Here is a 60,948-nt window from a genome sequence, read left to right as displayed (position 1 = left end):
CTGGTTCTTCCACTGAAGGACACATTTACGTAAAGAAACCAATAGCACAAGTTTTGTTTCCAAATTAAGCCAGAATTAGTAGAGCCTTAATGCAGAATTTAGTTTAGTCATGTAATTAGATGCGTTGAATCCAAAAAAGTTGATCTTCATCAGAAATTTGTAGCAGAATGATATAATGAAGACAATGTTATAATGTATACACATAGTACTTAATTTAAGTTATTTCTGAATTTCAAGGAAAAATATCGATAACTTTCCTTAAAAATAAACATATTATCGAATAAAATTTGGCAACTCCCGAATGTTCATACGGCGTTCTTCCTTGGCACGGAAGTGATGATAACCACGTATCAGTTGAGATCAGTGGATAATTTCGACTAATCCGAGCTCTATTGATGCTCTGCGCTAAAGCACTGTTGTCGAACTGACGCAATGTCTATACTGATCAGTTTTAACAGGGGATCAACTCTCTCTGTAAAAGAACTGTATGCCGTGCTACGGGAAAACGCCGCATAAGCCTCTGGGTGTTGCCAAATTTTCTTTGATAGAGCACGAATTTCCCGGTGAACTCATGAATATTTCTCCTCCAATCTTGCAGATAATTTTGTTCGCAATTTCACCTGAAGTTCCTGAAAATTTCGAGGAAAAAAATTCATAACTTCCCGCAAAAAGAAACGTTTCACCGAGAGAAACTTGACAACTCTCAAATGTAAATACGGCGTTCTTCCTCAGCACGGCAAACAGGGCTCGCGTGGAAATTAAGCCTCGGCTTTTCGCCAGTGAAACAGTTGTCAGATTGTGCGATAAAATGTGGATATTTTACACGCGCTCAAACTGGGAAAAGTGCTGATTTTTCAGCACAATCTGAGGATTTGGTTCAAAATTTAAAGCCGTAAATTTGGATTGTTTCTCACGGAAGAGATGAATTAAGAAAGGAAATTTTGAAACACCGCAATGGAGATACGTGGTTTCGCACTTCAGTCGGACCGATACGGACATCCAACAAGCTTAAATAGTTGCATCAAGTCCCCGTCACCGCCGACCAACGCGTTTGTCGATCGAATCAACTACAGGTAGTGTGAGCAGGGAGTCAAAACGCCTTCAATTTTTTGAACGCAATACGGACATCCGTCGAGGTTGTATAGTTGTATCAAGGCGCCGTAGCAATCGCGTCCCATTGCTTATCGTTACAGACGAATATAAGTTGAGAGAGGCCAGTCATAATGCCTTCAATTTTATAGTCACATATTTTTGGGCAAAATGAGAGGCGACGTTTCTCCATTCGCGACGTTGCAGACTTCCTTAGAAATTTTATTTTTCTTTCGAGAAACTGGTCAACATAAAACTTAAATTCTCCATGATTTTTCGTATGCGATAGCAGAGCCTGGCAACTGAGCAATGTAGCGACGGTTATTCCGTCCGGGAGCTGTTGCTCATCGATTTGGAGGCATCAACTATCGATATATACCTCTGCACCCTCCACTTTATTTCTACCGTGCTAAGGAAGAACGCCGTATGAGGCTTCGAACATTGCCTAATTTCCTTTGATTAAATACGAATTTTCAGGAAAACCAGTGATTTCTTGCCCATCAATTTTTCGGAGAATTTTTTTCGTATCTAGATCTAAATCATCTGAAAAATTTGAAGAGTAAATATTTATAACTCTCCTCGTCAATAACCATTTCATGGGAGGATTTGGCAACTCTCGAATGTTTGCACGGCGTTTTTCCTTTTTAGCACGGCGGATTTGTGCTGTATATTGCCGTGCTAAGGAAAAACGCCGTATAAGCCATCAGAAGTTGCCAAATTTCCCCTTATGGAACATTAATTTTTGAGGTACTTGCAATAGGTAATTATCATCGCACAAATAGTGTTTCACGTAATATTTATTGATTAAAAAACATGCATGGATCAATGCTTCCATTCGCGCCTTGTCAGATGGTCCATTATCTGGAGCAATCGCACTCACTCGCGCTGATCTACGCAGTCTACGCTACAATGTTGGTTGGGTTTTTAAATGATACAACTATTCGGCCTCTGAAGCCGCGCTAGGAAGTATCGTTTCCCAATGAAGGCGTTTTTAGTGCGTCGTCACTCTTCGTCCAAGAATCATCCGAAGCGATCGCAGTTACTCGCTAATCTACACTGTTCCGCCGTGCTAAGGAAAAACGCTGTATGTACATTTGAGAGTTGCCAAATTTCCTATGATAAAATGTGTACTTTTGAGGAAAATTATCTTTCCTTTTCCTTGAAATTTTTACACTATTTGGATCAAATTACGAACAAAATTCTCCCAAAAATCTTAAGAAAAATGTTTATAAATATTCCCAAAAATTCATGATTTATCGAAGGAAATTCGGCAGCGCTGAAAGGCTCGTACGGCGTTTTTCCTTAGCACGGCGGATTTGTGCTGTATATTGCCGTGCTAAGGACAAACGTCGTATGAGCCATCAGAAGTTGCCAAATTTCCTCTTATGGAACATACATTTTTGAGGAAAGTTCCGACTATTTTTCCTTGAAATTTTCAAATCCTCCCAATCAAATAGCAATTTTACTAGCAAGTAAAATCATCTTAAAAACTGGATGGACAACAACCAACAGTTTCCTTGGAAATTCGTATTATATCGAAGGCAATTTGGCAACGCCTGAAGGCTTATACGGTGTTCTTCCGTAGCACGGCAGTATACGGTGGCGCGCAAGACGAGGCCCCTAATCCAACCCAACTTAAATTTCAGCCGCGTGTCACTCAACTGATACAAAACGGCAGAGTATGAAGTCTCACGCTACGGCCCACCGACCTACTACACTTCTGCCAGTCGCTACCTCGCGGCGAGCCTTTCAAGATCCTCACGGGTTGAGCACTCCAGCTCGTCAAATCACGCTCACAAAAATCGCTGAAGTTACGTCCGTGATTTTGACCCCCCCAAGTCGAACAGTAATATCTACCCCTCTCTTGACTGAGCTTTCGCGTTTTTGAAGTTAAATTGAAACCGGGTGTCTGCTCTACGGCAACCTGGTGACCCACCTCCTCGGAGTGGCTTTTGTCCAAATTCTTTTCCCGCGTTTTTTTGAGTTTCAAGGAAATCGCCAGCAGGGTGTCCACAAGTCCGGAATTTCCGGAAAGTCCTGAAATAGTACTGATTTTTAAATGGCGGTCCGGAAGTATTGAAAAAGTGCGGATATTTTGCAAGAAGGTTCGGAATTTTTTCCATTTCTTGTCATTTTCTTTTGGTGCTGCTTCGGTCCAAATTCTTTTCCCGCGTTTTTTTAAGTTTCAAGGAAATCGCCAGCAGGGTGTCCACAAGTCCGAAATTTCCGGAAATAGTACTGATTTTTAAATGGCGGTCCGGAAGTATTGAAAAAGTGCGGATATTTTGCAAGAAGGTTCGGAATTTTTTCCATTTCTTGTCATTTTTGTCACAATTCAAGCGAGAAATTCAAATTTTTTAAATTTTTCAAACTTTGTCAAATGGAGGTACTGAAAAAGTTCTAAATTTTTCTGTTGAGGAAGGTACTGAATTTTTTGAAAATGTACTGAAAAAATACTGTAAAAGTACTGATTTTTCGCCAGCCTGTTTTAGTAGACACCCTGGCCAGTTTCTCCCCTCCTCCTCTCCTCTGTGACCTCTAAATTTTTTTAAGGCTTCAGTTAAAATACCGTCCCGATGTCGTCGTCCAGGAGCATGGAACAAAAGACGTGTAAATTCAAGGACCCTCCCTGTAATATTGTGGCGCAAAGATGCTTAGGTACCTGATCTGCGGAGTCGAGCACTGGAGCTGAAATCCAGCCCATGATGCGTGGTAATTGGAGTTTTCAGAGTCTGTAAACACCTTCCCGTGGAATTTTTTACTGAGGATGCTGACCGTAATTTGGTATAAGGTAGTTTTAACATTCGTGCTGATTCTCATCCGGCTGTCAGCGGGCTTGGCGCCGGTCCTGATCACGCTTCACATCAAGAAATGGACGAAAACGGATATCTGTCATCAGAAGTGGGTAAGTCGAGCAGTATATTCACAATTTTGAATTTTATCGAAGCGAAATTAAAACGCAGCCGTATGCCGGAAGTATAATGCAGGGTCGATACAGTCAGGAAGTATCGGGAAATGCCAGGGGATTTTAAAAAGTCAGGGAAAACTTCATGGGAGTAGCTAGGGGGGTCCTGGGGGGCCTTCCCCCCAGACATCTCGTGGCCCTCCCCCCAGAAAAACGGGATCCCTCATTCCTCACCCTCCCCCCGCTCTCTTCACCACGAGAGGTGGTCCCATGCCCCCCCCCCCCCCTGAGAAATTTCCTGTGTGAACAATAGAATACTATTATAAGCTCGAGGTTTTCTGATTTCGTCAGAACAGAAAATCTACACTATCTTTAAGTTTGTAAGATTCTGTTCTCTGAAATGATTTCAGAGTGAACAAGTGAATACTATTATAAGCTCGAAGTTTTACACTATTATGAGCTCGAGGTTTTCTGATTTCGTCAGAACAGAAAATCAACACTATTTTCTCGTTTGTAAGATTCTGTTCGTTGAAAAGATTTCAGAGTGAACATGTGAATAGAATTCTCATAGTGCTGTCACCTGATGGAAGCAACCTCATGGTTCCTCATATGAAAATTAAGTTATCTGGTAGCTTTATGAGTTCAATAAAAAGTCAGCACATGGCCTTTCGCGAGCGGGGGCTACCCGCAATGCACTTTTACGCTTTCCTGATACCCCATGATTTGTAGAAACTAAAACCAGGCGTCACATCGTTGTGCGATCCACGGACAGACAGCTATTTCACGACGAATTTTGAACTCTGGACGGAGCGAGGACCACAATCTATGAAGGCCACGAAGGAAAACCGCGTAAACCCATAAGATAGGTATGTGTCATAGATGTGTTTTTACCATCAGACATACAACCTGTCAATAGTAAAAGTCAAGACTCCCGTTTATTCGAGCAAGCACGAAAACTCGTATCTACACCTAAGATACGTATGCGACTTAGGTGAAAGTTGAATTTTCTCGAAAACGAAAAGTCGTATCAAAATTCGGTCTGTACAGTTTTCCGATCTTCGATAGTGTAAAAGAATCGCATCGGTCCGGGGCAGATCGGAGGAGGGTAATTTTCCGAAATTTTTTTAATTTCCCGAATCAGACCCTACTCTACAGTTTCCGATACCAGACCCATACTGGAGGATATGGTCTATCGTGGATGCCGAAAATTTTACAAGTCCGAAATCTCGAAAACAAAAACTCGTATCAAAATTCGGTCCGTACAGTTTTCCGATCTTCGATAATGGAAAAGAATCGCATCCGTCCGCGGCAGATCGGAGGACGGTAATTTTCCGAAAATTTTTCAATTTCCCGAATCAGACCCTACTCTCCAGTCTCCGATACCAGGCCGTTACTGTAAGATACGGTCTTTCGAAACCGAATATTTTTACAAGTCCGAAAATCCGAATTTTTTTGCACAATCTGACAACATTGTATCGAAAAATTGACCAATTTCTTGCACCATCTGGCAACACTGTAAAATTCGATGTTGCAAAATTTCACCCATAAATAAATCATTTATTTATGTGTGCCGTCCGGCAACGCAGCATACACGGGGGGGGGGGGGGGTTAGCGAAAAGTATTCCTCCCTCGAATACTATATTACGTCGAGTAAACTAGTAAAGTGGGATTCACAAATTCATGTCTTAATATAGTACGCGAAAAACGGGCGAAGAGGAGGATGAAAGGGGGAGAAGAGAGAGCGGGGGGGGAGGGTGGTGGCACAGAGAGGGGGGGAGGGTGGTGGCGCAGAGAGGGGGGGAGGGTGGTGGCACAGAGAGGGGGGGGGCTAGCGAAAAGTATCCCACCCTCGATTACTATTTTACGTCGAGTAAAATAGTAAGTGAATCAGGATTCACAAATTCATATCATAATATAGTACGCAAAGAACTTCAAATTGAAGATCAGACGAGAATTCGACGTAGCTGGTATTGAGAAGAAACGAAATTGTCGCTTCTTAATATAGTGGTAGCAAACCTAACTGATTTAGTAAATCGGGAGTCACAAATTGCATATCATAATATAGTACACAAAACATCTCTATTGAGGAGTGGACGGGATTAGAGAGAACGGATCAGAGAAGAAACGAAATTGCCGCTTCTTAATATAGTAGTAGGTGACAAACCTAACAGATTCGGATCGTGGAAGCAAATTCGTAATGAATCAAATACCTGGTACTTCGTCGCCAATACTTCATCCCTTACAGGAGATACTGGTGCAACGAGTCCACGAGGACATGCCAGTTGAGCAAGCCGAAAGCTGTTGGTCGAGGACCAAAAAAACCTGCATTCATATAAAAACGTGGGCAAGGAATCTTTTACTTGCTTGGAACATTGGGCAATTATTTTGGGCCTGTTATGAGATCGTTTCATCGATGATCTGAACTGGGCCCTTACCACTACTAGTAGAGTAGGGTCTGATTCGGGAAATTAAAAAAATTTCTAAGTCGCGCTGGAAAATATTTTCGGAAAATTCCCCTCCTCCAATTTACCCCGGACCGATGTGATTCTTTTACACTATGGAAGATCGGAAAACTGTACAGACCGAATTTTGATATGTCTTTTCGTTTTCGAGAAAATTCGACTTTAACCTAAGTCACATACATATCTAATGTGTATATACGAGTTTTCGTGCTTGCTTGAATAAATGGAGTCTTGACTTTTACTATTGACAGGATGTATATCTGATGGTAAAAACACATCTATGACACATACCCATCTTATGTGTATACGCGGTTTTGTTGCTTGCATTGTTTTCAGATTGTGCAAAATATTCGGATTTTTGGACTTGTAAAAATTTTTCGGGATCGATAGACCATATCTTACAGTATGGGTCTGGTATCGGAGACTGTAGAGTAGGGTCTGATTCGGGAAATTAAAAAATTGTCTAAGTCCCGCGCTGGAAAATATTTTCGGAAAATTCCCCTCCTCCAATTTACCCCGGACCGATGTGATTCTCTTACACTATGGAAGATCGGAAAACTGTACACACCGAATTTTGATATGTCTTTTCGTTTTCGAGAAAATTCGACTTTAACCTAAGTCACATACATATCTAATGTGTATATACGAGTTTTCGTGCTTGCTTGAATAAATGGAAACCTTGACTTACTATTGACAGGATGTATATCTGATGGTAAAAACACATCTATGACACATACCCATCTTATGTGTATACGCGGTTTTGTTGCTTGCATTGTTTTCAGCTTGTGCAAAATATTCGGATTTTTGGACTTGTAAAAATTTTTCGGGATCAATAGACCATATCTTACAGTATGGGTCTGGTATCGGAGACTGTAGAGTAGGGTCTGATTCGGGAAATTAAAAAATTGTCTAAGTCCCGCGCTGGAAAATATTTTCGGAAAATTCCCCTCCTCCAATTTACCCCGGACCGATGTGATTCTTTTACACTATCGAAGTTCGGAAAACTGTACAGACCGAATTTTGATACAACTTTTCGCTTTCGAGAAAATTCAACTTTTACCTAAGTCGCATGGGTATCCTATGTGTATGTAAGAGTTTTATGCTTGCTTGAAAACATGGGATGTTTGACTTTTACTATTGACAGGTTGTATGCCTAATGTTAAAAACGCATAACTAATTTACGTGTGTACACGGTTTTGTTCCGTACGTTGTTGTCGGATGTTGTAAAAAATGCGGAATTTCGGACTTGTAAAAATTTGGTAACAATAGACCATCACCTCGGGCATGGATCTGGTATCAGAGACTCGAGTGTAAGGTCTGATTCCGGAAATTAAAAAATTCGGAATTTCGGACTTGTAAAAATTTCAGCATCAATAGACCATCATCTCCTATATGGGTCTGGTATCGGAGACTGGAGTGTAAGGTCTGATTCTGGATATTAAAAAAAAAAAAAAATTCGGAATTTCGGACTTGTAAAAATTTCAGCATCAATAGACCATCACCTCCTATATGGGTCTGGTATCGGAGACTGGAGAGTAGGATCTGATTCGGGAAATTAAAAAATTTTCGGAAAATTACCCTCCTCCGATCTGCCCCGGACCGATGCGATTTTTTTACACTATCGAAGATCGGAAAACTATGCAGACCGAATTTTGATACGACTTTTCCCAATACACAAGGTCCGATACACATCTCCAAGCGCACACCACCGCCACGCCACTACAAATAATTGAAGTTCCCGAATCAGACCCTACTCTCCGGTACCCGATACCAGACACATCCTGGAGGAGACGGTCTATCGATGCCGAAAATTAAATTTTACAAGTCCGAAATCTCGAAAACAAAAAGTCGTATCAAAATTTGGTCCGTACAGTTTTCCGATCTTCCATAGTGAAAAAGAATCACATCGGTCCGAGGCGGATCGGAGGAGGGGAATTTTCCGAAAATATTTTCCAGCACGCGAATTTCCCGAATTAGAGTCCCTTTATACCCAGAGTTAAGACAACTCACTTTTGGTTGGGCTGAAAGTGGCCTAAAAAAAAATCCAATTCTGATTGGTTCTCGCTCATGGAGGCCGAAACGAGTGCACCAAGATGGCGGTACCTCGAATGTGAACAAGAATAATGAAAATATTACCTAATTGTGGTTTATCAAGAGTAAATTGTTATTTCCATCGGTCCAAAATGAAAATAGATTAAGAAATTATTCACGAACCAATCTCATTTTCTTTTCAATTGATCAATTTGTTGATGTTGTTGTTTTTGTGTGACAGACATCGCAGGATTCCTGATCCTTATCCCTCAATATCGTTCGTTTGGGTGCACTCGTTTCGGCCTCCATGGCCAGACAAGGCCGGCTGCCAGTCAGCTGATAATCGAGTTGTCTTAACTCTGGGTATAAAGGGACTCTATCCCGAATCAGACCCTACTCTCCAGTCTCCAATACCGAAACATCCTATAGGAGATGGTCTATTCATCCCGAAAGTTTACAAGTCCAAAAATCCGAATTTTTTACACACTCTGACAACAATGCACGGAATAAAACCACGTATACATATAAGATAGCTATGTTTCATAGATGTGTTTTTACCATCAGATATACATCCTGTCAATAGTAAAAGTCAAGACTCCCGTTTATTCAAGCAAGCACGAAAACTCGTATATACACATTAGATACGTATGCGACTTAGGTTAAAGTCGAATTTTCTCGAAAACGAAAAGACATATCAAAATTCGGTCTGTACAGTTTTCCGATCTTCCATAGTGTAAAAGAATCACATCGGTCCGAGGCGGATTGGAGGAAGGGAATTTTCCGAAAATATTTTCCAGCACGCGAATTTCCCGAAACAGACCCACTCATCCACCCACATCACACTTCCCCTCATCTTTAATGATTGTATGCAATGCGTATATCTGTAAAACCGGTTAAAATAAGGGAACCAAAACTGACCGGCAACCAGAAACGTACGGTGGAACACTACCGTGCCAAGGAGAAAAGCCGCATGAGCCTTTCGGCATTGCCGAATTTCCTTTGATAAATCCCAAATTTTTGGGAATATTTATAAACATTTTTTTTACGATTTTTTGGAGAATTTCATTCGTAATTTTATCCAAATAGTGTGAAAATTTCAAGGAAAAGGATTGATAATTTTCCTCAAAAGTAAACATTTTATCATAGGAAATTTGGCAACTCTCAAATGTACATACGGCGGTTTTCCTTGGCACGGCGGAACAGTGTAGATTAGCGAGTAACTGCGATCGCTTCAGATGATTCTTGGACGAAGAGTGACGACGCACTAAAAACGCCTTCATTGGGAAACGATACTTCCTAGCGCGGCTTCAGAGGCCGAATAGTTGTATCATTTAAAAACCCAACCAACATTGTAGCGTAGACTGCGTAGATCAGCGCGAGTAAGTGCGATTGCTCCAGATAAACCCATCTGACAAGGTGCGAATGGAAGCATTGATCCATGCATGTTTTTTAATCAATAAATATTACGTGAAACACTATTTGTGCAATGATAATTACCTATAAAGTAAAGCAGTGTTGCGAAGTAGTTATTCGGGAAAGAGAAAAAAATTCGGATGTGTTTCAAGACTGCCGAAAGAATTCGGTTCTTTTCGGAGGTCCTCTTGCCCTGGTTTTTAAATGTTGTCAGTTGTTGAATTTAAAGGAATCAAGGTGGGTATAGAAGAGTTCTTCTTTATTTTTACTACGGATAGGATCAAATCGACGTGCAGTGGCTGAACCGAGTTTGAAGTTGTCATATTTTCATGGCGCAGAGACTGTCACAATAAAGTTCAATCAATTGCTGTTTTTTCAATGAGTACGAAGTTTGCATTTATGCATCGAAAAACGTTATGAAAATTTACTTTCAATAGGTAATTATCATCGCACAAATAATGTTTTACATAATATTTATCGATTAAAAAACATGTATGGATCAATGCTTCCATTCGCACCTAGTCAGATGGGTTTATCTGGAGCAATCGCACTTACTCGCGCTGATCTACGCAGTCTACGCTACAATGTTGGTTGGGTTTTTAAATGATACAACTATTCGGCCTCTGAAGCCGCGCTAGGAAGTATCGTTTCCCAATGAAGGCGTTTTTAGTGCGTCGTCACTCTCCGTCCAAGAATCATCCGAAGCGATCGCAGTTACTCGCTAATCTAGCACTGTTCCGCCGTGCTAAGGAAAAACGCCGTATGTACATTTGAGAGTTGCCAAATGATAAAATGTTTACTTTTGAGAAAAATTATCAATCCTTTCCCTTGAAATTTTCACACTATTTGGATCGAATTATACGAACGAAGTTCTCCAAAAAATTGTAAGAAAAATGTTTATAAATATTCAAAAAAATTTGGGATTTATCAATTGAAATTCGTCAACGCCGAAAGGCTCATACGGCGGTTTTCCTTAGCACAGCAGAAGTAGCTTGCAACCCTGACTCTTTCTGTAGATGATCCAAGATTTCCTAAGGAAAAGGGCTGTTTAAGGGACGACTATCCTGCCGTTTTAAGGAAAAATGCCGTATGAATCTTCAGGAGTTGGCAAATTTCCCTTTATGGTAAATCACAAACTTTTGGGGAAATTTGTAAATATTTTCCCTCAAACTTTTCTGTTAACTATGTGCATTTTGACGTGAGCCTTGTTATGCATATATTCTTATGGGTCTCAGGGCTCATACCTTAATGCAGATAGTTCCGTTTGATAGGAATACGTCCGATTAAGCAGAAGCAGAAGCTAATACTCTTGAATGTTCATACGGCGTCCTTCCTTAGCACGGCAGTATATGGCGCAGTATGACGACGGCCCTTACTTACCGAGTGTTTCCACAGGTGGACCAAACGTTGTCGATAATCTCGAACGTGGGTGGCGGCGCCCTCCTGGCGACGTGCTTCATCCACATGATCCCGGAGATGCGCGAGTGTCTGGAGGACCTGCCGTCGATCACGCTCGTGCAGAAGGACCTGGCCTACGCCGAGCTCCTAGTCTGTGTCGGCTTCTTCCTCGCCTACTTCCTCGAGGAGACCGTCCACTACGTCCTCGCCAACCGCGGGAGCGCCACCCTCCCCCGCCAGCTCGCCAGCGACTCCCCCGTCCAGTGGGCCGTCAAGACCAACACCTGGTTCGAGCGCATGGACCGCGACTCCAACCCTGACGCCGCCCTCCGCAAATCGCAGGTAGGTCCTAAACCCGACGGTTGAGCACAGGGGAGAATGGAGATGTTGCATGTCTGAGGAATTTGCGAGTTGACTGTTCATTCTTGTGTGAAAGTTTGTGAGAAACACGATGGGGCCACTGCTTTTCTCTGAAATTGACTCCCAAGCTCAAAAAAAAGCCCTCAAGTTGAGGCCAAAATGGAAGGGATATCCCACCCTACCCCGAGAGTCCACGTCTACATCAAGACAAACTCTCCATGCAAAGATAGGGAGCAAATACATTGGCAGGGTTGCCACTTTATTTGGGGACTCCAAAACTGAAAACACGGCATCACTGCTAATGTATTTGCTCCTTATCTTTGCATGGAGAGTTTGTTTTGATGTAGAGGTGGACTCTCAGGGTAGGGTGGGATATCCCTTCCATTTTGGTCTCACTTTGAGAGCTTCTTTTGAGCTTCAGAGATGATTTCAAAGAAAACCAGTGGCACCATCGTGTTTCTCGCGAACTTTTACATAAGAATCAATGGTCAAATCTCAAATCCCTCATACATGCAACATCTCCATTGGACGTATTTCTATCAAACGGAACTAAGCGCCATCAGGGGAGGAAGGGAGAGGGGGGCTTGGATTGGCGGGTGTTGCGAGACGCGATGCTCGTTCCGTCCGTTACCCGCACTGCTTTTCCATGGCGCTTAGTTCCGTTTGACATAACGCGCTATCCGGCATTCTAAAATCCTCAAAAGGAACTCAGTATGGCGCTCAGTTCCGTTTGACAGGGAGCAAATACATTGGCAGGGTTGCCACTTTATTTGGGGACTCCAAAACTGAAAACACGGCATCACTGCTAATGTATTTGCTCCTTATCTTTGCATGGAGAGTTTGTTTTGATGTAGAGGTGGACTCATGAGCTGCCGCCCACCCGCGGCGCACTATGATTCAAAACTCAAGAATAGGAAGAAGTAAGTCGGATAATGGCGGAAAGATCACGAAAGTTTCGTAACAGATGTTTTTTGAGTCACTAATTTCGAATTTGGTAAATTGCCAACACTTTACGCTGACTCTCAATTCCACAATTACAAACACCATATTTTTCGATTATCATGACCCGATGCGGCGCGGCGTGCTGCCAACTCGGAAAAGGCACAGACGCCTACAAACCTGAGAGGATACTTCAAGCATTGCGCAATGCGTGAAGTATCCCCTTAGGTTTGTAGGCGTCTGTGCGCGTTTCGCGCTGGCAGCACGCCGCGCCGCGGCTCACCTGGCGGGCGGGTGGTGACCGATTTCTTGCGGAGAGATCTCTCTGGCGGCAAACTCGTAGATATATCGTTAATTTTTTTTTAAAATTACACACTGGTCGTGTGAAGTAATTAGTGAACTCTCAACTGTAGATATAGTGTAATAATGAAAGGCGGGTCGTGCGCCATGCGCGCTGCGGACGACGGCGCAGGGTGGCTCATGAAATTCTTCCCTGTGCTCTGACGTAAACCCGAGGTCCTCAACATACCCTGCGGTCCGATTATTAAAATTGATAGACAGAGCGATAGACAAAGAAGACATAGGGAGAATAGAACGATCCTTTTGGTTGAAATGAGTGGTTCCCATAGACTAAGCAAGAAAATGATGGCCTAACTATAGGGTCTCTCGTAGTTTGCCGTTAGTTAGTATATACCCACCTCCTTTGTCCATTGCAGCCACTTGCTTCAACCAATAGGATCCCTCCATATCCCTTATGTCTTCTTTGTCTATAGCTTTGACCATTAATCTCAATAATCGGCCCACTGGCACAACTTTCGTGAAACTGTAAAAAAAGCGTATGTACCTCGTTTGCGGTGTTTCAATTCTTTATACAGAGAGAACAATTCAGGGAAGTTTCCAAGGAATGACGTCGAGTATTTTACCATCTGAAAAATTAATTATGACAAGAAGTCTTCTGCATCACAACCGAGGTAGGCGTTTTTGCAGTTTAACGTTTAGTGAATTCTCTCGTTAATCGCTTCACTGAGAGACCGAATTGCGTGATACAACTATTTTAACTTCTAAGTAAGTCAAATTGCATAGCCATTGAATTGAAGGAGTTTTCACTTTCTTATCTTTCCTTGCATTCGTTAAGACTCGGTAGCGGTTCAGTATCAAGTGTTCCTATATACTTATTGTTAGTAAGTTTTTGCAAACGTTCAAGTCTTGTTTTATCCATCGGTACACCGGCAAAAAATTCGAATGAATATATTGTCTGTAGCATGAGGGACCTAAGTGCCGGTAACTCAAAATCGAGGTATTGTTTTAGGGCAAATAGTGGATTCACAAACCAACAAAAATTTTCAAATCGAACATACAAATAATTGAAGACGGTTCGAGATTTTTGAGTTTTCATAATCATGCAAAGTTTTGATCATCCATTTTCGAAGCTTAAAATTGTTGATTAAAAATCTAATTTACCTATTGGCACTAAAATGAACCAAACCGCTCACAATCAATTGTTTTCAACAGGGCCGGATTTACCTACTTGCCACCCATGGGCCGCCTATATTTTGCCGCCCCCTTCTCAATCGTTTTGAAACACCAATAAAAACCATCAAGTGAACGTGCCGGAGGGAGAGGGGTGCATAAGACGAGTTTACCTACTCGTGTTGGATACATTTTTGGCGAAAGCCCTGTCAACACTACCAGCAAAATTTCACGGAACTTTGCGCGAAAGTTAAGTTCCGTAAACCTATCTCTGTGTGGACAAGGTCCTCCATTTATAAGAAATGAACCAAAACGTTATGAAAGAACAAACATAAATATGGTTTAATAATGTTAACTTCCGCCACTGCGCCGCGCTGATCGCACTGTGTTTGGCGCAATGCTTGAAGTATTCCGGCAATCTTGTAGGCGCTACGCGTTTCACGCGAACCGCTCTTGACCGCACTGTGTTTGGCGCAATGGGTAAAGCATTCATGCTACATGCCGACCGCCGCGCCGAGGGGTTGTCCTTTTCATCTCAGGTCCTCGTCATCTTTCCTCTTTGCGCTAAGCTCCAGGCCAAATTGCGTGTTTGTTCCTCTCTTAACTCGACTACTTGAAGATGCTGTGTCTCTTGTATCACTGAAAAACAACAAAATTGGAAACTACTATACTCTCAGGAAAGGGAGATTTTGTCCCCTTTTCTCATTGATAATATTTTTTTTCTGAATCCCATTTTTTTATACCTACATTTCAAAAAATTGCAAAATTTGCCGCCATGGGCCGCGGTCCATGTGGTCACCGCGACCCCCTTAATCCGGCCCTGGTTTTAAATTCTACAGAGAATGTTGTCAATTGAAAATACTAATTCTAATTCATCGACTCAACAATTAAAACTCTCTCCTGAAAAATCTTCTCCCGGGCTTAAGGTCCCTTTTTCCATTTTTTATAGATAATCGCACTTTCTCAAAATTCGTCCCCCCTTGGGAAAATCCGGAGGAGCAATGTAACTTACTGCTATCATGCCTGAAACTCCGTCATTTTTTACGCAGTAACGGCCCTCTCATATGTCTCGTTTGTCTACAATTAAGATTAATTTTGCTGTTTCAGCTATCTCAGTGATTTCATTTAAAAGAGATTAGACGAATTTGGAAGGAAACTCGATTTCGAAAATTTGACTCTTACTGCTTTCTTCTCTATCACGGCAGACATGTCCATGTCAAACCGGCTCACGAGTGGCTCAGTGGAGCGAGTCTTTGGAAGATGTGGGACATGAAATTTTTCACAGAAATTGTAAAATATTACGTTTATCTCGTGACAATTTCAATTTTTAGGGGTGCTTTTTCGAGAAAATTTTACGAGAAAACCAATTAAACTTCTTTTGAAACATCAAAATTTCATATTACTGAAGATATATGCTTTTAAAGTTTTTAAATCATGCCCAACCTCTCTCATTGACTCGATCCACTGTGCGGCTGCACAATATCGTTCCAGCCTCCATTATCACACCCATCTCTTCTTCTTTCTGATCTATTGAAAGTGTGCGATAGGCCCTTTCGATGAATGTTTCACAATGAAAGTGTATGATAGACCCTTTCGATGAATGTTTCACATTCCTTCTTCTTTCTGCTCTAATGACAATGTACAGGGTTTATCCAAATTCACGCGCCGCTGGCCATGACTTTAGTTCCAATTATGATATCAACTTGCGGATTAAGACGTTTTTCCTATAATCGAGGGGGAAACTTTTTTAGGTATTTTTCAGTTTTTGATCCCCTCGAGAAAAGGGGGCGGGGGGCGATTCAAAAATTTCAAATGGCCACCCCCTTCATGGCCAGTGGTGCGTAACTTTTGAATAACCCTGTATGATAGATCCTTTCGATGAATGTTTCAGGGCCAGCTAGATCGTGAACGGGATGCGGAGAGTGAGGCGGACGCGTGTTCGCGGTGCCTCTCGGCGGGGGCGGGGGATGGCGGGGGGCTGCACGTGTCGGAGCAGCTGCGGCTGTCGCGGGGGCAGCGGAAGAAGTCGGTGCTGGTCGTCCTGGCGCTGTCCTTCCACTCGGTCTTCGAGGGGATGGCCATCGGTCTGGAGCGGAACCTGGACGACGCCCGCTACCTCTTCGCCGCGGTCGCCCTCCACGAGTCCACCATGCTCTTCTGCATCGGCCTCGAGATGGTCGCTTCCCAGGCCGCCCCCACGCCCACCGCCACCATCGTCCTCAACCTCGCCGCCCTCGCACTCGTCTCGCCTCTCGGCAAGTATCCACCACAGTCAACATTATAATGGACCACTAGACAAGGTACGAATTTAAGCAATCTGATACATGTTTCTTAACCAGAATTTCACGTAAAACACGATTAGCGCAACGAATATTACTGAAACTAACTCCTAACGAAGATTTCAACGTTTTTATTTCACATTGGTTACGAGGAATTTGAACTGCCCGCTCACAAGAAACTCAAAGCTCTACTCGAGTCAAATCGCGCACTACAACGGTTTCAGCAAGCTTCTCCATCGAGCAATGTTCATTTCCCATTATATGTTGTTAGAACCACAAGAAATTTGCTATAGCTGAGCCAAACCGTCAAGATTGAGGTTTCCAGATTTTTATATTGCAGAGACTATCATGATGGAAGTTTAGCGCGCGATGTGAAACACGTAGAGCATTGAGTTTTCGTGAGCGGGCGGTTTGAATTCACGCATCATGAATCATTAAATGTCTTCGTAAGGAGTTGATTTCGGTAACTTTTGCTATGCGCATCGCATTTTACGTGAAATTTTGGTTGAGAAACATGTATCAGAATGCTGAAATTCGTACCTAGTCTAGTGGTCCATTGGACGTATTTCTATCAAACAGACCTATGTGCAGGTGAGAAATATGGGGTATGCTCGCTTGTTCTCTGGCCATAAGAGTGAATGAAAACAATAAAGCGCCAGTGACGGCAACGGCAATGATGGAGCATCCGTGCGAGACGGAGATTATCGTCGGGGCGCTTTAACTCATGAGCCCTATCCACAACGCTCTCGTCCCATCCTCGCAGCTCATGAATCCTGCATTCTGTTGGCACATAGTTCTGTTTGATAGAATGTAATATTCCGCTTTTCCACTTCTTCAAAAGGAATTACGCCCTCTTTTACATTGTTTCTAATGCAGAATTCTAAAGCACACCCCATATTTCTCACCTGCTCACAGTTCTGTTTGATAGAAATACGTCCAATTGAATCAGTGAGTTCGAAAACACACCAACTTGGAAAAAAAAATTGTTCAGGAAAACACCTAAAACTCTGCAGCGGGCGAAAAAGTTAGTTTAAGAAAAACCTTTTTGGTACCAAAGGACAAGTACTTGACGACACTTGATGTTTGATGACAGAGAATTGAGCGTTTAAAAATTTCCGAGTTAATGTGTTTTCGTTCTCACCGACTTTCAGATACTGATTTTTCATAGTCTGCCCTGAAAATGTATATTTTTTGACCTGGATAACGCTTGAATATTTATATAACTTCTTGGTACAAGGTATACCCACTGATCCGAAAAAAGAAAACCGCAAAATCGGATGGTCGCCCGTTTCCCTCGAAATGGCCAAAAATTGGTATTTCCAATGCAATACTTCGATTTTTCCCTTTTCCCATCGCTGTTTCGAGCACTTCCGATTGCAATTTTGAAATTTCTTTTGCGTGCAGATGCTTCTATCCATAAGTGTTACTAAACCGTAGAAAAGTGAAAATCGAAAAACCCCGAGTTGGTGTGTTTTCGAATTCACTGATTCAATCGTCAGGGACCACGTGAAAACCGCCAAATGTCAGGGAATTTTTAAAAGCAAGGGGAAACCTGGGTCCCTGCGTCCTGGAGATATTGGGCGTTAAGGATGCAATGGATTACACACCAAAATTTTATTGCTTCATCTGAGAGTGCCTAATGAGCCGAGTTCGAAGTATTTTTCATACTTTTTTTCTGACATGGGAAATTGGAGAAAAATAGAATCAAAAGTGAGAAAATGTGGCCGCCTTATGACGTTATTATCTGGTGGCATTTTCCATTTAAACACATGTATTTTAGCAGACTAGGTTATTTTGTCATATTTTCTCCAATAATTGTCCAATTTAATTACCAAAGATATCCTAGTGCTTAGTTCTCCTAACAGTATCATTTTAAAGATGAAATTTACAAAATGTAAAACACTTGCAAATTCTCTATTGTGCACGATATCATGACCAAGCAGTTGGGATGGGATTACAACGTACTCTAACGTCAGTATGGTAGGTAATGGTCGTGAAAGTACAGCACGAAATAAATGTAATGTCAAACTATAATAAAACAAGAAAAGCCGACCCATTGGATTTTTCCTGTGTACGATAACTTCGCGACGGCGCGCCGCGTCGTGGCACGCTGCAGCGCGACGTTCGGCCGACCAGCGCGTAACGCACAGTGGCCCCTACAAACCGAAGGGGATACTTCAAGCATTGCGCACTGCGTGAAGTATCCCCTTAGGTTTGTAGGGGCCAGTGCGCGCTTCGCACAGGTAGCACGCGGCGCAGCGCGGGCGTGCCGCGTTGCTTCGAGGAACTGTTCAGTGGCGTGGCGTGAATTGCGATGTATCGATTATTATGCCATTTAAACCTATGGTAAAGAATCGATTATTAAGGTGTTTCCTGCGAACACCCTATTTATCGATCCTTTTTCATAGGTTTAAATGGCATAACAATCGATACATCGCAATTCACGCCACGCCACTGGAACTGTTTCGCCTCGGAGGTGATGCATAGTATCATACGAGATTGAATTCACCTCAACGTACCATGCTCGACGGCATCTTTCAAAACCACGATGTTCCCTCGCAAATTAAATCGAGTGACGACGACATAAAGGGAGCGGTAGTCAAAAAACTTTCCAAGTCCTGGTATCCGTATTCAGTAACGTTTAGCATGATTTTTGAACTTCATTAGAGGAAAAAGTGACTTGATTCAAGCAGAAATATGCTCAAATTTACCGCCGAGAAGATTTCCTTATGAATCCAAAAATGAAAATAATGCTTGTATGAAGAAGAAAATATGCTTATATAAAGAGGAAAGTCACATACACCAAGCAGAAACCCGCCTTTATTCAGCTATTTTATTCTTGGTTCAAAATAAAATCTTCTCGATGGCATACTCAAGAATGTCTCTGCCGAAATCGAGTTCCTTTTTCCTCTAATGAAATTTAAAAATCATGCTAAACGTTATTAAACTCGGATGTTAGGACCAAGTGAGTTTTTGAAGTACAGCTCTCTTTTTGTGCGGTAGTATCTTGATTTATCCTGCGAGAAAAGCTCGTGCTCTTAAAGGATGCCTGTCAGGCTTTATGCGTTAGAGCGCCTTCAATTTCATATGATACTGTGCAACACCTCTGGTGCGAAATAGTTGCTTCAAGCGCCGCGCGGTGGGCAACCAGGTGCATAGGCGCCTACAAACCTAACAGGGATACTTCACGCATTGCGCAATGCGTGAAGTATCCCTGTTAGGTTTGTAGGCGCCAGCGCCCGTTCCGCGCTGGCAGCACGCTTCCAAGTGGCCCACTAAGTGTGATTTTATGGTCAGAAAAGCTCCTTGAGCTCGGTAAATCGCGCGCTGAGCCTCGGGACTACGCGCAATCGATTCAGCGCCTAGGATCTACTACTACAATTTAGCCCACCACTTAGGATTCAACACTAATCTCGATATTTTTCTTCGTATTGGTGATTGAGAAAAATCGACAGTGACCGCGGTACTATGGCGTGAATGGCTCTGTTGCATGAAAAGATACAGCCAATAGAATACTTATGTTATGGGTAAATTTGCTCGAAAATCACGTTGGGCACATCAAAAAAGTCCGAAATCATCACCTCACAGCGCAATCTGCGCAGTTTGTAACCCGCTTTTTCAAGTTTTCCGCGTTTCCGGGCAGTTTTTATTAATTTCTGCCAACCAGATTTTCGCAGGCAGAGGAGTGAGAAAAAAACTACCCAAAGAAACAAACGATTGACTAACTTTTTCCTTTGTATGATTCCATTTGTATTCAATCGATTGTTTCCTTTTCCTTTCTTTATTTTCCACAAATGAAAGCTTTGAATCAATTGAACTTTTCCACCAGGAGAGTTTATAACAATTTGCAAGATTGTTTGTTTCTTTAAGTTATGGTAGAACAAATTGTTACAAAAAATGAAAAAGAAGTTCAGAGACCTTACCGTAATGAGGTGATGTAGGTATTTTGACTAAACACTGAAAAAAAATTCTCGGCGTTTTTACCAAGGTCCGTTGGTACCTTTACCATCTCACTGTTTTTTTACGAATTATTGGTAATTTTACCAAGACAGACTGGTAAGCTTACCTAAAAACCGGTATTTTTACCGTTTTTTTTTCAAGTAAGAATACCACTTTTATTAGTAATCAATTCCCGGTAACTTTGCCATTTTATCTCGATAATTCTACCACAGTCGATAAAAAATATTGGCGTTTTTACCAAGGTCCAGTAAAATTACCGAGGAAGTTCAATAATTTTACCGAGATTACACGCAAATCCTGTACACATGTTTTTCTTTAATTTAATTCATTTTTACGAAATTTCTTTTGGCATAAATGGGTCCAGTTATACTATGATTGGTGTTTTACCCCCTGCGGGCTGATTATTGAAATTGATAGACAAAGCGATAAACAAACAAGACATAAGGGTACGGGGCGATCCCATTGGTTGAAATGGGTGGCTCTCATAGACAAAAGTAGACAATGATGGACTAACTAAATGGTATCTCGTGGGTTGCCGTTGGTTAGACTACTACCTAACTCCTATGTCCATTGCAACCACTCGTTTCCACCAATAGGATCCCTTCATATACTTTTTGTATTTTTTGTCTAAAGCTTTGTCTACAACTTTCAACAATCAGCCCGCTGGTCGCCACGCGGTCTAACTCTAAACGAGTCATGGCGGAGGCAGACATTTTTCATGAGGGAAGAAAAAGTAAGGTCCGAAGTCTGAAAATACCTAACATCACGAAATATAACGCTTTTGGGAGAAAATTCCCCTGTCATCATATGAAGGGGGGGGGGGGGGGGTTGACCGCCGCTCATATTGCGCTAGATGCTGCATTGAACAAAAAGTTTGGTAGAATTTACCATTCCTTCACGCTGTATTTCACACAGCGTCAATTAAGAGTCAATTCTACCAGAGGAAAGGTAAACGTTACTATATACTGGTACAGGTAACCATTCCTCTCGCAGATTCGGAAATCGGACTGTGTGAAGTACAGCGTGAATGAATGGTAAATTCTACCAATCTTTTTTTTTTCAGTGTGATTTCGCCTGAAACAGCACAAGCACTGCACCTGTTACCTCAAACTCGTGTGTGGACCAAGTTTCGTCGTGCTCCGATTTCCGCCAATAACCCCGGATTAAAACCAACTTTGAGCCTGCTTTTTCCCTTGATCAAGAAAAATGGGGCTTGTCATGCTCATGCATTAAAGCTTTCAATACGGAGCGCTCGGACAAGTGCACGTTCACACGGAACTACAACCGAACGTATTTATGCCGAAAGGAACTATATATCTCACGCAAACCCTAAGCACATAGTTCCTTTTAGCATATACGTCCAACCGTGGATAGGCTCACGCTACAAATCACGTAAATATCTAGTGAAGCATGCCGAAACACCTGTCTAAGGGCCACGAGGGGGAGGGGGCATATGAGCACAGTGGGAGCAGTAATTGGAGCGTTATGGCTTTTACATCAAGAGCAAAGGTCACGCAACACTGATCGAATCCCGGAGAGGCCTCACCTTGGCTCAGTTTGATTTGCAAACTATGTGAAACAAGGGAGTCAGAGCGCTGCTGGGGGAACGTGGGACATAGCTGCCTTATCGACGAGGCAATTCATGAGTAAGAAATATTTTCGTTTCCCGGTGATTTCGACGCTTTTGATGCAGGGTGGCAAAATTGCATGAAAAATAAAATCTTGAAATTTCACGTGAAATATTTCGTGAAATTTCAGACATTTATGAAAGATATTAAAAAATACCGGTTCTTTTCCAAGTTTCGGAAAATGCGAAAATAGTGACTTTCTTCTATTTTCGTACGTTTGACTGCGGGTTGCATACTCTAGCCCCTGAGAAATATGAAATATTTCACAGCCTCGTGAAATTTCATGAAATGTCTCACTGAAATTTCCAATCTTTCAGTTCTTCCTTACGACTTAAGCCACCCTGCTTTGATGATAAAATCCTATGGTTCTCAGCATCAAATCTTCCAGTGGCGAGGCGTGGATGATCGATTATCGACGCCTACAAACCTAAACGGCTACTTCACGCATTGCGCAATGCTTGAAGTATCCCCTTACGTTTGTAGGCGCCAGTGCGTGTTTCGCGCTGGCGCAGCGCTGCCATAATCTTGCCCTCAATTCATAGGTCAGGGTGTGAAAATGTAGGCAATTTGACATAAAATTCGAAATTAGCCACTCAAAAAACATCAGTTACGAAACTTTCGTGATATTTCAGTCATTATCCGACTTATTTCTTCCTATTCTTAAGTTTCGGACAGTGCGCCGTGGGGGACGGCGCTCATCAAATTCTCCCCTGTGCTCAACCGAACTAAGAGGGAAATGTTGAATCTTGGTCTGTTAGTAGGGTAAGTTAATCGAAGGTACGTCTTTTGCTACACACTATCCAAAAGCGACGAACGCTCCGTTCCGTTTCGTTTCAGTATCGGCGTGAAGCTTTAAATAAATGCCGATTTTTTCATTCGATTCTTATTGGTCCAATTGCTCCTAGCTAGAGGGATATTGGACCAATGATAGTTGGGTAAAAAAATATTATCATTTTTTTTCGTCGTTCTTTTGTCGACGCGGGCCTAGGAGGGCGCGAAGCGCCCTCTGGGGGCTGGGCCGCGTAGCCCCCTAGTACGCCATTACCTGTTAACGTTTATCAACTTATCCTCCTGCTGAAAAAAAAAATGGCCTCGTGAAGCGGATGAGATAAAGTGAGAGAACAAATAAACTACGATAAATTTTGCAATAAAGTATCTACTATTCTTTGCTCGTTATAGAAACAGCATATACGATAGTAGTTTCCCTATGCAGGTAGGTGATTTTACGGATTAGTTGAAAAAACTATTTTCTTATTGCAAAGTTTAGTCCAAATCGCGCGCGCAAGTTTTCAAAATCCGTAGCTTAGATACAATCAGTGTTCCATGGCTATGCTTGTTGCATATACTAATGAATAAAGGCGAACCGAAGTCTTCAGGATTCCTCAACCAAAACGAGATTCAACGACGTACTCATGCGAAATTCCATGGAGGGGAAATAAAAACAAACAAAAAACTAGATAATATGTTTAAAATGAATTTAAACTCACCCGAAAAGTTACATCAGAACAGATAAATTAGTAATTACTAATATTATGAACAAATTTTATTTTAGTTTAAAAGTTAGAAACTGTTTTAGATGTATATAGGTTCATAATTAGATATCACTAAAGATTTGACATTTAAAATTTAAAACTTAGAGCAATTTACTGTATAAGAATTTATTTAAATACCAGCTAACTAGGTGCAAACAGTCAAGTCATTTTTTATACTCGCTGATATTTCGGGAGACTTGGCAAGGGAGGATTCATCGGAAGAGGGCGGTGCTGTAAAAGTTTAGCATTCACCGACTGAACTCAAAGGTAGAAAAGTGAAATCATGTCAAGTTCGAGGCGAGCAGGCTTTGAATAAACTAAAGTGAGCGCACGAGGCGCAGCCACTTCCGTTTCATACAAATATAATAAAATTCCACACTCAATTTTTTTTCATAATTCTTTTTTGATGGTCGGCAACGAAAAATTAACGAAAGATTAACTCCAACTTGGGACTGGTAGACACCCTGGTAGATCTTCAGGTACAATAATTATGAAAAAATAGACTTTTGAGAAGTCAGATAGCTTGGTGTCATCGGTTCTTGTGGAATTAGTCGTGTAAAATACGCCTCTCAACGCTGTAACTAGCTCCCTTTCTCTTACTCTTTCGGGGGAAAAAGTCCCCGATTTTCTCGAAAAAACCCTCCTAAAAGGCCCTGAAAGTCCCCAATTTTGGTTTCTCATAACTGGTAGACACCCTGTCTTCTGAACCGATTTTCCATATATGTTTTACGAATGAGGGGCTTGAAGGACGTTTTTAAATAACAGAAAGCCTTAAGCGGGTTTAATTACGGTGTTTCTAAAATATCATATGTCTTTGGCGGTGTGAGGAAAATTCCGTGACATTTAAAACATGATTCTCTCTGTTGATTCGACGCGATGCGACACGCGGAGTCACGCACGGTGCGGTAGCAGGACTAGCAAGGCAGGCCCGGCAGGCGCCTGGATACAACTATTCGTACTCGATGGATGTCCGCGTTGCATACTCACAAAATTGCGGGCGCGCCAACTGTCCTCGCAGTCCGAGCGGCTGGTTGCACCGCGTTGTTGTTCCAAAACGAACCATTTTTGGAAGAAACAATATACATATGAGGGGCTTGGAGGACACAGCGCATAAGTGCAGTTTTTGCTGTTTCGAGGAATACGTGTTTGAAGTTTGGAAAATCCACGGATCCTTTGGGCGGAAAAAACGTTCAAACTGAGTTTTTAATCCTTAAAAATTGGAAGTTGGGACCGAATAGTTCACAGAATATACATTAAGACTAGCTTTACCTGAAATCATTAATATCTCAATTTTTTCAAAAACTGCACTTATGCGCCTTGTCCTCCAAGCCCCTCAAGTGTGCCCGTCACCCTCGTATTTTCGAATTATGAGACATATTTTTGCTGCCAAAAATCGAGATGGAAAGTATGAAAAATGCTCTAATGGAGAATTTGCAGGTTTCTGAAATTTGATGAATTTCGTGTTTAAATGGAAACTACTGTTTAAACTGAACACGAGGACACATATGGTTTATAAATTGAACAACTATTCACGGAGATACGAAAAAATGATCCAATCCGCTAAAATCCACGGGTTCAAAGGGGAAATGCGGCCAGGTGACGTAACAAGGCGGTACATTTGCTTACTTTTAAATCTACTTTTATACTTTTTCACGTATCAAAAAAAATATAAAAAATACTGCAAAATCAGCTCTATAAGCAGTCTCGGATGAAACAGTAAAAAAATTTGCATGCAGACTCTCCATTGGTTAACTACAGTTCGTTGTAATGAACGTGAAAATTCACCAATTTCACACGTTGGAGATTCGAATCTCGTTTGGAATTTCTCAACGACACATCCTGTATTTCCATCTCAGGGTGCGTGGTACGGAGCTGCTGTCTATTAACGCAAAGTTTCCACCAAGATATACGTGTCATGCAGTGGCCAGAGAAGAGGACTTAGAATTAACGGCATGGAAATTTGCACGAAAATTTTTGATTTCCTCATCTGAGAGTGCTCAAAGAGCTAATTTTGCAGTAATTTTGTAATTTTTTTCTGTAATGGGACATAGTCTAAAAATTGATTTAGAAGATTGAATATGCACCGCCTAGTGACGTCATCCATTGAAATACATGTATTTTGGCAGGTAAGATCGTGTTGTCATATCTCCCCCAATAATTGTTTAATTTGTGAACCAATGGTATCCTCGCATTCAGTTAACTCAGTATTTTCCACTTAAACACGAAATTCATCAAATTTCAGACACCTGCAAATTCTCCATTGAGTAAAGTCCACTCTGAAAATGACTCAGCTTTTTCAGTTAACTCAGTTTCCACTTAAAAAACGAAATTAATCAAATTTCAGACACCTGCAAATTCTCCATTGAGTAAAGTCCACTCTGGAAATGACTCAGCTTTTTCAGTTAACTCAGTAGTTTCCACTTGAAAACGAAATTAATCAAATTTCAGACACCTGCAAATTCTCCATTGAGTAAAAGTCCACCCTGGAAATGACTCAGCTTTTTCAGTAAACTCAGTAGTTTCCACATAAACACGAAATTCATCAAATTTCAGACACCTGCAAATTCTCCATTGAGTAAATCCATTCTGGAAATGACTCAGCTTTTTCAGTTAACTCAGTAGTTTCCACGAAATTAATCAAATTTCAGACACCTGCAAATTCATTGAGTAAAGTCCACTCTGGAAATGACTCAGCTTTTCTCAGCTGATTATTAAGCCTTTAAAAGTCATAATCTCAGATTAAATCAGTTCAAAGTATTCATCCATTTGACACCTCCGCAAATCGGGGCGGGCGGCATGCGAGGGCGATCAGATCAATTTGGCTACACCGGTGCATGATACGGCGTTACCCGCGCCGATTTGTGGAGCCGGTGTCATTTGCCCGGCTCCTTAGACATCGGCGACCGCAACCCGCAACACAGCATGAGTAGGTATAAATAGACCCCTCGCCCTGCCCCTTTCCAATCACCGAAGCACGTGACGACCTAGCTCCTGCGATTCCCGACCTACACTTTAACCACTGACCCAAAATCCAAGCAGGCCAGACTAGTTTACAGCCCTTGCGACCCTAACCAGTGGGATTAGAATCTAGTGCGAATTTTTAACCGCCGTATTGAAAAATTTGTAAATAAAATGCTCCTACTTAGGGGGAGTTTCCTGTTTTTTGCTTTCTTTAATATCTTTAAATTGAACACATCCGTACAAAAAAGAATGAAAGAAAGAAAGAAAAAATAAGGAGACCATAGACATGGTCCTCCATGCAAATGTTAAAGAAATTGAACGAATAGATTTTGAGATATGACTGTACGCAGATTTAGGGGACGCCTGACAAACGGACACACTTTTTTCAAATTTGGTTTTTTTTTTTTTTTACTTAAGGCACCTTCAGACGCCTAGGATGAAATTTCAACCTTTTTTTTGGATGTCAATACTTCCTCTACCCGCAAGGGGAGCGAGAAAGTAAAAATGTAGAACCATTTACGTATTAGAAAGAAAGTTTAACAGTTTTATTTTACAGAGAGGATTCGCATGTCCTTCCCTAATCAGGGTGGTGCAAACAAAAGATCCTAATGAAGATCGGATATTTTCATGAAAATACTATTTTTTTACATTTTTTTAAATTTATTAATTTAACACATGGACTTGTAATCATCTTTCTAATGTGTGCAGACACAAATGAGAACTATTGATAGAACGATGTTTTAAAAAATATTGGCAACGTTTTGATAATTATTTTGACTATATTTTACAATTTCGGAACTACAATTTCTACCTCTTCTGTAAAAAACACGTATGTGCATAGGCAAACTAATGGTACATAACCGCGCAGACTCCGCCAAGAGCGGTGAAAAACAAGTCTATGAAATGCATCAAAGATGAAATTCTCCGTCAACGTTCCTCTCTTAAAGACGAACACATATCTGACGGAAATAATCGTGAATTTCACTCCAACTCTATCCGCATGTAAACGAGAGATTGTCGCTCGTCCATAGTCTGAACAATAATGCGCCTTCAGTAATCATACTTGGTGTCGGAAACAACTATTCCAGCTCGAAAGCTGCCCTGTTTGCATACACAATGATTCGAAGGCGATTTGACACTCAGGGATTTTCCTCAGTGGTAGGGCGCGTGCCACTTTGTCCCATGTGTTGACAAACGTACTTGGGACGTTCCAAATACGATTTTTGAAAACATTTGAATATTTTCAAAGCCAAAGTCTTAAGGTTACTAAACTGGTCGCTTGGGTATGCCAATGTTGTTGATTCTTTTCCGATTTTCTGAAGATATCGAATTTTAGCACAAAACAATCAATTAAATTGAGTAGATATTTTGCAGCTGAGCCGATTTTTTACTCACAAATCGAATTTTTCGATTTTTTACGAAGGAACAAAAATTTTACTCCTGAATAATTAAGGAAACAACAAACCTACATTATTCTTCAAAACTAGAGGAAACCATCGAAATCGCTCCAATTTAAGTGACAATGAAACGCAACGCTCAGTGAGGCGAGAATTTATGAAAAACGAACGGCAGGCACAATAAAATCGATTTTTTTTTTTTCAGAGCGATTTTCTTGATAATCGATTTTTTCGCCTTGATTTTTCTGCGGATAATCTATTTTTGGGAAAAAATCAACAACACTATCTACAACACAGATCAGACAGAACAGAGATACAGAACAGAGGTACTATCTTTGTCAAGCAGAAATGGCTGCATCCAATTCTAAGAGTGTGTACCTATAAAATATGACATTTCATCGTTCAGAAGTTTTTTAAAATAGAGCATAAATGTGTTTCATTGCTTTTGGTAATATACCTGCTGCCGAGACACTAACGTTCTTTTCTTTTTTTTATGATAGGCGTGGTGATTGGGACGTTACTAACTTTGAACCAGGAAGATATGGATTCATACTCTCAAAGGATTGTAATCGGAACACTCCAAGGCCTTGCAGCCGGCACCATTCTGTATGTAACTTTCTTCGAGATGCTCGACAAGCAGAGAACGCAAGAGACTGGTATAGTGCGAGCTAGTTTCATTCTATGCGGTTTTATCATCATGCTGTTTTTTAGCGTCAGAGGTAAGCAATCGATTTGCTGGCTACATCACAACAAACTTAAAAATCCACCTTTTTCTGCGCTCCAATCAATTGAATTTACGGAATCTTTAATCTATTTGTAGCTGTCCTCGAGGGAATGAATCTTAGTGCATACGAACAAATTTTTCGGGGGAGCAATTTTTTTTTCACATTGGGTCAGAAAACCCGTACTCTTCAATATTCCAAATAATTAACTGCGAACAATTTCGTTGATCAAAGTTTAGCATGAAAAGGTGTAGGTAATGGACGAATTTGAGATCTAAAAATGACGTATTAAAACTTCATTACACATACTCCTCAAAACTGTTTAAATATGTATGACATTTTCAGGAATTTTCTGTAAAAAAAAAAATAGTATTTTCGTAGATGCAATAACTTATTCTGAAATGTTTTGCACTAAGCTCCCTTTCCACGAATGGCACAAAACTGAGAGATTCAAGATCATAACTAATTGGTTAATAAATACCTACCTACATGGAAAGGACAAATAACTTGCGAGGGATTTTGAAAAAAACTTGGAATTCAAAATATCAAAAGAGACCTTAAATAAACCTTCCCTTAATTATAATAATTCGGCATCGCACTTTTAAAACCATATACCCAAGTAGCACGGAATGCAATATAAATTGCAATTAAATGGTAAAATAATTATTGCTGCTGCATTAGAGTGTTGTGTATGTTGCCTATCCACTAATTGAAGGGGCACATCTTAAAATTAGTGGAATTTATTGCAATAAAATTGAAATAAGTTGCAATTCTTTGTGCATTAATTGCAATTGCCCATTTTTCTGATACAAGAAGCTCATCTTAATGATGATTTGAAATTGGACATTTACTGACCGAATAATGTATGTAAGGATTTTGGAACTTCATGGTAAAAAAATTGCACTTTTAACACAGTGATCGCAATTTTGTTTTAATATTTCATTTCACCGGTTCTTAGGTTGTCTTGTGTAATGTAACGTCCTCAAACAAAAGGTTCTTGGTAAAAGGGTATTAGAGCTTATCTCTTTTGCTATTGCTCCACCACACTTTAAAATGCCCTTTTTTGGAGTTTTAAAGAAAAAAATTATGACCAGCATTCCACCAAATAAATCCTTCCAATGTAGGAAGATGGCAAGAAGATGAACTAAAACTCAATTGAATCCATGCACTTAATCATCATACTCGACTAGATTTCTCTTCTTTGACTATTTATTTCTTATTGATAGCGGGATCGGGAAAATTTGTATTACTTCTGTAATGCTCTGATTCTTTCTTAGAGGTAGGAAAAATTCAGGCGAATTATAAAACAAAGTTTCATGTCAAGGATATAATTTTTCGTTGCTCCTTTTTTTTTTTTTTTTTTTTTTTTTTTTTTCGTTGCTCCTTGAAATAAGAAAAATGTGAAAAATGGTGTTTTCAATGATCGATAGGTATAATTTATTGTTCTTTTTCCACAATTTCAGGTGGTCACACCCATGCTCGACTGGATGAGAAGAATCTTTTCAGCCCTTGCAATTATTCAAATGATCAACAAGAGCCCAAATCAAAAGATGACGATCCCTGATTGCAGCAGTTTATGTAAAGTGCATGGAGGCGTTTCAGGCATGAAAACCTGAGAAAATTATCGAGGGGCCTTTGCAAAACTCAATTTTCTTAACAAGAGCACAAATCAAAACAAAAAACACATGGCGAGGATTCTGCCGGTTCTCTCAAGGATAACTGTGATATTGACAAATAAGAAAAGTTTCTTAACTGATTCTTTTAAAATATCGTTTAATATGTTAGGTCTAAGAGGTCTCAAAAATATATGTTTGAACATGTAACACTTAAAATAGTTCAAATTAAATATAAAAAGACGCTGGAAAGAAACTGGATTCTTTCTTTCAAAAAAACAAAAAAAAATTGAGGGAAAAAAGGGGAAAATGCTTAACTATGAAAGGGTAGAAACTGAACAAAAAAGGACCTTAATAAGTACATAAAACTCCACCTGCCTTGCTAAGGAAAAACGTTGTATATACATCCAGATGTTGCCAAATTTCTCCCTATAAAACATTCATTTTTGAGGAAATTGATGAATATTCTTCAATAAAATTTTCAGATACTCTATATTACGTGACTGATGAAAATTTTACAAAAAAATGTACACTAGTTTCCTCGAAAATTCGTATTTTTTTTCCAGAAAATTTGGCAACGCCTGAAAACTCATGCGGCATTTTTCCTTGGCACAGCAGTCATACTCACTAGATTTTGCAAGAAAGAACCATGAGCACTACATTATTGCTGAGACTGTGCAACATCCTTCATCTTATGAGAGAATCTAAAAATGTTGTCAGTTTCTTGGTTTGCACCAAACCATATTTTATTTATTTGTAAATTATAGTAAATTACTGTTTTAATTTCTTTTTTGCTTTGCGTTTCATTACATTACTGTTAAAATAGATGCTGTCTCAGCAACTGGCAATACTTTTGATTCTTTTTTGCAAAAAAATAGGTAGTATATAACATTAAAAACTTTTAAACAACCCAATTAACAAGAATGCGTGTGAGAACAATTATCATAACCTAAGAAATTTTCATACTGACTGCAAAATAACAGTAATGAGCTCTTTATATATTATATACAAGGATACATAACATATTATATGAGTGAGGAATGATTGGTATGGTGGAAAAGTTTTGCTGTACAAAATGGTATGCATCTCTTGTTGTAATTCTTCTTCTTCAGACTTATATAATAATAATAATTGCCTTTTAATGCATTCAAGAGCTACTAAACACGGAATATTTTCATGAGATAAAAGACAAACAGTGGCGTGGCGTGAATTGCGATTTATCGATTGTCTTGCCATTTAAACCTATGGTAAAGAATCGATTATTAAGGTGTTCGCTGCAAACACCTGTTTATTGATCCTTTCCATAGGTTCAAAAGGCATAACAATCGATATATCGCAATTCACGCCACGCCACTGAAGACAACGCACACAATACTAATGAATTCGGCGCCAACTGAATTTCCATATTTTTTTATAGGATGCTCTTCACAACCTCCTATGCACAATGAGCTTTTGGAATTGAACTTACCATGTGCCAAACTCAATGAGAGCAGGGTTGCAAAGTTAATTTTTGGCCATTTTACTAGGGTTGCCACAGAATTTTGAGAATTGAATTCCCTGACACATTTGCTAAAATTTCCTGACAATGGATGATGTGCAAGATGGTAAAAAGACATGATTTGAAATGTTTGAAATGTCAGACCCTTTCTAGAAAGCAAATAAAAGTGACTTCACAATTTTTCCCTGACATTTACCGGTTTTCCCTGCCTGTTGCAACCCTGGTTCACAAGGGTTTTTTTTCTTTTCAATGGAGAAGTGGGACTGTTGTGTTGTGTCGTCACTGCGTCACTTGCTCTTACGCTATAAATTTGATTCTTGACACCTGCGTTATCCTCCTGCCTTGCAAGGGAACAAAAAATATCCTCAGTCACCAATAAGATGTTGCAACATCTCAACTAAATTTGAATATAAACATGTCAAAAAATTCAATTTTCAGTCCCACTTTTCTTGAGATTGGCACACACAAAATTCAGTTTTATAAGGCTCATTGTACTTTGGAGATAATGAGGAACATCATATTAAAAAATACCAAAATTTAGTTCATAAGCCTGAAATTCTTGCAGAAAAGTCTACATTTCAAATAGAGGGCATCTCTAAAATTAGCTTGCATCAGTATTCCCAATTTGCATCACATATTCAATAAATGTTGCTAAACTAAGTCGATAAAGTATAAAAACTAAAGAGAAAATGTTTCACTGAAAAAACAGAGGAGAAATACAATGATAAGCAGACAAAGAGAAGTCAACCTTTAAAACAAGTATTTGATACTAAGTCACTGCGTAAAACAATGAAAATTAACTGCAAGTTCAAGAAATTCTAAGAAAAATGGCAACATGGTTAAAAGAACCAATATCGAAAACATAAATTGAAGAGCCTATCCATTTTTATGTTAGATTATTAATATGTACCTCAATAAAAAAAAATGGTATCTTAAAATAAAAAATAAGACTAAAGAGAACAGCAATAATTTGAAGGAATAAAATAAGATAAAGAACATTTATTCTTGGTGAGCTAAAATAATTACACCATACATCTAGGGAGACAAGTACATTTTTACTTGTGATGAATCAGAGATCAGTTCGATATTTCAAAAATTTACTGTTTAAATTTAAGGTCTGAAATTAAAAGGTACAAGGACTACAATAACTATTTTTGTCAGACATTTTAAAATTCTATAATTGTTTTGGTTTATTCTTCACCAATGTGTTCTTATTCAGTGTGTTTCGAAGGCTACATGTCCCTTTTTTCCGGGCAAAAAACCATGAAAAAGAAGTGAGTTTTGAAATTTAGATAGTGATACAGGATTAGTTCCCTATCATCGTTTACAGATCTTGTGGAAGTAAAAGGTTTAGTTAAAACAATCTTAAAAACTTGTCCCTCAAAACACCTGATTCAGAGAAAAACTTTAGAAAAGAGAACCTGCTAAAGGCAAACATTTTTTATAGCAGCAGATTTCCATGGGAGTTAACGGGCGATCCGTACTCAAAAAATTAAAAATTAAATAGAAAACTTAAACTCATTATAAACCAAAAATCTGTTTATAAAAGCAAGTTTTGTAAGTAATTTTTATTTTTTTTCATGGGTTTAATAACACGATACCTCAAAATAATGATAAAATTTGTCAAAACTTTAAAAAATTAGCCAATTTTGTGCTTTCAACTTAGTTAAAGAAATTTGATTTCCATTTTAGAGAAAAAACTTTCAGACTAAGACGGAAAACAGTGGCAAACACTAAATATTTCCTCATTTGAACTTATACAGCTTTAAAAGTAAGTTTAATAACACATGAAAACCTGAGAATATGAATACACATACAATTGAAATTAGAGGCATGAGAGTAATTCATTGACATTGCTAGAATCAAACTACGAGGGTCACACAAAAATGAGACTTCCTTCGCTTTTCCCAGAAACTATTGATGTTAAAAACACATACTCGCAACATTTGTTTAATCAATTCCCTTTGTATTTGAGTTATCATTTTCTTCAATTGAGACAAGGAAGCGCCCAGGAAATGGATTTTCTGCCTTTCCAATCATTAATTTTCATCATCAGATCTGTTCGTGCGACACAACCACTAAATAAAATCAGTTTACTTCTAACACTAGCAGTTTCTGTCAAAAAACGGATGGACTACATGTGGTGAAACAATCATTCACTTACATAAATATATATGTAAAATAATGACTAGATAATAAGTTTTTTAAACTTCTTTAAACGAAGCTCAAGCAGCACCTATAAAATTTAGGCACCAGTGTTGTGTTCAGGAGTTTCCTGCGTTGTCCTCCATGTGCATTTCAGTGGATGATGAACTTGATTCACAACTGGCAAGCTCTGAGATCATATCTCTGTTTACTAGATCAGCTTTCGTATCACAGCTTGTGGCTTCGACAGGAGGGTCCTGATTTGAGGCAGAGTCTTCCTCCATTGATTCAACTTTATCCATTGATGAGGAGTGTCGATTCTTTCCTCTTCTTATTCCCTGATTTAAAAGAGAGGGGGAAAAAAGATATTAAAGGGTTTAATATTGAACGATTCTTGAATAATTCCAGTTATAAAGAATTGTACAACTCAAAACTAGAGTGATGAAAATTGCAGTAAAAATTAACTCTATGAGCCTAGCCATCATACACTTGGAATCTTTGACTTGAAAATTTTCCAAAATACATTTATATATTTGTCATGGTGGCTACAACTGCAATTTTGCAATTTTCAGAAGGCAGATTCTTTGAACAGGTGTTTCATTCACTCATCCAAATTAACCATGTACTTAGTATGTTTTGACAAATTTTAACTAATTTCCGAGACTCATTTTCAAATTCTGCGATTGCCTGAATTCGGACCATTGTTCAGTGCAAATATTACTGGAAATGAGAAGAAACACTGAGAAATGGCCCGAACTGTGAGTAACAAGGTGGAAATATAAGAAACACTGAGAAATGGCCCGAACTGTAAGTAACAAGGTGGAAATTTGATGCAAAGTCCACTTTTGGAACTTCTTGGCTTTGTTTTCCCCTCAAAATGGTGAGGACCCAACACCATTTCTCCACCTTGTTACATTACTGGAAACAGCGATATATTTGATTTACATGAGCTATCCACATCGAAAGTGATGAATCCTTCGTTTCACATTTTTTATGGTGATTTCATGGTGTGCTTAGCACAATACATTTTTTCCAATTTTTCTGAACAGCTTAATTTAGAAAGCAAAAATAAAAACATTTCTTTCAGAATTACCAATCCCCATCGAATGGTTCAGAACAGATTGCAAGAACATTGCAAAATTGAAACAATAGTAAAATTACTTCATTTGTCTTGCCGAATCCTTTGATTAATTCTCTGAAAATGTCGATCCTGATTTTTGATTGGTTATCTACCAAAAACATATAGTATCAGAGAGTTTCAGAAACTTAAATCATATCAAGGGTGTTCAAAGTCAACTCATAGTTTTGAAAAACTGTCTTCCGAACAAAAGTTCCCCACAAAATAAGAAAAAAGTCAGTCTATAATGAAAAATAAACTATACCTTCTGATTGGAATCCTTTCTTGTTCGATACTTGCTTTTTTGTGCCTGATTACTTAGACTGGACTGAATAAACTGGACAGCGCTCAGGTAATTTGGAGGAACATCTGCTTTGTAAGCCTCATGCACCGAAATTTTGAGCATCTCAGGAACCATGAAGGGTTTCAACCAACCAACAAGGGGGGTTGAGCCCGAAGTGTAGTGCGTTTCTTTGTGATAAAACAGAATCCCATCCACTTTGGGATTGGTTTCTTCGACCAAAGGAAAATGCGCCATTCTTGAAGGTAACTCTGCAGCCGGAAATCTTGGAGCGAGGTAAATTGATTTGGGATTATTCTTGCTCTTCTCCGAAAGTTGAATGATTTCATCAAATTTTGAAGACAGCCAGTAAAATCTAAAATCAGTCTGATAGAAAAAGACTTCCATTACTATCTGCAGCAGATTTGAACATGACTATCTTAGAGCACAGCTGAGGACAAGTTCTATAGGATAAGACAAGTTGACATTGTGAGTCGGCAATCACATAACTCGGTTTGCGACGTCGCAGACTTCCTGCAATACTTTATGTTTTTAACGGAAAACTACTCAACAGCAATTCTATAAAACTGTCGTGATTTTTCTTCTCTGTGCGAAGAAAATGCTGCACAAACTCCAAGGAATGATGTCACTTTGTTCTCCTTTAAAAAAATAACATAGAGGCGGAGAAGTTATGTGATTGCCGACTTACACCATCGAAATATCTTTTGTGTGAGCTAAAGGTGACTAGATAAACAAGATACGCTGCTCCCTTGAGTAGGATCCTTCCAGCTGTTATATTGAGGAAATAAAGAGAAGATGTTACACAGCATAGCCACCTATTAAAATTTGTTTGCTGAATTAGATAAGAACCCCGAGACTTGTAAAATTTTTTCTTCACAAAACTCAGCAATCAAAGAATCAGTTTGCCTGTCACACGAAAGTAATAAGACCTGTCTCATGCTCCAGAAATTGAGTGTATATGGACCTTGAACATCTTCATGTCAAACTTCTGATAATGTCGGTTACATGGATTGTTCTCACAAGTTTAGTGGGCCTTTCAACAAGGTTAGAATTTAACCACTACGCAACTTATGTTTTCTTCAATGTTTTGAGGTGGAAACAAATCATACAGCGGGAAGTGTGGAAATCAACTCCTGCCCATGATATAAGTGTTATCCATAGTAAAATGGCAAAAATACAAACAACGTCATTTGCATGATCTAACTTCTATTTGATTCGTGTGACGAATACTTCTTAATATCTTGTTCAAGCATTGCTTTCTAAACTTCCCGTTGTGTGAATCTTGTTCAACGTAAGATTTTGAAGAGAATCCATGTAACCTTAGGGTGATTTGATAGACGCTATATTTTGTGTCAGAACAGCATGCGATATTTTCTCAAATTTTGATATCGCAATTCTGTTGTCAGGAGACTAAAAATTCACATGCCAATTTTAACAAAGAAATTCAACGAAATAGGCGTGGTTTTTTCAGAGGAAAACTTTCGCATTCGAGTGCAGTTTCGATATCAGTATCGAATACGATAATTTTTCTCTAAAAACCATGCCTTTGATGCATTGAATTTGTTAGTCGAAATTGGTAAGCAAATTCTTTAGTCTCCTCACAACAGAATTGCGATCTCAAAATTTGAGAAAAATGACGACAAGCTGAAAAAATGGAACCAATCGATGCGATATATCGCATGTCGTTCTGACACAAAATATGGCATCCATTGAATCACCTAAATTTTTAGTTCAGCCTTGTTTAGTCACCCATCATTCTATAAAGCTCAAAGTACAAAATCACTTGCTCCTCACAATGCAGAAGCCCATGATATTAAGGATATCCGGTAGAGCGAGATGTTTTCTCAAGAATGATTAGGTATTATGAGAGGCGATGGATAAAATTGAAAACAACGAGCTTTACACTAAAATAGTTGACTTAGACATCAAAATTTCAAAAATTCTTAATTCATTCACTTTATTGTTGCACAATAGCTTTGGAGTGCCCTTTAGCTATTATCATGATTCTGACAGTAGCGTTAGAACTAACAATTTTTAAGATTTTGACATCAAAGACAATCCATTTTATTAATTAGGTAATTTGTTTTTAGTTGAATGTTTCAGTTTTTTCATCAATTATTTTTCTGTGTCCGAAAACAAGTTAAGTCAATTGTTTAAATAAAGCTCTTCATACATCTAATACTGTACTGCTGACTTCAGTCGTTGGCCGGTCAGTAATATTGGTTTCCTAAAGTACTTTCTCTTCCAATTACAGATGAAACAAAAAAGGAAAAAGAACCATCCAATTTTCCAATAAAATCAGAGTACAAAATATCTAAATTGTAAACGACTCCTGAAAGTCCAAAATCAGCCCAATCTACTAAAATTCAGATAGATTAACCCATTCCTCTGTCTTATCTTCAAAGTTTTTTTTTAAATTGGGAGAAATTTTAAGTTTCTTTTCTCATCAGATCAAAGATTATCTTGTTAGAGAGTTTGTGCTTTTTCAAAGATTAGTAGGCTTAGTATTCTGCCGTACTAAGGAAGAACGCCGTATGAACATTCGAGAGTTGCCAAATTTTCCTTGATAAAACTTGTATTTTCAACGATATTTACGCACATTTTTCTTAGAACTTTTCAGATATTTTAGATACAATTGCTTACAAAATTGTCTGAAAATTTTGGATAAAAAAATTCACAATTTTCCCAGTAATTCCGGTTTTTATAGAAGGTAACTTGGCAACGTCTGAAGGCTCATACAACGTTTTTCTTTAGCATGGCGGTATTGTACCTCACAAGAAAGAAATGGATGCGAGTTCCATTCAATGACATCCAATACATAGAAGGATGTGCTGTCGAAGTTGTAGATGCAGTCCAGAATAGTTTGTCCATTTTTATGTCCTCCTGGGCTTGAGTATGTCTCCGCCCAAGAACCACTCGGCAGCCAAGAGGGAAAGCTCATAAATTGCCGACCCGCTTTATCATATGCTTGAGTTCCATTCTGAAAAAGAATTAGAAGGCTATAGTAGTCATGTAACAATTCAGAAAAGTGGATGCGGGTGTGCTGGCGAACAATACTGCGACTACGCAGTTGGCACAGAATCTATGAAGATTTTAAAATTGGGCAACTCACTGAGTGGTACAGAACTATCTGCAATGGGTCTATTAAAACAGATCCTGTCTACTTTAAGAATCAGTTTGACTCACAATCAGATGAAATCATAAAGAGGCTTGGTTTGGGGTAATTCTGCACTGAAGCCCTGCTACATAACAATGGGCAGATGTAGCATTTCTCTTTTGACATGTTTGCTGATGAATCTGCTCTGATAAACAATGTAAAAGCAGGAATTGCATTCAGCAGAACAAACATGTCAACAGAGGAGTTAGAAACACTTAATGGACAAAGGAGTTTCATGGAGTCTCGGGTGATTTCACGGCAGTGACATCGCTTGGGTGCGTATTTGGGGGGATTTGACAGAGCAAAGTGCCTAGGAGGTGTGGAAAAAGACCACCTTCAATGCAGAGGGGGGTCCTGGGGGCCTTCCCGGAAATTTTATCATGTCTGTGACGCATTTTGAGGCTGTTCTAATGCAGTAGTGTATCTTATTTTTCTGAGAAAAATCTTCAATTTTTTAATATCTCCTCACTCCTTTGTCTCAAAATAATGTACCTTCACTAATAGCTTTTCGTTCCCGCACATTGGATTTCATTATGGGGGAGCTAGGAAGTCATTTGAGGGGGGGGCGGGGGCTGAAGTCCCTTCAAGCAACTCCGCTGTTTTGGTGAATGTTCTTTGCTATCATTATTGCTCTTTCATTCCTAATTTTTTAACGAACCTCATCTGACATATGTTACCAGTTCTATACTATTCTATAAACAAATAGACTTTTTCCAAAACTCCTCAGCAGTTCCATACAGCTCAACAACGATGAATTTGATATGGGCTCTTTTTCAAAGTTTTCTTCAATTTTTTATGTATGGTTTAATTTAAAAAATCTTTGAAAACATGCAGTAATACCTCTTCAACTTCAGGAAATGTATTATAATTTTCAAGAGAGGTAAAACAAAGGGATAAAAGAACATGAGGCTAGGAATGATTGCTTACTCCTTTCGCAACTAAGATACAACGTTTTCCTTGAGGGCAAACGACAGCAGTCCATCGTGTATCCAAATCGTCCGGCACATCAACTAGCCATTCTGATTCCATTAGAATATTTTTGAGGCATTCTGAGTCTTGTGTTTTACTTTTAAATGGAATTTTCTGGAACAATGATTGAATGCTGGTTATAATAAATCTACTACGGTAATATCAAAACAACTGGAATAATACATATTCATATTCAGGGGCACAGAAACTTCTCAATGGTGCAGATTTCAGAAGACTTTGCACAAACATAAGTACTCCAGAAAAAGACAGCAATAAGGCATCAAGTTCACTCATACTCAAAGATCATGTGTTTGAAGCAAAATCATGAATAATTTCAAGTGCAAAGAGAGGTAAATTTAAAGACTGAGAGGTATTTGAGAGCAGATCTCTTCTGGTTCCCTGAGATCCGCTACAGAGAAAGAGGAGAGAGAGAGAGAGAGAGAGTTCTGTACTTCAGAAATTTTGGAGATCACTGAAGAAATATGACCATTCTGCAGCCAGATTGTTGATATTTTGTGTTTGTCGGGTAGACATAGCTGACATAGGTTAAAAGGCGGAGTGTGATTGGTCGGCTATGTCTTATCACTGCTTTATCGAGCCTTTGTCAGAAGGAATGGACGACATACTGTCGGAACCTTAAGAGGTGCCTTTAGCTTGTCGTGAGTTCCACCCAACATGGGCACGATAAAGCAGCGATAAGACATAGCCGACCAATCTTGCTCCACCTTTTAACCTATGTCATCTTTGACTACTCGAGAAACATAGAATTTCAAAAATCAGGCTGCTGGGCAAGGTTCAAAGGATCAGAATACCTATTTGTTGTTTGGTAAGGTTGACTCTGAATAGAGGAGCAATTTTGATAATTCTCTGAAAAAAAAGGAAAAATTGAGATCACACTAAATTTGTGGTTTTTCAAGGTACTCTAAGAATTAGGATTAAATACTGTAGTGTGATGATAACTGTAGGAGCATCTGTTAGATACAATTTGATTCGGCAAAAAAAAAAAAAAAAAACGATATTAAGTAATCAATTCCTCTTTTCCTCTGTCTATAAAACAATCATTCTGATAGGAAATTCGCCCAACTAACTACAGAGAAATTTTAATTCAATATCTTGGTAAAAAGTAATGGAGGATAGTATGTCACTTACTTTCTTTCCGCTAGGTAGCCATTCCATGCTTTGACATTTTTCTTTCGGGAGATTATTTTTGGTGGTGTTGTGCTGAGAATCTGTTTCCAAAATATTCCTGAAAGTGTTATGCTCCGAAGTCCGTTTCCTTGGAGATGAACAAAAGAATTATCATACAATACATTTAATACACATTAGTAATACATTTGCATGCGGTTGGATTATGTCAAGAGTTCTACTTAAGGTCCAGGGGTCCAGGGTTCGATTAGGGATAATTCAAGATTAGAGATAGCGCCACCAGTCACCACTGAGAATTTCACTTTCCTTCGACGATTACTGAAATAATATTCTTTGAATTACAAAAAGCAGATCCACAAGATATAGATTAATTTTAGCTTGATTTTTTGAGCCAAAAATATTGGCAATTAGAATTACAAGCGTAGAGAAAGTACGGCTGAAACTTTCAGCTCAAAAGCGGCGGCCGACAAGATCCCTCATGTTCTGTCTCTCTCTCTCTCCCATTACTGCAATGGGAATTACTTTCCGCCGTAGTTAAGACTTTATTTTTGGGGATTTTGAGAAGATTTTTTTATTGAGTGTTCCTCAAGTATTTTGCCATATCCCCTGGATCTCCAATCTTGAATAAGTATTACGGTTTTTATTATTTTGGCAAATATATGCGGATATTCTGAGCAGCGCGACATGGTGGCCAAATTGCGAAGTTCCAAGCCTGGATTCACCTTAAGTGCCTTCAAGGAAATTAACTTTCAAACCTATAGCCAGCCTCCTGAACTAAGAGAACATTTCAGAAATAGTCATTGATTTAAGAGAAGATGGGATGATGCATTATATAAAAAGAGGAAAAAAAGGGAGTACAGATTGAATCGCACTGATGAAGTAGCTGCAATTGTGATAAGTTAAAATAGTCTGAAATTCCGTTTGATGTCATGGCATCAGTTATTTTCATAACCTTCGTTTCTAGCGAAAAGTTTGAAGTGGTCATTCCCACAAGAAGGGCAGCTGCGCTTGAGGAATACTTTCTTTTGAGTCGTTGGACCGTAAATATCTGCTTTCAGTGAAATATGTTCACCTGATGTAACCTGGTATTCCAATTTGTAACCTCTATTTCTCAACAAGAAAAATACTACTAGTTACCTCCTAACCAGTAGGTAAATAGTAGGTTTTGAAAGGAGGATTTATAAGATACAAGTCTTAGATTAGGAAGAAAAAGGACTAACTTCTTTTGAGCTTCCAGAAATTCCTTCCTGCGAGCAGCTTGGTTGGATGCATCGTTACGACATTTGTAGAAATTCATAAAATACGGATGAGCTGCATCTGTGTTATTTGGTCTGTCATCCACTTTAAAAGAGTTCTCCAAATTTTCGAGTAAGGAGTCCATAATGAACGAAACTACCCGTGGAAAAAGTCAAAAACTGAACGCAATTACACTGTCTGGACACTGCTCTTTACGATTGTTTACGTACATCCTAACCTAAAATCAAAACAAAATCAATACAGTGTTACCGCATACAGAAGAGAAAAATATTAATTGGAAGTTGTGGAAATGTGAAATTGTCAAAAAAATTAGAATCCGTAGGAAAAATTGTGAATGCAAATACGAGGGTGGATACATTTACAAAATACAATATTTTTCCCCATGAATTACGTCAGTAATTTGAGGTAGGAGAAAAGCTATGATTTTCCTACAATGCCGCGTGATACCACCATACCTACTCTGGTGTTCGAATAGTTGCTCGTTCGATTACCGCTAAAATCACGCGAACTTGATCTCAAAAACGCGGGGCGCGCATGATATTTTAAGCAGATTTGTTAAATCCCAATTAATTGCACGAAATTCCTCTCTGTATCGCGGGAAATGCGCGACATTTCCATGGGTCCAGAAAAATAGAAAATGAGATTTTACCCGAAAATGATCGCAATATCGCGGAAAACCACTGCATTAACTCGGGAAATCCACGACTTTGTCAGCGGTTCTGTAGAAGCAGATTTAAAAATTAAAGGTTTCCCAAATCAACATGTCGGTATTCAAGCAAATCTTATAGCGGTTGATGAAGTACACGAAAGATCCCACAGTTTTCACATCAACACTGCGGAAAATACGCGATTTTCATTTCGACGCCAGCATAAAATTAATAAACGCCATAATTTGAGTTAGGCGAAAAGCTATGACTTTCCTTCAATTCGCGTGATACCACAAACCTACTCCGAAGTTCGAATAGTTGCTCGTTCGATTCTCGCTGGTTAAAAAGTGAGAAATTACGCGAAATCGATCTCAAAACCGCGCGGCGCTCGTGGTGGTATAAGCGAATTCGGTAACTCCTAATTAATCACATTCAGGTTTTGACGTTACTTATTTATGTTTTTCATGTTTAAAGCTAGAAACTAGAAAGCACAACTCGAAAAGGAATGTGGAAACAACTTTTGAAAAGCTCATTTCCACACCACCTTAGGAGAGTCCGATCAGGAAAATGATACGGTACTGCTCCTGGAGGTAGAGCTTTCGGCGCGCTTTTTTTAACGTGGTGTCGCCATGAGCCCTAATCCACGGGGGAGGGGGGGGGGGGACAAAATAGCACACTTACCAACGCTGACGCAGCTCCGCTTCCTCTGCTCCATGCCGTTTTTGATTCTGCTGAAAAGCAGCTCTGCCATAAGACGGAAGTAGTGCCCACTAAAACTGATTAACGATTATAAACCATTTTTAGCAACGAGGAGAAACAAAACGGTTCTTACCTTCGGTTGCCGGAACAGCACAGCACAGCACCTGAAACAGAAAAAAAAAAAAAAAAAAAAAAAAAAAAAAAAAATCGACGATCCCGGTACGACGATCCCGGCACGACGAACCCGGTACGACGATCCCGGTACGACGATCCCGGTACGATGACGGCCTCCCCCAACCCCGGCTTCAGGCCCCTCCGGCCCCCAGGTTCCTTTCCCACCTCCTCCCTTTTTTTTTTTTTTTTTCCACTCGTGGCTTGCTGAGATCCTCCGGGGCGTAACGCCCGGAGCCGCCGTCGCCGGCAGGGGCGCCCGCCGGGACCCCATAAGGGTCCGCTGGGCGCCCCCACCCCCGACCCCCCGCGAGGGGGGAAAAAGCCCCCCCTTGCGGGGGGGCAAAGACCCCCCTCGCGGGGGGTCGGGGGCAGGGACGCCCAACGGACCCACGGGGTCCCGGCGGGCGCCCCTGCCGGCGACGGCGGACCCCGGGACGTAACGCCCCGGAGGATCTCAGCAAGCCAGTCGCGGAAAAAAAAAAAAAAAAAAAAAAAAATTCCTACTCCTCCCCCCGTGATTCTACTCCGCGGCCCCTCCCCCCTGGGAAACCCTACTCCGCGATCCTACTTAAACCCCACGAACATCCCCCCCTCTCCCCGGGAACCCCCTAGGAAACCCTAGCCCGCGATGCCGCACCAACCCCAACCCCCCTTTCCCCGGGACTCTCCCCCCTGGGAATCCTAGTTCCGCGATACTTCCCAACCCTACGAACCCCCTTCCCTGGGAACCTCCCCCTCAGCGATATCCCCCCCCAAGCCCGAATCTTCAGCCGCATCTGAAACAAACAAGGCAAATCATGAATTATTAGTATGATTAGCAACAGGTGACAAAACTGGCTTCTACATTTCTATCTAATCCCTCATCCACGTAGTTAAAAGTTCTGTTCTATGATCATTAGTGGCATGGCGTGAATTGCGATATATCGATTTTTATGCCATTTAAACCTATGGGAAAGGATCGATAAACAGCATGTTCGTAGCGAACACCTTCATAATCGATTCTTTACCATAGGTTTAAATGGCATAACAATCGATATATCGCAATTCACGCCACGCCACTGATTATTAAGCTGGACTTATGGATGCTAAAGAGAACAATTTGCATGCAACATACTTCCTTTTAGCGTATGAAGGTCCGATATCCATTTGTCCATTTATCTCTTGTCAAAATTTTAGTCTAGGCATCATGCCAAAATGTATCAAATTTTAGGTATTACTTTTTCAAATTTAAATTGCAGTTCTGTGTTGATTTTTGACTATACCATGCAGCGTTTAATTGCATAAGGTGGTAAAATAGTGCTGGGTCCACACTATTTTGTGGGGGAAACGAGGCTAAAGAGAACTTTTTGATTTCTTTTTTTTTCGAACTTTATGGCCTTGTTTTCCCAGCAAAATTGTGTGGACGCAGCACTATTGTACCATTTTGCCTATTTTACTATTAATTACTATTGTACCACCTTCTTACATACTGTCGCCCTTTGACTTAAGGGCATATCTCAATTTCCACGTGAGCTCTATTTCGCATATAAAACCATGCTTTCTGAGGCTCATGCGGAAATCGAGATACGCCCTTACGTCAGAGGAGCGACAATGCGTCGGGCTACGTTTCTTTGCAGTTTTATTTTTCTCGATAGTTTCAAGTTTGCATTCATCTGTAGAGTAACTGAACTGTATTACGCGAAAAGAAACTAATTTTTCTGGCTCATTTAGAAAAATGTATGGCATTTATGTCTTTGCTACAATAAACCGAAAAAGCTAACTCCTTTCTACATGATTCAGTCTAATTAATTTCAGTTGAATGCAGTATTGTTCGATAGTATCACAAGAGAGTCTTTCAACAACCGAGGGCATTCAAGTTGAATCACTAAATACAAAAAGGGCACATGTCCAGAAAACCAAATTGTTCAGGAGACACAAAAAACTGTTTGTATTGTGGTAGGTAGATATTTTTTGGAAAGTCGTTATGTTTAAAAAAACCGGCGCGGGGCGAAGCGGAGAGCCTGTTTAAACATAACGACTTTCCAAAAAATATCTACCACGAGATAAACAGTTTTTTGTGTCTCCTGAACAATTTGGTTTTCTGGACATGTGCCCTTTTTGTATTTGGTGATTCAGTTATGGATACGATAGAACAAATAGGTGGACATTTTGGAGGGCACTACTTCCGTCTTCAATGGCTCATCATGCGGAGCATTTTCTTCGTTTTTTGCAGACCTGAAACAAACTAAGAATAAAAAAAAGAATGATGATTAGTTGGAGCTTAACCTAACTTGAAAATAAAAAATTTAGGTACTGGAGAACTAGTTTTGTTCATGTAAAATCAATTTGATAAAGCTGATACCCATCTCTTATTCTAATGCAAAATTAATAATTTATTTGGAATGTAATGAGGCTAATTTTTACTTTTGTCTTTTCTTTCGCTATTTGTCAATTCGTCGCTTGGCTTACAGAAGCGCGTAACTACACATTGAGATGAGCCCGGAAAAGCATTGAATTGTTTGGAAGACAGGGTTCACTGCAGGGTGTAATTACGCCCTTATGTCAGATAGGCGATGATGTGAGTAACTAATAAAATGTCATTTTAAAGTGATTATAAATGATAAAAAAGTGATAGGTGATTAAAAATGCTTAGTATTTCCTGCTAAATTATGCAAAATCTATGTTAAGGTGATTCGATGGACGCCATATTTTGTGTCAGAACGGCATGCGATATATCGCATCAATTGGTTCCTTTTTTTCAGCTACTCGTCATTTTCCTCCATATTTGAGATCGCAATTTTGTTGTCAGGAGACTAAAGCACTCACTTACCAGTTTTAACAAAGAAATTCAACGAAATGAAGGCGTGGTTTTTTTAGAGAGAAAACATCGCATTCGATTCTGATATCGAAACTGCACTCGAATGCGATATTTTCTCTCAAAAAAAACCACGCCTTCATTACGTTGAATTTCTTTGTTAAAATTGGTAAGTGAGTGCTTTAGTCTCCTGACAACAAAATTGCGATCTAAAATTTGGAGAATACGAGTAGCTGAAAAAATAGAACCAATTGATGCGATATATCGCATGCCGTTCTGACACAAAATATGGCGTCCATCGAATCACCTTAATATTTGCAACACTAAAAATAATTAATGTGCAATTCAATGATCAAAATGCGTGTAAAATTGCTTTCACTGTGAGCGTGCTAAATTATGCGAAAATCTATGTTAATATTTGCAACACTAAAAATAATTAATGTGAAATTCAATAATCAAAATGCGAGTAAAACAGCTTTCACTGTGAGCGCTTCGTTTCTTGCCGATCTGAAAAAAAAAGATAAACAAAAGAAAATTCGGTAGTTTAAGGCTTACGGAATATAAAACGGAAAATGAAACTAAGCTGAACAGTTTGAAAAACTGTCTTTCCTTCCAGTCTGAAGCTATGGAAAAAGCGGAAAAGTAGTTTAAAGTATACAGGAAAAAACACTAAATAAAAGAGGTAATTTTTACTGTGTTTGTTTCATACTAATCTGATAAAAAAATAAATAGAAGTAAGACACGGAGAGTAAAACTATAGTTTGTCTTTCGAGAAAGTAATAAAAACGCAGTCTATCAATTGGACTGCATTTTTTGCAAATTGGAGCTGTAAATTCTGGCTCACCAGAAAAAACACGTACTTGCATAGGGAAACTAATGGCACATACGTTTTTTTTAAACCGGGCCAGAATTTAAAGTTCCAAATTGCGAAATGCAGTCCAATTTTCCTTGTGATTAAAATTCTGAAAATCATCTAACCGCATCTCTCGTAAATTCTGAAAAGATTCATACAAATGAGAAAGAAAAGTAATTGTGAAGCTTTTGAAGAGGGAAAATATACGGCTTAAGTTGATTCGATGGACGCCATATTTCGTGTCAGAACGGCGTGCGATATATCGCATCAATTGGCTCCATTTTTTCAGAAACTCGTCGTTTTTCTCCAAATTTGAGATCGCAATTTTGTTGTCAGGAGACTAAAGCACTCACCTACCAATTTTAACAAAGAAATTCAACGTAATAAGGGCGTGGTTTTTTCAAAGAGAAAACATCGCATTCGATACTGATATCGAAACTGCACTCGAATGCGATATTTTCTCTCTGAAAAAAGCACGCCTTTATTACGTTAAATTTCTTTGTTAAAATCAGTAAGTGAGTGCTTTAGTCTCCTGACAACAAAATTGCGATCTCAGAATTGGAGAAAAATGACGAGTAGCTGAAAAAATGGAACCAATTGATGCGATAAATCGCATGCCGTTCTGACACGAAATATGGCGCCCATCGAATCACCTTAAGAAAAGAGTTTAACAGTTAACAGTCTTTACAGTTTAAAAACTTTAGTTTCGATTGTTAAAATTTAATTTTTTTTTAATTTCAAAAATTGTATCTTTTAAACTTTAGAAATAAAATTTTTACCTTTTAATTTTGAAATTTTTTATTTTTCAATTTGATTTTTAAGTTAATGTTTAACATCATTTTTAACAATTTTTCAGAGTCAATAGATCAATAGCGTATATATACTATAAAATATAGTAGTATAGTGGGTACATGGTGAGTAGTATAGTAAGTAAATCAGTATATTCAGTATAGTAAGTACGGTAAGTAAGTATAGTATGAGTAGTTAGAAAGTAGTTGTGGTAGTAGTAATATATATGTACTATTGACCTATTGAGTATGAATAGATTGGAAAAAATGATGCGAAACATTAAAATAAAAATCAAATTGAAAAGTTAAAATCTTAAAATTTATGAAGTAAAAATTTAAATCTAAAATTTGAAAGATAAAAATTTTGAAATAAAAAAAAAAATTAAAAAATAATTTTTTAAATTGTAGAGAATATACATTTTAAACATTAAATTTTGTGAAAGTAGAAGTTATTAATGAGATATCATACGGTGTACTCACGAATTAGAACCTGTAGCGTAAGCGTTGCTATTCCGGCATCTGACCGCACTGCTTTGCACTGCACTCCACTGCACACTGTACCACTACACTACAACACAATACCACTGACTGACTGACCCACTGACCTGATCACCCATCTTCGCTTGCTGAACCCAAACTGAGTGAAATTTAGGGTTGGGGCTTCCCTTTTATAAGCTCGTAATCTGTTTGTCTGTAGCCACCACAAACAATCCCATGCCACCCCCACCCCCTTGCTGACCCCTCTCGCAATTAGGACGTATTCCAGGAATCCCGAGCTTTACGAATTTTAGGAAGGGGTGCATTCCATCGTAAACATCATTAGGATCATTCGGATGCAGCCAGGCGGGGTCCTTTGTTTCACTGAGGTGGATGATCGACCTTACGTGTCATTGTAATCAGGACATGGAAATCCCCTGTTTTGTTTCTTTAGCGGTCCGGTCAAGAAACCGCCGGGCTGCAAAACAATGAAAGAGGGGGAGGGGGTTCGTAAACAGGAAAAAGAACACGAAAATAAATTATTTCGAAGACAGATCCGTTACAATGAAACAGTAAAAAATACTGAACTATAAAAGAGAGAGAGAGAGAGAGAGAGAGGGGGGCGAAGAACGGAGAAAGTCTCTAAGTCTGCCGTGCTAAGGAAGAACGCCGTATGAACTTTCGAGAGTTGTCAAATTTTCTTTGATAAAATATGAATTACTGAGAACATTCGTGCATATTTTTCCTTGAAATTTTCAGATATTTTAGATTAAATTCTGAACATTTAGAAAAATAATATTCGCAATTTTCCCAGTAAATTCGGTTTTTATCGGAGGAAACTTGGCAACGTCTGAAGGCTCATACGGCGTTCTTCCTTAGCACGGCAGAGGTGAACTGCGTAGTTCCACAAACAAAAGCTGTGCGTATCACGATAATATTAATATTATTTCTTGGTAAGGTAGGGTATGAATATTTTCCTTGAAATATTTAGGTAGATTGTTTTGATGAAATCGGGGGGATCACAAATTTCCCCTGAAATTTCCGTTGTATCGCACGAATTTCGGCAACGCCCGAAGGCTCATAAGACGTTCTTTCACAAGACCGAGTTCGGTCTGACGGGATTTGAGTGTCGACCTCAAACATTTTTTTGCCGATTAATTTTTCCGGCTATCGATGAGAGATATTCTCCAGCTGAGCCCGCTCTCCCTAGATCAGGGTGTCTACAGGTCTGTAAAACCCGGAGATTACTATTTTCTTAGGATGGCTCGGAGGCACTCATAATGCATGGTTTTTAAAGACAGCCTGGAAAGTATGCAATCTCTCGCGCATCAATTCCTAGTCCATCTGAGAGTTCGCTTTAAATTTTCCGCATAAGGATGGAAACCTACCAGGAAGCTCGAATAGTTGTCTATTCTTTTTTTCTTTTTTTCTTTCTTTATTATTAAATATATAGAGAACTACAAGATACATGTATTAACCCTATTGTCTATTCTAAGAGAGCAAATTTATCTCACATAATAAGCTTCAATTGAGTCAATAAACAGTTGGTGATTCTCTCGGTATAGGTATCGAAGGCAAATAGTCAAATCAGGCATTTGGTTAAATGCCTTGGCAAATAGTCAAATATTCTTACTTAGACTGAAATTCTGATTATTTTATTAACTGTAGACAAAATAATGCTCGGATCATATGGGAAGTAATTCTCTGTAGAAATGTGCTTCATGCAATGATCAATAAGTTGTCTCTAGTCCTGGATTGCACATTTATCTCTATTATACAGAATCTAATATAAAATAAACATATTTGACAATTTGGACTTTTGAAAAAATGTGAGGAGCATTTTCGAACGGGACACTCTGTACTTTTATGGATTTTTACTCTTAAAATATTGGAAAGTCGAGAGGTCTCTTTGAAAACATGAGAAACATCGTAACCTCTGAGAATTTGACAATCTGCCTAGGCATTTGATAAAATCCCTGATTTGACTATTTGCCTTCGACTTAGATATTCTGTCCGCTTGGGAGTTCGCCTTCCATTTGCCGCATAGGCAGCAAAACTACCAGAGAGCACGAATAGTTGTATTCTAAGAGCATCCATTTATCTCACATAATAAGCTGTAAGCGAGTTAGTCAGTGAACAGTATGTGATTCTCTCAGTATAGGTATACTGTCCACTTGAGATTCGCCTTCAATTTCGCCGGATAGGCAACAACCTACAGGAGAGCACGTCTTTAAAGAACGCATACTTGGATTACATTCTGCAATAAGGAGCCACTATCTCCGGCTCATTTTAGAAACAACATATATGCCATTGATTTCCTCATTCAGATACGTGCTTTTGTGGAAGAGCCAGAAATAGTGGTTCCTTATTGCAAAATGTAATCCATTTATCTCGCTCGATGAGTTTTGATCGGACACGGCCTCAAATTCTTCATTTGGAGTTCACATTATGACGTGAGCCCTGTTATGCATATATCCGCATGGGTCTCAGGGCTTATGTCTTCATGCACATAGTTCCGTTTAGCAGATATACGCCCATTTGTAACAAGACGGTAAAATCCGACGGACGGACGGACGGACGGTGCTAAGTCCACACTATTTTGCGGAGAAAACAGGCCCAAAAGGTGCACAAATTTAATTATAGTCAAAATTCTGAAATCTAACTAGTATCAGTACAACACCGGGGGGGGGGGGGGGTAATTTTCCAATGCATCTGCCTGAGTTAAATACCCTCTCCCCAGTCTTGTACTGATACTTGTTGGAGCTTAAAATTTTGATCTAATTGAAATTTTTGGGAGGAGACGTCGCGTCCGTCCCCTGGACGGCCAGAAAAATCGTAGATAGGTGGCATTCAAGATGAAAATACCAGATGCCATTTACCAGATGACCTCTGGGTCGACGTACAAGAATGGCGATTAGGTGTTTTGATGTTTAAAAATAGGTTCCATTGGTTTTTTACGTGAAATTGGTTTTCCCTTAAATTTAAAATGTGACGAAATAAACATCAAAATTTGCGGTTTTAGTCAAAAATTTCATGTTCGACCTCTCTGATTAGCCGTGATAGGTGTCACGGTCGCAGCATCGCTACCTTTAATACCTATCGTCATTCAAGAAGCTATTTTTTTACGATCTGCCATGTTCAGAATACAAATTACTGGGTTACATCACTTATATCGAAGCTATACGCCTTTTTTGAAAAAATGGAATAAAACTCTGGAAACTCACTTCATAGGACTTTAGGGAGATTAATCTGTCTAAATATCTAAATCCGATTTTTCGACTCGACTTCTCAAAACTGAATCTTTAAGTAAAATTGAGAACTACATTTTCTGAAAAATAGGAAGGGAAGTATCCATAAGTTTACCAGGAAATTCGTATTTTATAAATGGAAATTTGGCAACGCCTGAAGGTTCACACGGCGTTTTTCCTTAGCACGGTAGTCCTAACGAGATGCTTTATCTTCGCCTTCCGGCCAAAGCATGACAAGTGCCATGCGACGTTTCAAAATTTCCGCCGCCATTTTATTGTTTTACAGAGAAATTGTTCAACGAAGCTGTCCGAAAATTTAATTGAATTCTCTTTGAGCTGCGGATAAAATTCAGTGAAATTTTCAAACAGATTCAACCAACGATTAATCTGAAAAAATATAAAATGGCGGCGGAAATTTTGAAACGTCGCATGGAGCTTATGATACTTTGGCCGGTAGGTAACGATATTACGATCCAGTCACTTTATGGTATAAGGCACGTATCTTGAAAGCAAGACAGACATACCAGGCATTTCATCAAGCATCCTCAGGATGGCATGAAACGTAAGAAAGAAATGAAAGATTGAAAATTTCAGTGAAGTGTTTCGTGAAATTTCACAAGACTGTGAAATATTTCATATTTTCAGGGGCTAGAGTATGCAAACTGCCCTCAAGCACTCAAAAATAGAAGAAAGTCACAATTTTTACATTTTGCTTAACATGAAAAGGACCTGGTATTTTTCAATATATTTCACAAATTTCCGAAATTTCGTGAAATATTTCGCGTGAAATTTTAAGATTTTATCTCTCATGAAATTTCGCCACCCCAAGCGTCCTGGTAGAAAAATTCGCCATAACTCAGGAGTTGAGTCCAAGGTGTTTGGTAGTCGATTTGGCAACAGGCGCGGAAAGACAAATCTGATCGTGCGTGGCTGTGTGCGAGAGGGGAGCTTTCTCGCTCATTGACAAACGAGATAACAAATTACTAGGAGAAAATAAAAGAGCGCGAATCTGGTAACCTACCGGCGCGTCACTCACACTCACGCAGCGCTGCGTAAGGACTAATCTGTGTGCGTAAGGCAGTAGCAAAAGCAATAGGGTGGGAGGGGGGGGGGGGGGGAGTGAGACTGCCTCGAGCCCAGCGAGACATCCACCTGACCTGAGGCACGAGCGCGCCCCGCCCCCCTACCCACCGGCCCGCGGGCCTCCCCGCCTCCGGTCGGCCAGTTTCGCCAGTTTTCCGAAAACAGCGTCACTAAAAGGTTCCGCGTCGCCTATCTGTCTTCTGTCACGTCCGGTCGGTACCTTTTTGCTCCAGCCATTCATCTCGTTGTAACATTGCTTCTTGCTAATTAGTGCGAGTATTCTCAATATCTGTGCAAGTTTTAATCGTCTCCTCGTAGATTGTGTGAACTCACGACGAATTATTCACTCGGCCAAGGTAAAGGACAGTGATTTTTCCAAGATGTCGGGCGTGAAGTGCGTGAACGCATTCTTCCAGTCTCTCGTCTCATCGGTTGAAGTTACTCGTTTTCGCGTGGTGCAAGTGAACTTCTCGCTAACATTCGGTTCAAGTTTTTCGTGGACGTGATTCGAATTCGGTGGAGACTTTTCTCGAAAATGGAATCGCCACAGATTCGGGAGTGTTGAAAATGCGGGGACCTATCTTTATCTCTCCTCTCATCTGTTGAAGTGATTTGGTTTTCGCACTACGTGGGTGGCCCTCTCTCGATTATCCGTCGAAAGTTTTCGTGGACTTGATTTCGGATTCGATGATTTAGTGCTTTCTCAATCGCAAGAAACCCGTTGAGATCTAATTATCTTCTGTGTTGCGATTACTCGATCAGTGTCGGCCCCTTTTGTGTTCGGCTGAAATGAGGAGAATTTGCCTGGTGTTCCGTTCGAGTTCGATCGCGAGGATTTTCGAACCTTCAAGGTCCCGCGTGTCCTTGCTTAAACCCAGACATTACTGTTCGTCTCACAATATTTTATTTCATCGGTTTCTGTACTCTCGTCGTTCGTCTGATGTGTGTGAACTTTTCGTGGCGGTTTCGATGATTTCAATTCCTTTCCATGGTCGCGTTCAGTTTCGGTGCTTTCGGTCCTCGTGTTTTCGGATCTGATTAATTGTGTTTTCGCGTCGTGTGAAACCGAGTCAGTGATCGGGTCAAGTGCGTTGTGTGCTCTGTTTTTCATCTAGTGGGACGAGTCTCGGGAATTATGTCTATACTCTGGAATATTCTGCCCAAGCTATTTTTGTCAGATTGGTCAAGCTCTCCGGTCAGGTCTGAAAAAATCAATGTACTCTATTCTGATTTCAATTCTGTTCTATTATTTTGCGTTTCTTTACTCTGACTGACACTTTTATGGTTATCGGGTTGTGCACTCAATGAGTGCATGATCCCCTACGAGATGTTGGCTTTTATTTAGTTGTTTAGACATTACGGTCACCGCATTATGAGGTGTTTACAAATACCAGGATCACCAAATGTATCCTAAACCTCGTATTTTTTCTTTAATTAGATTTATTTAAATCGGAAGGAACTCTGACATGTGTCAAGAGTGGATGTAGTTCATTATGATTTACTTACTTAAATACTTATGCCCAATTAGTTTCATGTTTTCAGTTATCATTCGTTATCTTCTCACAGGTACTTAGTTTTCTTTTCAAAAATTCCTCGAATGAGCATGATATAATAATTCCTAAACTTGTACTACCAGTGAGTGTTAGGAAAGGGAGATTTTGATGTTTTTTATAAATTGCAACCCACATTTTTTACCTGTTTTGTCTTTTGGACATAAGTATATTTAACACCCCCCCCCCCTTTTTAGTGTATTTTTTAAATATTTGAATAAGTGATTTGATAAGTGAGATAAAATTGAGGAGAGGAGAAGGAGGAAAGATGTGAGAAAGAGAGAGAGAAGAAGATAAGATGTAAGAAAGAGAGAGAAGAAGGAAAGCTGTAAGAAAGGGAGAGAGAGAGAGTAAACATCAATAGATCTGAGACTTTCTAATGTGTGTAGAACTGTAGAACTTGATTGCATTGATATATTACACAATATCACCTAAAAAAGCACGCCTTTATTCATGTAACGGGAGTTAGATCTTTGTTTAAAATTTTCTTAAATAGTCCACATTGCAATAGCTATTCTCAATGCATTTTAACTTGAATTCAGCAACGTTGCTATGAGATTAAGTCCCTCTGACTCTCGTCCCTTCAATAGATATTGCCATCGCAGTTCTCCCGTTCTGAGGAAAAATGCCGCAATAACATTGAATGTTGCCTTACATAATTTCCTCTCAATAAATATTTATTCTCGAGAAAATTTGTGGTTAGGTATTTTTAATTGAAATTTTTCAATTCTTTCGATCAAATTCGATACAAAACTCTCTAAAAAAAATTGGAAGGAAACTGTCTGTAGTAGCGGCCACCACGCCGCGCCACCACCCGCAGTCCGGCACAGAGTCTGCCGCTGCACGGGACGGGGCTTAGTTAGTTCAATGCGCTGCCGCTGCACGGGACGGGGCTTAGTTCAATGCGCTACCGCTAGAGTGCGCTCCGCGCATCTTCACTTGCACCAATTAAATAATTTATCAAAATTATTTATTTTTTGAGATTCTTACCGTTTCATGACTTTAGATCTTCAGTTCAACGTAATTGCTAAGCGCACCCTAAAAACTCAAGCGCATTAGTGGGTTTTTTATGTCCTTTTCGTATCTTCAGTCCCGTTCAACGGGGAGAGTGCCCAAGTTGCCCCCCCCCCCCCCCCCCGGGGCTCGGGCGACTCCATCTCCAATTTGGAACCTGAGCGCGAGCCGACTATAGTTTTGAGGCGCCCGAACACGCCATAAATTTTCCCATCGATAGGCTGTGGAATAACCATGTATTCAATCAAATTGGCGACTATTCAATAGTTACAATCATCGACTAATCGACTGCAATACGATTTGCTGCAGTTGCTAATGCGCAGTCAATGGACATCTCCGAGCGCAACGCCGTATGAACATTCGAGAATTGCCAAATTTCCTTCAATATAATGTTCATTTTTTAGGAAAGTTATGAATATTTTTCCTTGAAATTTTTAGGAACTTTAAGATGAAATTGCAAATAAAAGTACCTGAAAAATTGGAAGAAAAATATTCACAAGTTTACCAGGAAATTTGTGTTTTATCAAAGGGAATTTGACAACGCTTGAAGGTTCATACGGCGTTTTTCCTTAGCACGGCAGTAAACTACGTATTATTTCCTTTTGTTTCTTTTTAGTGAATATTCCGAACTTTCTCATCTGATATTGACCCCTCGTTGATTCAAACTTTTTCCTCCTCGGTCTTCTGAAACTATGATCATTCCACGAATACCACTTCCCCCCGCCCCTCCTCCTTTTCGCCGTCCCGCGGACAATTTCTCTCCAGGAGGTGCGTGTTCACCGCAGCAGAGTTGGGTGCGAATAATTCAGTACTAGAGAATTTGCAGATGTCTTAAATTGTGTGAATATCATCTTTAAATGATACTGCTATAGTCCACGCCACGAAAAGTGGCGGCTGAGGGCGGAGCCAGACGGCCGGTCCAGTCTATTGTTGAAGGGTTGAAGCGCAGATATTGGCCCGTGGTTGAGCGACGACCGGCGGGGTGAGTTCACACTGAACCTTGAACCCGGCGCCCGGCGGCGTGGCATCCAGCGTTAATTGGGAGAATACGCGGCGCGATGCGTCGCGCTGGATGCCACCCCGGCGCCGAGATCAAGGTGCGCTCAGTGTGTACTCACCCTGGCCGGCCGTCGCTCGACGCGTGTCTGGGGTAATGACTGGGCCTATACCTGCGCTTCAACCCCTCAACAATAGGACTGGACCGGCCGACTGGCTCCGCCCCTCAGCCGCCACTTTTCGTGCGTGGACTATAGGAAAACTGAGTACGAGGGGATATCCTTGGTTTCTAAATTGGACAATTATTGGAGAAACTATGACAAAATAACCTAATCTGCTAAAATACATGTGCTTAAATGGAAAATGCAGCCAAACGACGTCATAAGGCGGCACATTCTCTCAATTTTAAATATATTTTTCTCCATTTTCCCATGTCAGAAAAAAATTATGAAAAACACTGGGAACTCAGCTCACTAAGCACTCGACGAAACAATGAAACAATAAAATTTTTGTGTGCAAATTCTCCATTACTGAAATTGGTGCGGCAACACTGCCTAGTCGCTTGGTGCTCGGAATTCTCTCCCTGATGAGATAGATCAATCGTCAACTTATTCGTCCAGTTGACGATTGAGATAATCGGATGTTTCTGATTGATCAAATAATTTCCGAATAGTTTTTTCCAGGTAGTTTTCACTCATCCAGGGATTTCGCAATGATCGATATAATTCTGAGTTTCCCGTTCGTTGCTTTTCTCCTTTTATTCAGTCAGGGGCCGTTTACGGATTACTAACAGACGACATTCTGGTCGACTTTTCAACCCTCTCGCCCCCTCCTTTTTGAACTACGCTTAAAGAGCCAAGCCTCTCTCTCCTTTTTAAAGTATGTAAGAATGACCAGGCATCCTCCTCCCTCCCCCAGTTTTTAGAAAGTGACGGAGAAAACCTGAAGGGAATTATTTACCCATGTTGAGAAGTATTGTTTTTTCCATTCGAGTTGAGAAGCTTTCGTAGGACTGGCCTCTCCACCCCCCCCCCCCTATTTTTCAAAAAGTAACAAAGAAAACCCGAAGAGAATTATTTACCCTTGTTGAGAAATATTGATTTTTCCGTTTGACGTGAGAAGCTTACGTAGGCCTGGACCCCCCCTCCCCCTCCTCCATTTGTTAGAAAGTGACGGAGAAAACCTGAAGGGGAATATTCAGTCATTTTGAGAAGTATTATTTTTTCCATTTAAGGTGAGAAGCTTACGTAGGCCTGGACTCCCCCCTCATCTATTTTTTGGAGAGTAACAGAGAAAACCTGAAGTGAATTACTTACTATGTTGCCCATGTTGAGATTGTTTTTTCCATTTAAGGTGAGATGCTTGTAGGCCTGGACTCCGCCCCCCCCCCTCCCCATTTTTAGCGAGTAACGGAGAAAACCTGAAGGGAATTACTTAATATGTTGCCTACGTTGAGATCGTTTTTTCAATTAAAGGTGAGAGGCTTACGTAGGCCTGGAATCTGCCCCCCCCCCCTCCCCATTTTTTAGAGAGTAACGGAGAAAACCTAAAGGCATTATGTACGTATGTTGAGAAATATTGTTTTTTTTTTCCATTTGAGGTGAGGAGCTTACGTAGGACTGGACTCGACAGCCCCCCCTCCCTTCGTAACGCCCGGAGAGGCAAGCATAGATCCCCCCCCCCCCCTCCACCCCCCTTAAGGTGATTCGACGGCCGCCTCACTTTGTGTCAGAACGACATGTGATATATCGCATCGAGTATTTCCATGTTCTCAGCTATTCGTTATTTTTATCGAATTTTGAGATCGCATTTCTGTTGTCGTGAGACTAGATAATTCACTCTCCAAATTTTACACACAAATTTACTGTAATAAGTACTGATTTATCCTAAGTAACGTACGTATTATTTGAACGGCCCCTCATGAAACTCGCACTTCTAAAATGGACCATCTTTTTCAAGAATTAGCGTATGTGCCATTAGTTCCCCTATGCAGATTCGTATTTTTATCTTTTAGCCTGAAATTGTACTTCCTCATTGCCAAATGCAGTCCGAATCTAAATCCAAGAGAAAAGCTCATCTCTACATCTAATTTTGTTCGATTTATGAACTCGAGGTTCAATTGGAACTGTGTTAGGGTTTTACGTAGGTACTTGCTTGATTGAATGGTGAGATCACTCATTTGACGTCGTCCAACTTGCAAATCTTTTCAACGCGAGAATATCGGATGCTTTTTTACTCAACGCAAGCCAAGCGAATTTATAATCATTTATCCCCCGAGGTCATTCAGAACGACCCTCCAGACTTTCCCTCTCCCTTTTCTTAACACTCACTTGTCAGGCATTAGGATTATTTTATCATGCATCCATGCATGTTTCTTGCTTTCAGCTCCTTTAGAATTTCTGTGCAAGCATGCTTTTTTGCTTTCAGCACCTTCGCCATTTCTATCCAAGCATGCTTCTTGCCTTCAGATCCTTCACTATCTCTATCCAAGCATGCTTCCTGCCTTCAGATCCTTCACTATCTCTATCCAAGCATGCTTCTTGCCTTCAGATCCTTCACTATCTCTATCTATGTCTACTGCTTGTCTTCAGCCCCTTCAACATTCCTATCTATGCTTACTTCTTGTCTTCAGCTTCTTCATCTTTTCTATCCATGTTACTTCTTGGCCTTCCAATCTTTCTTGTTTCTCTCTCATCTTCAGGTACCTAAGGTAAAATATTTTGCAAGAGGGTAAGTATATCAGGTAAGTGAAAAAAAAAAAAAACACTAATAGCATCATGGGTGGCGGGTTAATAACACTAATATCACTATAGCAGGCAAGTATATCAGGTAAGTATATTCTGTTTAAATTTAATAAATTTCATTTCATTCGTCCGACGGCCGGACGAGCGCTCCATCGAGCAGTCCGCCGGACGCCCGGTCTCCGGACAGAGCGTCCGGGAGGCTGTTCGACGTATCGCTCATCCGACGGTCGGACGCACCGTTGACTCCAGGGCTCTCGTTACACGAGCATGCGTCCGATCGGACCCCCGTCCAAGCGGAGGTCATCAACGCTCACCGGTGTCCATCGGTGAGCGGTGGTGAGCTCCACTCGGACGGGGATCCCTTCGCGATTTGCTCGTGCAACGATTGCCTCGGGTAACCTGTGTCCATGCAGCAGACGATTTGCAGGGTTTCAGGCACCGTCACAGGGTCAGCGCCCGCAGGTCCGGGCGATCTGCGGACGGACCCCCGCCGGAGCTGGGGGGCGGCGATCGTTGTTGTGGCGCTACGACCGGGAGAGCAAGTCGCGGCGACAGCGGAACTATCCTGGGGCCTAAGCCCTGGCCACACGGTCCGAGTGACGCTCCGAAGTGGTGGCTGTCTGGCCTGGTGTCGGCATGGATCTGTCCAAAGCAGAGCGGGTCGCTCTGCTTTGATGGGATCCATGTCGACACTCGGCTAAACAGCCACCATTTCGGGGTTTCACTTCGAACGTGGGTCTAGGGCGAAGAGTTCGGTTTTCACGATGGACGCGGGCCCATCAAATTGGGTCCTCGATGCGACGATGCGATCGTGCTGCCGATCAAAATTAAGCGGTGCTTCTATTATTTGGTTACATGAATCGCGACCTAGGCAATAGGCATCATCAGATATTTATATAATACCCTGTTTTAGTGGTGTAATTTTGGGGAGGGGCAGGGGCAGGGTCGGGCTGGCTCCAAAATTTTCAGGGGGCGGGGGGGGGGGGCGATTCCTACCGGAATGAGTATGGAGGCCTTTCCCCCAAAAAGAGGAATTTCAAGTTCCAGAGAGGCATTGAAGGGCCCTCGGCGAGATTCCTTTGAAAAAATCAACGGGGATCCCCTCGGTCAGCGTTCAGGGGGCAATCGCTCTCTTGCCCCTGGTCAGTTCGCCTCTGAATAGGGGAGGGTATTGCGCCCCAACCCTCCCCTGGTGTTTCAAATGGCCTCCATAACTTTCTTTTTTTTCTAAGTTCATCCGTGAGCTATGAATCCTAGCGCTACCGTATCCACGTAAACGGGGAAAACCATGCGTGGCAATGGCTGTACGCACTTGTCAAAAAACAAGGGGAAAACGCAAATAACCCCTCCCCCCCCCCCCAAAAAAAAAAAAAAAACCAACACTACTTAGAAATACATTTAAGAAAAAATAAATAAATTAGAGGCGCCTGTGATGGGCCCCCGGCGAGATTTCTTTGAAAAAATCCATGGGGATCCCCTCGGTCAGCGTTCAGGAGGCAATCGCTCTCTTGCCCCCTGGTCAGTTCGCCTCTGAACAGGGGAGGGTATTGCGTCCCAACCCTCTCCTGATGTTTCAAATGGCCTCCATAACTTTCTTTTTTTTCTAAGTTGATCCGTGAGCTATGAATCCTAGCGTTACCGTATCCACGTAAACGGGGGAAAACCATGCGTGGCAATGGCTGTACGCACTTTTCAAAAAACGGGGGGAAAACAAAAATAACCCCTTCCCCCCCCCCCCCAAAAAGAAAAAAAAACTAGAAATACATTAAAAAAAAAAAACTAGAAATACATAAAAAAAAAACTAGAAATACATAAAAAAAACTAGAAATACATAAAAAAAAAAAAAAAAAAAAAAAAAAAAAAAAAAAAAATTAGTGGCGCCTCTTAATTTTGATCGGCATCTCTCAGTAGTTGCATCGATGGCTCATTTTGATGGGCACAATTTGATCGTGGAAACCGAGCTTAATGAGAGCCTCCCCAAGGCCCTTCTCAGGAATCGAACTCATAACTCACCTCGAGACCCTGTGCTCAGGCACCCACTATGACAACAAATTTTAGGGTGGATTTCAGCTAATGGGAGAAAATATGGGAAAGACGTGTAACTGGTTGCTAAAAACTTTCAATCATAATAT

The 60,948-nt window shown here is 40.2% G+C and overlaps 2 protein-coding genes across 2 annotated transcripts; one reads left to right on the top strand and one right to left on the bottom strand.

The window, feature by feature from the left end:
• The first annotated feature begins 2,578 nt into the window (after positions 1–2,578).
• On the top strand, positions 2,579–30,415 carry LOC109029789 (zinc transporter ZIP3). The gene is made up of 5 exons (XM_072303210.1): positions 2,579–3,994; positions 11,296–11,640; positions 15,959–16,322; positions 28,325–28,543; positions 30,010–30,415. Exons 1-5 carry the CDS (start codon positions 3,857–3,859, stop codon positions 30,108–30,110), a joined length of 1,167 nt encoding a protein of 388 aa, XP_072159311.1. The 5' UTR covers positions 2,579–3,856; the 3' UTR covers positions 30,111–30,415.
• Positions 30,416–33,832: 3,417 nt separating this feature from the next.
• Positions 33,833–43,000, bottom strand: LOC109029798 (snurportin-1). The gene is made up of 6 exons (XM_072303209.1): positions 41,713–43,000; positions 40,496–40,622; positions 39,305–39,460; positions 37,991–38,200; positions 35,185–35,586; positions 33,833–34,140 (listed from the first exon to the last, which is right to left on the bottom strand). Exons 1-6 carry the CDS (start codon positions 41,871–41,873, stop codon positions 33,922–33,924), a joined length of 1,275 nt encoding a protein of 424 aa, XP_072159310.1. The 5' UTR covers positions 41,874–43,000; the 3' UTR covers positions 33,833–33,921.
• Between the last annotated feature and the right edge of the window lie 17,948 nt (positions 43,001–60,948).

The sequence above is a fragment of the Bemisia tabaci genome, chromosome 8 (genome assembly GCF_918797505.1).
Source record: "Bemisia tabaci chromosome 8, PGI_BMITA_v3".
Classification (NCBI taxonomy): Eukaryota; Metazoa; Arthropoda; class Insecta; order Hemiptera; family Aleyrodidae; genus Bemisia; species Bemisia tabaci.
Note: the sequence above shows the minus strand (reverse complement) of the source record. Positions and strands in the feature narration are given on the sequence as shown.

Coding starts and splice junctions, on each gene's coding strand:
- LOC109029789 (XM_072303210.1), top strand. CDS start 3,857: ATGCTGACCGTAATTTGGTATAAGGTAGTTTTAACATTCGTGCTGATT. Junction 3,995..11,295: donor ATATCTGTCATCAGAAGTGG/GTAAGTCGAGCA, acceptor GTGTTTCCACAG/GTGGACCAAACGTTGTCGAT. Junction 11,641..15,958: donor CCGCCCTCCGCAAATCGCAG/GTAGGTCCTAAA, acceptor TGAATGTTTCAG/GGCCAGCTAGATCGTGAACG.
- LOC109029798 (XM_072303209.1), bottom strand. CDS start 41,873: ATGGACTCCTTACTCGAAAATTTGGAGAACTCTTTTAAAGTGGATGAC. Junction 39,461..40,495: donor GGCTACCTAGCGGAAAGAAA/GTAAGTGACATA, acceptor TCATTGTTCCAG/AAAATTCCATTTAAAAGTAA. Junction 34,141..35,184: donor GAAAGGATTCCAATCAGAAG/GTATAGTTTATT, acceptor CTTTTAAATCAG/GGAATAAGAAGAGGAAAGAA.